The 72,089-nt window shown below is 35.5% G+C and overlaps 2 protein-coding genes across 2 annotated transcripts; both read left to right on the top strand.

Moving 5' to 3' along the window:
* Positions 1-56,174: 56,174 nt before the first annotated feature.
* On the top strand, positions 56,175-57,797 carry LOC120193769 (IRK-interacting protein-like). The gene is made up of 2 exons (XM_039196211.1): positions 56,175-56,270; positions 56,364-57,797. Exons 1-2 carry the CDS (start codon positions 56,175-56,177, stop codon positions 57,720-57,722), a joined length of 1,455 nt encoding a protein of 484 aa, XP_039052142.1. The 3' UTR covers positions 57,723-57,797.
* Positions 57,798-59,896: 2,099 nt separating this feature from the next.
* On the top strand, positions 59,897-70,417 carry LOC120193634 (SNARE-interacting protein KEULE-like). Its single transcript, XM_039196079.1, has 15 exons — positions 59,897-60,073; positions 61,011-61,069; positions 61,193-61,274; positions 61,428-61,506; positions 67,574-67,624; positions 67,745-67,841; positions 67,986-68,012; positions 68,203-68,292; positions 68,486-68,596; positions 68,662-68,877; positions 68,994-69,007; positions 69,389-69,574; positions 69,737-69,824; positions 69,929-70,018; positions 70,097-70,417. The coding sequence occupies exons 1-15, from the start codon at positions 60,001-60,003 to the stop codon at positions 70,148-70,150; spliced, it is 1,317 nt and encodes a 438-aa protein (XP_039052010.1). The 5' UTR covers positions 59,897-60,000; the 3' UTR covers positions 70,151-70,417.
* The last annotated feature ends 1,672 nt before the right edge of the window (positions 70,418-72,089 follow it).

The raw sequence follows: 72,089 nt of genomic DNA, 5'->3' as shown, positions 1-72,089 counted from the left end.
ACAACTATTTTTTTATACATTGAAGAACAAATCTTCAAGAATTGAATTCAATTATACTATGTAATGTTCAATTATGCAGTCCTTACCTGGGAGAGGTTGAGTTTAATGACCCTCAAATGAAGCTTGTCTTACCAATTCCTAACTTACCATTTGGACACTTCCCTCCAGATTTTATTGGCTATGCAGTTAAAATAATTATCAGCTTCATTTATCCTTTGTCATTCAATCATATTGTCAAGATTTGAAATTTGTAATCAATTTAAAGTTCTTAAATACTTTAATCCAATTACCATTTCAACAACGATTACACAAATACATTGATACTTACCATAAGTACATATATCTACCCAGTGGTTGCTTTTGATTTTCTTCAATGTTGATACTCTCGGGCTCTATTTCATTGTTATCTTTGCGAACAACGATTGCATTTTCTACCTATAGTCGGTCCCAAATGTTTTTTTACTTGCAAAACACAAAACCCATAAACCTAACCCTTATTTCTAAATACTATAATACTAAAAAACTAGGGTTTCGACAACACACCTTTCGATTCGATTGCATCAACAAACAAATAACTACGCTTTCAAAAATGTCTTTATTATATTTCACGGCAACTAATACGCTTCGATTTTAAAAACTACGGTCGTCTTCTATCTATTTCTCTGGTTAGCAATGTCTTTGATATTTTAATCGGTTATATTATTTATATTTAATCGATACCATTAACCAAGTCTTGATACTTTTGTGTAAGGTATCGATACTTTCGAGACGTTTTCATTTTTTCATTTCTTTTCAATTCCTAAAGTATCGATACTATGATACATATACTTATAAAAGTATCGATACCATAAACATATCCGGTAGCGCTTTACCGGTTTTGTCATATTGAAACTGATTTTTTCATATTGAAATCGGTTTTGTCATATTGAAATTGGTTTTGTCAAATTTCAACATGTTATATAGTCATGTATCGATACATGTGTCTAAGATATCGATACTTTATAGGCGCTATTATTGCAATTCTTTTAAATTCCTAAAGTACTGATACTTTGGTGCATATAGTTATAAAAGTATTGATAAAAATGTCAACCATTCTGGTATCTCTTTACCGGTTTTGTCAAATTGAAATTGGTTTTGTCAAACTTTAACCTGTTATATTGTCCTGTATCAATACATGTGTGTAAGGTATCGATACTGTCGAAACATCTTCCTTTTTTATTTCTTTTAAATTCCTACAGTACCGATACTTTGGTACATATACTTATAAACGTATCGATACAAATTTCAATAATTCCAGCAGCTCTTTACTGGTTTTCTCAAATTGAAATTGGTTTTGTCAAATTTCAACTGGTTTTGTCAATTTCCAATAAGTTTTGTCAAATTTATTACCTGTATGAAAGTATCGATACCTATATAGACAGTATCGGTACTTGTATTTTATTAATATATCGATAGACTTTTACCATTTACATTATAAATTTACCTTTAGCTTTAAAGTAATAGGTTTCGAAATTCTGTGTATCGATACTATATGCGAGTAAATTATTGAGAAGCATACTAGACTAAAAATATCGATACATATACATAGGAATGGGCATGGGTCAGGTTTCAGCCAACCTGACCCGACCCGAAAATTTTACATCCCTCACTTGACGCGACCTGACCCGAAAAATATATTCCCTCCACCCAACCCGAACCAGAACCGAATTTTTTGAGATAAAATCCGAACTCGACCAGACCTGAAATAATAATAAAATATTATTTTTATTCAATAAAATAGTGATTTAATTGAAAAAAATAATATATAGAGGGGTATTATTGTAATTATTCCTAAATATATAAGGTAAAATTATATTTTTTTCAAGTTGGGTCGGGTTCGGGTTCCATGCCCATCCCTACTTATACAAAATGTATTGATACTTGATGTTTACGCCTATTATCATTAAATCAGTAGACTTTTACCGTTTACATTATAAATTTATCTATAACTTTAAAGTAATCGGTTTCGAAATTCCACGTATCGATACTTTATACATGTGTATCGATACTTTGTGCGTGCAAATTGTTGAGAAGTATACTGGACTAAAAGTACTTATACATATACAAAACGTATCAATACTTGATGTTTACACCTATTATCATTAAACCGGTAGACTTTTAACGTTAATCGGTTTCTAAATTCCGCATATCAATACTTTATACATGTGTATCAATTTTTTTTTGCCTGCAATTTGTTTGAGATGCATACTAGAATAAAAGTATCGATACTATATAATAAGTATTGATACGTTATGTTTACACCTATTATCATTAAACCAATAGATTTTTACTGTTTACATTGTAAATTTACCTATAACTTTAAAGTAATAGGTTTCAGAATTATAAGTATCGATACTTATTATACATGTATCGATACTTTGTGCGTGCAAATTGTTTGAGATACATACTGGAATAAAAGTATTGATACTTAATATAATATGTATCGATATGTTATGTTTACGCCTATTATCATTAAATCAATAATTTTTACCATTTACATTGTAAATTTACGTATTACTTTAAAGTAATACGTTTCAAAATTCTAGGTATCGAAACTTTGTTGTCGAAATTATAAAAATTGATACTTTAATAATGTGTATCGATACATTTTTGCGTGCAAATTGTTTTACAAGCATACTAAAATTTGGAGTAGGTGTAGAATACTTTAATAACTAGTATTGATATTTCAACAATCCTCAAATATAAAATACATATACTTGTAGTATGGGTATCAATATTGAAACGTAAGTATGGATACAGAAACTATACAATTTATGTTTCAAAATTAATATTGTCGATAGTTGGAGTAGGTGTATAATATTGTAATAACTCATTCATCTTCTATCAAATGATACGAAGCAATCGACCAACAACTCTTCGAAAAATCCCGACCAATCAACCAACAACACTTCGGAGATCAAATGTTGTGATATATTCAGAGCAATCAACTAATATGAAACGCGAGGGTAATCTTGACCATCATAATTTTGAGGCACAAGCTAGAAGATTAGATATGTGAAGAATGCTTTCCAGATCGAATCCATTTCATCCAGCTCATGAAGATAGGATAACCGTAAACCAAAACCATCTAAGAGAAATATAATTGATGTAGAAACATATGCATATTTAAAATCTTGAAGGCGATGCATCTGGTTCTCTCAAATATTTAAAGCATTAGAAGCATATCAAACTTATGATTTGGGTGGTACACGGGAAATACAACGAAATGCAACCAAAATTCTCAAGAATTGAATGATACATATTTTAATAATAATTTTAAAGAATTGAAGATACACACGTAAATAACAAGTATCAGTACTTGGAATTTCGAAACCTATTATTTTAAAGTATTAGGTAAATTAACAATATAAACGGATAAAAGTGTTCCGGTATAATGAAAATAGTCGTAAATGACAAGTGGCTATACTTGTTATTTACGGCTATTTTCATTACACCAGTAGACTTTTACCGTTTACATTGTTAATTTAGCTAAGTATTGATATTTATACATGTGTATTCTTCAATTTTTTTATTATTATTATAAGATGTAGCCTTCAATTCTCGGGATTTTTGGTGGCCCTTGGTTGCATTTCCCGTATACCACCCAAATCATAGTCCAAAACATTTCTGACGCTTTAACTGTTTGAGAATCAGATGTATCGCCGTCGAGATATTAAATCTGCATATGCTTCTATATCATGTATGTTTCTCTTTGACGGTTTCAGTTTACAGTTATCCTATCTTAATGACCTGGATAAAATGGATTCTATCCGAAAGACATTCTTCACACATCCAATCTTCTAGCTTGTGCCTCAAAATTATGATGGTCGGGATTTCCCTCGCGTTTCATGTAGGAAAGAAACAATGGAAATTAGGATTAATCAATGCTAACATGAAAATTGTCTAAGTTAATAAGAAAAGAATCTTACAAAAGGCATTTGATGTTACCTCCCAAGGCAATGAACATGTTGTTGTTTGAAGGGAAAAAAGGTTGAAAAACTCATATTTAAGTGGAGCTCAAATTGAAATTGAAATTTGCATAATTGTTTCCTATTGTTCAAGTAACACGTGTTATCAGTCAAAAGTAGGGAAATGCAATATTGGTTCAAAGCTGAGTTGATTCACGGAAATAAAGCAGTCACACGAATGGAAGACAAGACGAGATAGTCAGATATTGTAATGGATTCTTTACAGTGCCCCATCAAAATGGAATATTTACTCTGTAAGTCACATGTTGTATTGTGGAATATTAAAATATACAATTTTTGTTTTATATGTTTGATTATATTAAAATTGAAAATAATGCATTATGTGTATGGATAGAAAATATACACACAATATAAGTAAACCAAACATTCAAAACAATGTTATACATAGACATGCACAGAAGACGGATTTCAATCCGATCCGGATCGGTTTTTATCCGATCCAATTTTTTCCCATAGACAACAAACTGGTTTATAAAATAACCGGTTCGGATTCTAACCGGTTTGGAGGGCCGGATATCCTAACCGGTGTAACCGGTTTCGGTTTGAAAAAAATTGATTTTTTAAAAAAACCGATTATAATATTATTAAAATTACATCGTCATCAATTGCAACAAAGTTTACGATAATTGAAATACTTAAATACTTCCAAGTTCGATAAATTCAAATACTTAAAAACTTCAAAGTTTGATAAATTCAAATACTTAAAAACTTCCAAGTTCGATAATTGAAACAAAGTTTACGATAATTGAAATAAAGTTTAAAAATAAACTACATTGCCATCTCTTCTTCATCATCTTCGCCTTCTTCGTTTGGAGGGGATATTCCAAGTTCGACTTCTTCAATGTGTAAGTTTGCTTCCAAATCGGCATCAATTGCATCTTCTAGGGTGATGATATGTTGCTTCCGAGCCGCTCCATCCAAATAATCCTTCAAACAAATGCATATTTCCACCGACTCAGGACTTAGTCTTGATCTCTGTTGCGATATAACCCTGCCACTGACAGAAAAAGCAGATTCTGAAGCTACCGTAGAAGCTTGGATGGTTAGTAAATCACGGGCCATGGCGGCTAGAATCGGAAATTGTGCTTCCTTTTCTTTCCACCAAGCCAAAATATCCAAACTTTCAAACTCTTCAAATGTCATTTTTGATAGAAAATCGCATGACATGTAATTTTCCAACTCGCTACTTGGGGTGGTAGTACGTGATCGTTTGGATTGGGAATTTACAAGAGTGTTAAAAAGATTCAAATTTATGTTACTTGGACGTCTACTAGATGATTTCGCATTCGTTCTCATTTGATCGTGTATTACACTACTTGATCCGTATTTAGTTAAATAAATTGCAAACATGTCTCGAAAACATTTGTTAAAATAATTTATTTGGTTTTGGACAAAGTTGGGTTCATCATCGGTTAGATTAAAAGCAAACGCAATTTGTTCAATTAGTGTTTCAACCCCGCCAACATTTAACGTTGGGTTTAAAGCGGCGGCACAAGTAAAAATGGGGGGAATCTCCTTAAAATATTTTAAAAGTTTTTCCTTCATTGCAAAGCCAATTTCTTGAAAAACTTCGATTTCAAATTCAAAGTTATTTAGTCGGGTAGCCAACAAAAATATTTGATTAAGAACCAACGGGCTAGTAGGGTAATAAACACCGGATAAAAAAGTTGTTGCATTTTTAAAAACCCCAAGCAAATCGGTTATTTTGGCTATAGTTTCCCAACTCGAATCCGGATAAATGTTTGGGACATGACCCCTCTTGAAAAGCCGATCGTTAAATGTTTGCAATGTTTCCCTTTGCCTTAAGGCGGTATGCATCATCATCCAAGTTGAGTTCCAACGAGTTTGACAATCCAAATTAGGACCCAAAGCTTTTTTATTAACCGACTTACAAAATCATTTATAATCATTTAGTCTTTTGTTGTTGTTACAAAGAACCGATTTTATCATTGTTTTAAATTCTAATCTAATCGGCTCAATAACCTCTAAACCGGCTTGCACGGATAAATTAATTATGTGTGCAACGCAACGGGTATGAAAAAACGCACCGTCTAAAATCGGTGAAAGTAATATTTTCAATCTTGGAACCGCGTTTCTATTATTCGATGCATTATCAAATGATATAGAAAAAACTTTATTTTCTAATTTATAAAGACAAATTACCCTTTTTAAAAGTGTAAATAAATTAGCACCGGTATGCGGCTCACCGAATAATTCAAACGCGATTGTTCTTTTCATCATTTGCCAATTATCTTGATCTAACCAATGTGCCGTAACGGCTAAAAAAGAATTTCCGGTATTATGAGGGGAACTCCAAACGTCACATGTAAGCGACACACCATAACGGTGCTCTTGGAATCCTAAAATCATTTTTTCCCTCGTCGTACGCCACATTTTTATAGCATCTCTTCTAAGGGTAGTACGACTTACTTGAGTATAACGTGGTTGCATTAGTTGTTGAATTGTTGCTGTGAAATCTTCATAATCAAAGTGGTCGAATGGCAATGCTTTTGTAATCACGAACTTTGTAAACGCTTCTCGTAATTTTTCGTTGTCGTAAACAAAAACACCACCTTATGGTGTAAGATTCGATTGACTTGGATCCAATCTTGAGCGAAGTGCCTTGCATGATTTTGTCAAATGGTTCTTCAACGTTGTGTTTCCTTCCGGTGCAAGCAACTTTAGACAAAGTTTACAACGTCGAGCCATTTGACATCTCACATAAATCGTAGTGATCCCAAATATCTTTGTTTCGAGTGTGTTCGATCACTCTCACGACTTCAAGGTTTCCCCCGACGGAAGATTCAGCCGTGTTACTCATGATGAACAAAAAATTACAAAAAAAAAAGATTTGAGAGATGTTTACGTGTTGTGTAATAAGATTTGAGAAAGTTGTAATCAACCAAATACATCCCAACCTATTTATACATGTTTAGGGTGGTAAAATGGTAATTTTTTTAAGAAAAAAACGGTCATAAACCCCCCCAACGGCTAGTTTTTTAAACCTAGACTGATTTTTTTTTCGGATAAAAACCGGTTTTTTAACCGGTTTTTTTCAAACCGGTTTTTTATCCGGTAAAAAAACCGGTCCAGGTTTTTTTCCAAAACCGGTTAAAATAACCGGTTAAAAAAATCCGATCCGGTTAAAAAAAACCGGTTTTCCCCAAATCCGGTTTCGGATATTCGAATTTTTTGTGCACCTCTAGTTATACATAACAATGTTCTAATAGTATACCCACAAAGAAATTAAACTGAAGAAAAAGGATTATTTCTGACAAAGTCCAGAACATTAGGCACTTTCGACAAATTTTCCAAATACTCACGTATGTTTCCGTCTTTTGCTGAGAAAATATATAAATAATTGAAATTAGAAAACGAAACATGTTTAATAATGTAATAAGAAACCAATTTTGTATAAGTAGGCATAAATTTGTGACATACCTAAAGCATTGTTGTTCCAAGATGAAGCGTCAAATGGATGTGACATATGTAATTGTATTGCTATATAAATACATAAATTGTAAATGAACCAATGTATAAACATATAGCTTAACAAAAAGAACATATGGCAAATATGTAACTTACTAGATTGTAAATCTTTTTTCTACTGAATCATCCACCAACAGTGTATTTCCCGGGTTGTATTTAGGAAACACATTTCAAACATCTTGCAGATCTTTACTGTAACACCCCCAACCCGTATCTGACCCGGATCTGAGTCTGAGGTGTCACATTAGCTTTCCAAAACTCTGTTCTTTACAATTCCGTAAAATCTTAAATTCATCATTTAAGAAAATGGATACTTTACCTTAATAATTACAATCAAATTGTTTCTTTAAAACGATCAGAGCATATTCAATTCAAAATCTTGTAACTACATGCCAACTAACTCTATAAAAAAATACATATGTTCAATATGTTTATGATCTGATCCTTGTAAGGAAGATAGTGATCTGTCTTGCTCCTCGCTACTTCCATTCTCGATTCTCAAACCTATGTGTGAAACATTCACACGCTAAGTATATGACTTAGTGAGGCATTAAACTTATAAGAGAAACTCTAACTTTTTAACCATGCATGAACATATCATACCATGCTATCACACAAAACTATATATCATTTCGTATAATTAAATGTACATAGATACATATCACTCATCATTTACTTCATTAATCTTATTTCACTATCTGAATATTAACATTTATATAAGTTAATCATATCTTCTTGTCCTAATATTTTCCACCAACATCTAACTCATAAACCAAACAATACAAATATCAACATATATCACAAAAGCATATTCTTCACATGTAATGTATTTATTGTTATATCTTTGTTTAGCCCATGAACATTTCTGAGAGCTAACGATACGTGAGTACATAGAGGTTATGCACTATGCTGTCACCACAGCTCGTAAAATTCCCACTAGGGGAGCATAGAATTTGTCCCGTAAGAACACTATATCCCGAAGGACCACTGTGTCCCGAAGGACCACTATGTCCCGAAGGACCACTATCTCCCGAAGGACCACTATCTCCCGATGACCATGCCAACTATATCTCTAGATCTCATAACATATAACATGGGTATTATCTTTATATCATTTCACATATTCTTATCACATAGGAACATAGCTTCATATCACATTTCATATGATCACATATACTTTTTTTCTCATATTTCTGTCATTCATAATCACATATACATGTGCTCATATCATTTATAATTTTCACATAAACATATGATTCACTTTCACATATCACATATCCTTGTAATCATATAGCTTATTTTTCACGTAATTCATATCACTTTTCATAAGATTTCATATTCCTATATCACATAGAACTCATAACCTTTCTTTTGTAATCACTTATATCATATTATATCGCTTACCATTGGGTTACCTTATGTTTACATATATTATATAATTTTTTAACTCATAGCATATGTCACATGTTCATAACATTTCTTATGTCCTTATCATACCTCTTATTTCATATTCTTAGATAATCATATAGATCATTTTCACTATTTCACATAACTTATCACAATAATATGTATTTACACAAATCACGCAACATATACAATAACATGTCACCACATCGACTCATGCACACATATGAACCATAACAAATACATACTTCTATATAGGAATTCATGCATTTTACTATTGGAAATAGACTTGTCGCAAGTCTTATTTCCCATTAAACATCATATACTAAATAATGTGCACTCATCTTGGCCTCACTAAGTTCCAATCCCATTTTATGATTCCTTTATTTCGATCGAATCTTAACTTGATAGTCTTCCTGGAACTTGTTCGTGCTCGATATCTATATAATCATAATTTCCAAGAGGATTATTAAAAGCCTAAACCTTATAATTCGATGCTAATAACTTAAACTAATTTATTGAACTATAATTCACTTTTTCCTTTAGGTGTATCGATGCACTATGGGTGCATCGATGGCTTCTTGTGTGCATCGATGCACACTGAATAATTTCTGGAATTTACCCTTGATGCATCGGTACATGTTGAATGTGTACCGATGCACATTAGCCCATAATTCCAATTTATGCACGAAAATTCACTCTTTCCAGCTTAATTGCTTCATATGTCATCCCCTTTCTTATTCTTAACTTACATACTCATGCTTAAACTCATTTATTCTCATTTATCGCATCTTTATCCTCAAAATCTTATCTTCCAAATGAAATTCAAGAATCATACCAAATTTTCTATATGTTCTAAATCCAATTCTATCACTCCAAATCTCTTAATTCAACTATTGACAAGTCAAATTTAACTTCAAATTCTACTTATCAACTCTTTTCCAAAATTTCATTTAAAAAATTATAATCTTTAATCTCTCTTAACTCCTTCATCTTATGGTTTTAAGACAAATTAAGCTTTCCTTAAGCTTAATTATCATCTCAAGAATTAAACCCAACTTCAAATTAAAAGGAAACAATCACTTGACATAATCTTACCTTACCAATAGAGCGACGGGAAGAAAGGAAGAAGAAAACCAAGCATCTCTAGAGTCTTCTTATTTTTCTTCTCCTCTCCATGTGTCTACTTCTTTTATAAGGGAAAATAAAAATCTTCCTTTTTCAAATGACCATTATACCCCTTATTCCATAAGTTATTTACTGAACAATCAAAAACATATTTCAAATCTTTCAAAATCAGACTTCAAATTTTCAAAACTTCCATTTTAGTCACTTGCTCTAGTTTTGGGATGTTACATTTACAGTAGGTAACTTTATCTCTTTTTTGCACTTTCATTGATCATATTTATAGAAACAGTCAAACATAAATTTGTAGGAATCATAAACTAATAAAAGTAAGCAACGTAAAATGACATGCATCTTACCCAAGTGAATATAAAGTGGTCACACAATAAAGGTAGTTTATCAAGTGCACGATCAATGTTATGCCTGATATTGTTAACAATTTCTAAGATTAACATCCAATTGTAAAATTATCCATTTATGTATAGTAATTTAATTGCTTAACAATGCTTACCTCAACTTGGAAGACCAAATGACAACAACAAAGTTTCCTAAACAAAAATGAAGAAATTCATATACACATGGTCTCAGTATAACATCTACAACATGAACAAAATGACATAAAATTGTATATTTATAAGTTAAAATAATGTATAGAAATGAACAAATTTAAAACCTTTGGGATTTTTTTAAAAAGTAGGCAATGACTCCATTAACATAAAAAATGACAAGTTTTCTTGTCGGTGGTGTTGTAGACACCATATATTCGTTTGGATCTTCATCATCATCATCATCTGTAATTTCATCCTCTTGATTCAGCACTTGGTTGTCCACCACTGTTATACGAAAAGCAAATACATTTTACAACATGTAAATATTTAGAACATAAAGAATGAATTACCTAACTCGTATGATGTCGTTGACGTAATTCATTACGCAAGTTGGAGACTTTATCACGTAATGATGAAATATCGGCTCGCATTTCCTCGAGTTGGTCATTAATATGCCCTACAAGATAATCATAATGCTCCAAGAAATTAACCATGTACTCCATCGAAGCAACTTCCGTCGGTTGCTGGTCGTCATTGTTAATAGGGTCCAATTGCTCTTTTTCTTATTCTACTCCAATGTCATCTTTTTTACTCCAACCGACATTTTCAATAAATTCCTATTTGACTTTTATCATAGATAACATGTCAATCTTTCGAGATAATTGAACATGGTAGTCAAACAAAAAATCCACTTCATTCTTCTTCAACAGATGGGTAATTACACATCCATATAGAAGAGAAATTGTAATAGATTCACCATTTCTGACTAAATTAACAACTGTCTCAAATATCAGTTGTGCAATGTTTGGAGCGCTTTTTGAGCTATACTTCGCTAACCATCAATAATCAATATCTCGAATTACGAAAAATTTTCCACCGGAAGGCCGAATAAACCAAGCGAGAATTTTGTGAAACACTTTGGCCTCCACATCTAGGTGAATGGGGCTATTTCTGTTCACAAGTTTAATTATAGGATCTAAATCAGTTTCATCAGAATCCCTTTTATTCTCTACACCTATACATGCAGCAATAGTTTCCAGATATATATATATCCTTCCTCATTACATGAGTATTAATTCCGATGATGTTGTTCCTTACGGTGGAATGAAACATTATTGTAGAACACTCAAACAAGGTTTAGGAAATATTTTGGTTCTACATAAAGAAATTCAAGTCAACCCCAATATGTAAATATATATTTAAAATCAAATTTATATTTTTCATAGAAAAAGAAATCCATGTCAATAACACATTTGAGACGAATCTTTCTTACTTTGAAATACCGATAAAAATTTTCTTTCTCTTCATTGGTTCTAAAGTTGTTTGTATCAAACGACCTGATTTGGTCAGAAGCCCTTACTTGAGAAGAAGACTTTGGTTGATAAGATGACCTTGGTTGAGAAGAAGGTTTTGGTTGAGAAAAACTGCGTCTCAGACATTTTGGAGCCATTTTTAGGAGTGAATATAGAGGTTGTTACATGAAACATAAGCACATTAAGGGGGAAAATCAATCGATTCCCTAAATCACTAAAACCCTAATTTAGGACAAAATCTGAATAAATTTACTTGCTTATCGTAATAGTTGAAAGAAATGTGTCCAGTGGAAGGGATATTTTAGGAAGTTTGAATGGTGCAATTTTTCTGAACGGTGGTATTCGTCGGAGTGGAAGAGTTCTCTTCTGCCTTTTGGGGGAACGGCGTTTCGAATACAAGTATGGATGATCGATTCTTTTTTTAAAATAAAGAAGACGAAAAAAGTGCCAACTGAATAAAAAATAGTTTTGACCTAATATTTGAACCTTAGTACCGGTTTGTTTATAGGTTAATAGTACTAAACGGTAAAATATTGTTAACCTAATTGATTAATTGGTTTAATATCGGTAATTATATTGAAAATATCGGTGTTGTTTAGATCTAAAGTATCGATACCTATACAAAAAGTATCGATACTTTATGTTATCGCCTATTATCATTAAACCAGTAGAATTTTACCGTTTACATTGTAAGTTTACCTATTACTTTAAAGTAATAGGTTTCGAAATTAACAGTATATATGCTTGTGATACGTGTATCGATACTTTCTGCATGCAAATTGTTTGAGAAGCATATTGGACTAAAAGTATTGATACCTAAACAAAACGTAACGATGCTCTATGTTTACGCTTATTATCATTAAACCGGTAGACTTTTACGGTTGACAATGTAAATTTACCTATAACTTTTAAGTAATCGGTTTCGAAATTATAAGTATCGATACTTGTTATACATGTATCGATACTTTGTGCTTGCAAATTGTTGAGAAACATACTGGACTAAAAGTATCGATACCTATACAAAGAGTATCAATACTTTATGTTTACGCCTATTATCATTAAATCTGTAGATTTTTACAGTTTACACTGTAAATTTACCTATTACTTTAAAGTAATCGGTTTCGAAATTATAAGTATCGATATTTTCTACGTGCAAATTGTTAGAGAAACATACTGGACTAAAAGTATCGCAACCTATACAAAAAGTATAGATACTTTATGTTTACGCCTATTATCATTAAACTAGTAGACTTTTACCGTTTTCATTGTAAAATTACCTATTACTTTAAAATATTTCAAAATTATAAGTATTGATACTTGTTATATATGTATCGATACTTTGTGCGTGCAAATTGTTGAGAAACATACTGGACTAAAAGTATCGATACCTATACAAAGAGTATCTATACTTTATGTTTACGCATATTATCATTAAATTGATAGATTTTTATCATTTTCATTATAAAATTACCTATTACTTTAAAATAATAGTTTTGAAATTATAAGTATAGATACTTGTTATGCGTGTATCGATACTTTTTTGCGTGCAAATTATTTCATATGCACGCTGGAATAAAAGTAGTGATACTTATATAAAAAGTATCGAAATTAGACATTTTCATACTTTTTATACATTGTTTTGAAATTATAAAAATCAATACTTTAATAATGTGTATCGATAATTACAAGCATACCACAATAAAAGCATCATATAATTACAAGTATCCATACTTACATAAAATGTGTATAAACTTATAATCAAAGTATCGATATTTACATTAGTGGTATCGATATGTCCAGTTTAATTTATTGAATTTGGTACTTATTAATTGTACATACCTAAATATGTCCTAAGAAATAAATGTTGTACAAACCTTTCAACTACCACCTCCTAATATAATTGAAAATACCACTGAAGCATGTTGTTTTATGAACCTCTACTTCAACTTCTATCATCAAATTCAACATCTACTGCTGTTGGGACCACTAAACTTTCCTAAAACAAGCAAGCTTTTTCGTACTTTTGAACCATTAGTTATGGACCATACTGCATATGAAAGATTGGTTGGTCGACTCTTCTCTTCACGTAAGGAAGCTTGGGACTTTTACAAGGAATACACATGGAAACACGGTTTTAGTGCACATTGGGGAACAACACGCCTTGATAGGGAAGAGAATGTGAAGACACAAGAATTTTGTTGCTCAAAAGAAGGGTTTCGGTCATCCAAAGTTTTGAAAACATTTTTGTGTTTCGATATAACAAATTAAGTTTAAATGAATTTTAAGATTTTATAAATGATTTTCTAAGTATATTCGATTTAATTAATCGAATATCAAAATATTACTCCAAGTCTTTCAAGATCAATTTCAAACCTTACTTAATGTGTAAAATTGTGTTTTATACTTAAACTATTTTTCAAACAATTTTCACAAAGTATTTTGAACCAAAATCAAGCCTAAAATCAATTTATCAAAGATGCACCGATGCACTAATCCATGCATCGATGCACCATGAATTAAATTGAACATCGAATGTATTTCATGCTTCGATGCACATACCATGCATCGATGTACTAAGGATTTTATGAAAACGTCGAATGCATTTGATGCATCGATGCACCAGCCATGCATCGATGCACTCTAGCTATTTTGAAACATCGAATGCACTTGATGCATCGATGCACTCTTAGTGCACCGATGCACTAAGGGTCCAACGGTCAAAATATTTAAATTTTAAAATGATGCACCGATGCACCATGGGTATGCATTGATGCACTGACGCTCCCAACTGAATTTATTAATTGTTTTCACACTTAAACGGCTCTATTGACTCCACTAAGCATCTCCAATATATTTAGAATCATTTGAAGGTGTATTTAAACAAGCTTAGAATCCATTGATCAATAACAAGAAACGACAATCAACAAGAATCAATAGAGAATCAAAGAGAAATCATCAAACCTCAAGTTTGAGCATTTCAAGCCTATTTTTCATTCAATATTCATTTTGCTTTCAAGAACACTACTTGTACTCAATTGTATTCATTTTTTAGTGTTCTTTTATTTGTTCTAGAATTGTGCAAACAATCTACCTTGTGAGGATTTCCTTGTAAGTTTGCAAATTTGTAATCTTCTCTTTGAGAAAGAGTGTTCTCAAGAATTGGGGTATATTCTTGAGGGAGTTGTAAGGTTATCTCTTTGGCCTCAAAAGAAAGAACAAATTAGTGAATTTGTTGGAAAATCCTTAGTTTGGATAGCTAAGGTAGTGGACATAGACTTTGGTTGAGAAAGTCGAACCACTCTAAATCATTGTCCAATTACTTTCAATTTTCTGCCAAAGCTTCCACCAAAATTTTAATTGCCAATTCACCCCCTCTTGGCTGATTCCATCAATCGATTAACTCAACACAAAGTCAATTCAGTTGATCATCAACGTGTTCATACACCAGTAACAAAAAATGGATGCAAGGCAAAAGTCTTGATGACAACAACAAATACAAATGATCAATAGGTTCTAAGTAAGTCTTTTCAAGATGATAATCATGTATTGTGCACAACTGTTATGACACCATTTATGTGTTCAAATAGAGCTGTGAGTAAGACTGGTGTGGATGAGGCAACATCATTGAAAGATGTTGGTGTTGGGACATCACAAGTAATAAATTATTTCACGCATCAGACAATGGGTTATCAGAATGTTGGATTTACACGTAAAGACCTCTACATCGAGATGTCAATGCACTAATTACTTACTTTGATTATAAGAAACACGATGATCCCATGTTTTTATGACATACTCAGTAAATGAATCAGGGGCATTCCATAATCTTATTTGGGCTAATTCAACATCGAAATCAGATTACACGTGATTCGGTGATATAATTGCGTTTGACACATCGTACAAATATAATTTTTATGGTTGACCAATTTTGCCTATTTTCGGTGTCAAACATCACCATAGCACAATAGTGTTTGCTATTGCCATTATCGCTGACAAAACGCCCCAATCTTTCGAGTGGGTGCTGAATTTTTTTTTACAAACCATGATGAATAAATCACCTCTTTCAGTTGTCACTGATGGGGATAGGGTAATACAGAGAGCTATCAAATCTATTATCCCTTTTGCTAAGCACAAATTGTGTTCTTGACATCTTTCTCGCAATGCACAAGCTAACATTGGTAATCGTAAATTTACAACAACATTTTCTACATGCATGGCTTCTTGGTAGACAACAGAAGAATTTGATATTCAATGGCGTTCAATTGTTTCAAAATTCAATGTCGAAAAGCATCCATGGGTGATTGAGAAGGGAAATACTCGACACTTATGGGCAAAATCATATCTAATCAGTCGTTTCTTTGCAAATATTCGCTCTACACAAAGGTGTGAGTCTATGTATGCTTCACTCGCAATTGCACTGAAAAACACGAAGAGATATTTAGATGTTGTTCATGTAATTGAAGAAAGAATTAGTAAAATGCGTATTAACAAGTTGAAATCAGATTACTTAAGTTCCTAGACAAAGGCCTTCCAGATCACAAAATTGATTGACTTAGAAAGCCATACTGCTGAAATTTATACGCGTAAATCATTTTGTTTGTTCCAAGAAGAACTTCAATGGGATATTTATGTACCAGCTTTAGGAACATATTAAATCCTTATCAAATGAATGTCAAAATTATATTTTGACAAAGTAGAAAGAAAAAAAAGATTTAAAATTAGTTTTGATATCGGTATGAAAACCCTAACATGCTTGTGTAGAAAATTAGAGACCGTAAGAATTCCATGTCGCTATTAACTTCACTTTTTGAAGCACTTGGATTGCATATCTTTTCCTAAGTCTGTGATTATAAGTAGGTGAACTAAGGATGCGAAGGCTTGTGCACCAAGTTTTGTTGATTTGAATGTACCCCCAGAAGTTATGCAAATGGCACAGTTCGCCTATCTACATGAAACGTCAAGTCGTTTATACTACATTGCATCAAAGACAGATATGTCTTTCATAACTGCAAGAGATAAGATGAAAAGAATAATGGCCAAATTTGAACACTCATTTGGTTTGAAAGATTCAGTCAACCAAAAAAATGTCGTAAAAAAGTTCACTAAACAAAAACAAGGAAATCGAAAATACGTACAAACGAATAAGTTCAAGAAGAAAATTGAGCGATATGGGTTTTGCAACGGTGAGAGACATAGCAAACTAACATGTAACACCCCCACCCATACCCGACCTGGATTCGAGTCCGAGGTGACACATTGACTTTTTCAAAACATTTACTTGTATAAAATACTGAGTAATTTAAAACTTTTATACATATAGCTTATTCAAAAGATTTCCAGAACTATTCAGAGCTTAAATGTTTTTGCAAAACCGTTCAGTGCATATACAATTCAGACATTTATTTACATGCCAGCCATTTTCAATGTGCATAATACATCTAATTCAAAACATCTTTTCTGATCTGATCTTCGGTAAGAAGTAACTGACCTGTCTTGCTCCATGTTGCTCTTTACTCTTCTCGAAACCTACGTGTGAAACAATCACACGCTAAGTCGTTGACTTAGTGAGGCATATAAACATATAATAAAAACCATCGAACATTTCATATAACAAAACACATACCTGTACAAATACTATCATTATCATTAACATATCTATCATATAATATCATACATTTTTCCAATCAATACCCATTTCATCCGATGAATATGTATTCTAAACATTTGATCATGACATTTCAATATGCATGTATCTATTACACGATAACATATATAATCATATCATGCACATACGAAACTTACCTTCTTGTACCACTTTCACTTTAAAGTTTGTATTTCAATTGCCCATGTATATTATTGAGAATAGAGGTATGTGAGTACATTGAGGTTGTGCACTAATGCTGTCACCACAGCTCGTATCAATTCCCTCATGGGGCACCGAACCTTAGTTCAGTATTCGTCCCGTAGGACCACTATATCCCGAAGGACCACTGTATATGTCCCGTAGGACCACTATGTCCCGAAGGACTACTCCTTAAGAACCACATACATAATACAATGGCTCCAATAAGTGTACTGAAGTACTACATATAGGTTCCACATAATTACATACATGTCCCGAAGGACCACGTAGAACCCTCGACTCTTGGCATGCCAACTATACCTATAGCTCTCATATCATATACTATGGGCATTATTCTTATGTTTCATATCACTTGTTCCTTTTCTTCTGTCACATACCATATGTATGTGTGAACATACATCTCATATCATATAACCTTTATCTCAAGTGCATGTAATCACGTATTACATGTAATCACGTAGATCATTTCATATGGATTATATCATTTCTCATTTTTCATGTAAACACACATATCATATCTTATTCACATATGTTCATATATACATCATATATCACATAGAATAACATATAAACTTATACATATATTCATGTACATACTTTCATATAGTTCGTATATCAATGCCCTATAACTTATCTCACATTATTTATATCCTAGTTTCATATATTTACTTAATTCAATTTCACATAACTTGTTACCTATATATCTTATAACTTATCATCACATAACTCATAACATCTTCCTATAGCTTCATAGATCTTTACTATATGACTCATATATTATATGTTCATTTAAGCCCATAACTCTTCCCATATAGCTTATCTTACATGTTCATATAATCACTTCTGTCAATGTCTCCTAATTTATATATTTTTCATATTGTCCTATAGGTCAATGTTATTTAACTTGTCTCACTTTTCATTTCATCTCATAAGTTGGTTATACTAATTCTCATATATTTAACTCATGTAATTTATATCTTGTTATTATATCCTCAACTAGACCTATATCCACATGTTCATAATCACATAACTTATATTCTTTTTCATATAATCACATATGTCTATGTCGTTTAACTTATCATTTATATCTATATCATCTATTTTATATCATTTTCTCTTGCTATCACATAAGTCCTTGCTATTTTTACATAGTTCGCGATCCTATAGTCAATTATAATAGCATATGTTTATCTTATCTAATATCATATAGTTCTTTACTTATGTCTTATATCACATATTTATATTATAAACTTATATAATCACATATACTATTTAAACCAGTTCACATAGCTTATCACACTAACATATATTCATTCAATTCATGTAACATATGCAATACATATAACATATGTACCCATTTTCATGCACTCATGCAAACATAAGAATCACAATTCAAATAACATTTTTAGGAGTCCCTTCTTACCATAGTGACTCCATCACTGGCTCATCGCAAGCCAATGTTTATTTGGTACATAAGTACAATTTAAATTGCACTCACCTGGGCCTCGTTGTTTTGAATCAATCCTAATCCTTAGTTTGTTCCGGAACAAGCTTTCATTCTATATCTACATAATAATACATTAATACTTATCAGTATACTGATTGATATATATTTGAAACTATCACTCCTTAGGCTCAGAGAAAAGCCAATTTCATCTTTTAATGAAGGTATGCATCGATGCATTACTGATGCATCGGTGCATAAAATGCATTCGATGTTGTATTATTATAGGGATGCATCGATGCATGACTTATGCATCGATGCACTAATTGCATTCGATGTTTCTATTTTAAAAGAGTGCATCGATGCATTACCAATGCATCGATACACCTTCAAACAATTTCTGAGTTTTAACCTTGATGCATCGATGCACTATGAATGTGCATCGATGCACTCTGCCCAGAATCCTCTTTTATGCCCGAAAATCCACTCTTTTCAGCTTAATACTTCATATATCATCCCTTTCTTATTTTTAACTTACATACTCATATTCAAACTCATTCCTATTCATTAATCACCTCTTTAACATCAAAATCCTATTCTCCATATGTAAATCAAGAATTACACTAAATTTTCAACATGCTCCAAATTCAATTCTATTGCTTCTAGCTTCTTAATTATACCCTTGACAAGTCAAATCCATCTTTAGAACTTCAAAAACCTTTCTATAACAAAATTTCATTTCTACACCCTTCATATCATTTCCTTTCTAATTCTCTATTCTTGATGTTTAAAGCTTATATAAGCTTTCCTTAAGCTTATATAATACTCCAAGAATCAAAATCAACTTATAAATCCAAGAATTAAACAGCTGAAATTAAACTCACCTTTAAATGAGGCTTACGGGGAGAAGAAGAAGCTGGAGAAGAAGACTCTGGATAATTCTCTCCTTTCCCACGTGGTTTCCTTAAAAAGGGAAAATAAAAATCTTCTCTTAGAAAAGACCATAACACCCTTGTTATTTTCCAGCTTTACTACTAAGTCCATGAACTTTTAATTTATTTTGAAATCAAGCACATAGTTTTCAAAATTTGCAATTTAGTCACTGACCCTAAATTTCGGGATGTTACATAACATGTCCTCAAGTCAAGCTCAGTTTGGAAATAAGCACGCATGCTACATCAACAAATTTTTTTGAAGAAAGAATGGAATGGTCGAACGGTCCCGAAAATGATGACAATGATATGAGTTACTATGTCTATTTTACTAGGATATCTTCAATTTTCAATGCTTATTTATAATTTCAATATGTCTATTACGTCTCAGGACAACGACGACATTTGGAATACTACAAGTCCCAATCTACATATATCGTAAATATCATAACACTTGGTATGTAACAAACATATACATCAACCTATTGCTAACTTTGGTCATTACATACATAATTTCTTTCGCATACAAAATTTCATTCATATACAAAATTTGGCTTACATCATCACATATATTTTTCCATGTGTCTCATGCAAGAAAATGTCAACACATCTCTCATTTTATTTTGATTATGGCTTATGAGATCATTTAATATTCTCATAAGATCCCAATCTCCAACAACCTATATTCAAATTGTCAGTATGAAAACCACATCATTCAATCTACGACTTTTAACATTTTAACTAGAAAGTATTTTTTAATTCCACTTACCAATTCATCTGTTGACCCTTTAGCAACGATCCCTTCCATCCGCATCATCACATAAATGTCGCAATCATGTATGTTAAAAAAATTGAATACCACAAATGTCAAATATGAAACCCTTATAAATTGTGTATTCAATTTATGCTAACATTACATACCCATTCAATTACACATTCATTTTATGCTCCACAAAGTTGAAACCTTTTAATGGGACGTTCAGCTGCCCACATGCATTTACAAATATCTCTTCTTTATTATATTTATCTAATATGGTTCTCTGCGTGAAAAAATATCAAGTTATATTACAAACAAATTATACATTATAAATTATTGTTTCCTTTCATACATACCAATTTCCTTGCATCTTACACTCTCTTTTTGGCCCTTGGCGTTGTAAATAGACTATCATAAATCGTTGCAACACGGGAAACCATATCCAACACCAAACAGATACCAATGAGTCTGACTGTCGTTTATAGTAATAAATATCTACAATAAATGTCACACCTAATTTAACAAAATACAATATTTTTTATAAATATTTAAATAAAAAAACACTATTTGCAAATCATATGGTATCTTACTATGTCAAAATAGGTTAATTTCGAATAGTATTTCAATATACACTCCCAAAATCCCACAAAATCATCAACACATGGCTTGTGATCTAACACCATTGTCTGCATTTCCTCGAAAATCATTATTAATTGACCATCCATAACACTACATTTCAACATTTATTAATTTAACTCACCGCAAAATTGTATTGAAGGTAAGTAGTCTTTCGCTTCCCCGGTATCTTCTTTGAATTGTTAACCAACACCCAACCGACCAAATTAATAACCTAACAAAATTAACTACACAATTACAACATATTCATTAGATTTTAACAATTTATACTTTCTACTTACCACACCGCTAACCCATGCCATAGGTTTTAATGTTACAACGTAGGATACTGTCCGCTGTTTGTGAGTACTAAAATATGATGCGGATATGTGTGCAAGTATACACAATCGAACAAGTAATAAAGTGATAAGTAGAGTATCATCTCCAAAGGGAATTGGGGAAATCAAATAGGTTTGTCAAGGCACTTTACTTTGTCACCTAAGTAAAGTTAGTTATGGCATATACAGATGAGAATGCAGTGGCAAAATGGAATGGTGATAGTGTGGTAGCAGATGGATATGTCGTGGCAAATTAAATTGTGATACGTGAAAACAAATGGAAATGTCAAGGCAAAATAAAAATGCAAATACTAGATTTAATATATGTAGGACTTTAGCTTTCTCACAAGACAAGCAGCAATGGAAATGAGTGATGGGAGACACAAGGAAAACTTAAGTCTATTTCTCTGAATGGTGCTTCTTGTATGCTTACCCTGCCTGACAGAGTCTATTGATGTGCCCTATGCTATCTCTAGTAAGAGACTCGACAGACTAAAGATGCCCTGGCAAAACTGATTGGCGTAATCCCAAGCAGTGATCCTATTGACTCAGCTAATAGAATATGTCTCGGCAATACCTTTTTACGGCATCATTAACATCTAACCTATCGTTTATACACAACTCCTTTTAGTCGAATGAAATCCTATCCTTATCTCTAAGGTGGATTAGGCCTAGTTACTATCAAGAACCCGTTGTTTATGTAGTTCATCCCTAGCTTCTCTCGAAGACTAAAGATAAATTGCCAAGGCATTCTCTCGAACCTCATGAACCCTCCTAAGGAAAGGCTACTCTCGTAGCTCCTACAACCTCAAGGCTTTAAGCATCATAAACAAAACAGAATAGAGCATGAAATAACAACTATTCATTAAAATAACAACTTAAATAACCATGCGAACTCCCACCAAATAGGATTAGTTCATGGTGGGGTTCCGAAATCAACAAGCACAAAGCAAGATTCATTCGTTCCTTACAACCTAACAACAAAATATAAAAGCAAAGACTAAGGGGAGGAGAGAAAGCCTTCGACGTGCACTGCCAAATGCCTTCCTTGGCCACCAAGGACTGCTCCCAGCGGACTAGCTCCTCTCGGATGCTCAGAACGCCACTCCCTTCTGCTAGTCAAGGAGAAATGCCACGGCAAGTGGGATTGACGAAAAAAGATGAGACTTTCTCTCTCTAACTTTTTAAGATCAAATGTGGCTGGCACTAAAGTCTTCATCAATATGGCTTCCTCCTCTATTTATAGGGGAAAAGAAATCCTAAGGTTTGGTGTTAACCATCCTAGGAAACCCCAAAACCATGGTTGAGTTACTTGGGAGTCGAGCAGACTAGGCAATGATGCAGCCAAGGTAGCTGGCTAGTGACCGGCATAATCCCGCTACAGGCGCCCTAGGACCGACAGGATCTGCAGGGTCAGACTAGGCAACGTCATCAACAGAACCGGCGGTTGAAGCGCCAAACTGTCGCGGTGGGTATCTCGGGCAGAGCACGCATAAAATCCGGGACAGCTGGCTAAAGAAAATCTTCTTTCTCTTTGTGCGCTTTCGAAATGCCAGTCAAACTTGGCATTTGTATTTAGCTCAGCAATATCATTATGTCACAACATTTTAAATCCTCTTTTCCTTGCTTTCAACACCTGCACATCATCAGACAAGTACATTTCCCATGAAGTAGCACCGCTGTAAAAATAAAATGCCACGACAAATTGAAATCCACCATATGCAACTAAATGCTTCTAAATGCATCTATATGATTCTAAATGGTCTTTTAGATATTCAATAACTTAAGTAAAAAGGTACAAAAATGTGACCTTTTACGGAGTTATCATACCCCCAAACTTAAGGTATTGCTTGTCCTCAAGCAATGGATAGTATTAAGCAAAACAAAAATACCATTTGCAAAGTTCAGAAGTAGAATAGTTTTATGTGATAAAATTTCAGCCCTCAGCACATATGACTTCAACATGCTAGACTAGGTTTGAGAGTTCAAGTACTGCCCCCTATAACAAGATTCTTTGTGTGGGTGTGTGCGTGTTTGTATCCAGTCCATGCTTAATAAACGTAAAAATTTTCTATGCAAACTTTCTTAACTTACCATGACATTTTCATATTACTATTCCCCTTTGTTTTCTGTTATTTACTTCTGCCACGAGGAGAGTCAGCCCATCATTCTACCATTCCACACTCTAGGTGAAAGGGAGCATACCTTCCACCCCCAAGCTAGTCAGGTAGAGTCATCATGTGACTACTTTCATTCACTCATATGCCAGGGCATAGCAGAGTGTTCCTCTACAAATATGCCAAGGCATTTATTTATAATTTATATTTCTTTTTTTTTTTTTTTTATGCGGGGTTTTCATCATTCACAGTTTTATGCCACGACATTTAAGAATTCTCTTATAAAAAATTTCTAAGTTTCTCAAGCATGGAAAACATACACTCGTGTTCAAGGGTTTCAAAGAAGCAAGTCCTAGAGTTGGTTATATCATCCTCAACCAGTCATATACATTTTATCCTAGCCATCAAGAATTCTTCATCATCGGGCATCCTCAATTAATTCCAGAAAACTAATTCTATATTTACTAATGTCATGGCATATTCATTTTACTAATACTATCATACAATGATGCGAGAACTCTACTTCCCCCAAACTTGAGAGAAGCATTGTCTCCAATGCTTACTAAATCTAAGAAAAATGAAAACTACATGCTATGAATGCAATGCAATGCAAGGTACCTTGGCTTCATGGTGGTGGTGCAGTAGTTGCACGGCGAGTGCGCTTGCGGAGCTTAGCGGGGCTGGAATGGTCGGAGTCAGAAGCTGGTGCAGCTAGAGGAGTGCTAGGGTCTTCTTGAACAGTTGGGAGCGGGGGCTCCTGATGTTGAGATGCCTTTCGTAGGCGACGTCTGCTCCTACGCAAAGGAGCTTGCCGTGGCATCTCCGATTGTGACTCCTCGACTGACTCAGTAGGTTGTGATACTTCGGGGTTATCTGTTTCCATCGGTACAGCAGGTGGTGGCATTTCTGGATGTTCTTCTGCGAATGGTTCAACAAATTGGGCAGGCTCCGGGAAATTAGTAAGTTTGAGGTTGGCTTCTCTGTCTTCGTCAGGCGAAACTGCGTGGATCGGATCAGGGTCCACTGGCTCCTCTGCTTCAGCTCGTTGGGGACTGTCTTTACTCGATGAATGTTGAGCAGCAGCTGGGGCGGGTGGAGGTACTTCTGCAGATGCCTCGGCATCTCCATGCGATGGGACGAGCTCATCAGGAAAAGGGGGAATGGTAAAGTTAGTGTGCGGGAGGAACTCCATCAGTGCGCTAGCGAGAAAGACATCACATCGTTTGGCATAAGCAAAATAGACCATTAGTTTGTCGGGCAGCTGGCCAACATACTGGTGAATGCGCTGGACGGCTTGCTCTAGGGCGTTTGAGGATGCCCTGACATGTGGTGATGATGCAAAGCGAGATGTGGTTGCCTCGTGTTCCTTTCCTTTGGTTTCCTTGTAGCCCAGCAACATAGGTATTTTCGCTTTGTTGAGTCCAGCAATTCCCAGCAAAATATCATCAAACATTTCTTCTCGAACTTTCTTTTTTCGGCATAAAGCAGTGATGAGATTTGGGAATACCAAGGCACTTGCCTGTCGCTTTAGGCATAGATGAGCCTATTCCACGATAATCTTCCCTATATCGATGGTTCGTCCAGCGATGATAGAGTGCAGCAAAAGCATCCGCTGGCATGATACAGTTGTATTGTGGGAGGTTGGCATAAGCTTGTGCTTCATGAAATGGTTCCACAGTTTGACATGGGGGAGCAGTCTATCCCTATCCACGGTCTTTCGTTTCAGTTGCTGACCGTTCCACTGAGTACCGGGAAGACACACGTCTTCCAGGATGCCTTGGTAAGTTTCATGGTCGGTCTCTTTGGCAAAGCTCGCATGGTGGTCATCAGCAACCTGCAGTTTAAAATAACGGTTAATAGCGGTAGGAGTAAAACGAATAGAAATGCCGCGAACCATCACGGCATGCTGATTTGGCTCGGTAATGTTAGAATAAAACTCCTTCACTATTGTGGCGTTGACAGGGGCAGGATGTTTGGCAAACTTCTGTCACTTATGCTTAGTGACCACGTCCAGCACTTCGCTGCCCAAATCGGCGTTCTCCTCCTCGGAGAAGACAAAGCCCAACTGAAAAAAACTCGCCGGTTCTTTATGGTTTGATAGCGTTCCTTGGCAGCCTCGTCGACAAAGCGTGGTGGTGAGGGTGGTGGGGCTGGTCGTGAGCGAACCATTATGATAATAAAATAAAAGCACACGGCCGAAGCTTGCAACTATGGTGGTAATGGTGGTTTTGTCAAAGTGGTGGGAGAAAAAGATGAAAAGAGGTTAAAGTGAAAGTGAAAGTGAAAAATGGAAAGAGAATAAAAACAAAATGAGGAGTTTTAGTGGGAAAAGTTATAAATAGGTGGGGTCCAGGCGGGAAAGAAACAAAAGGGAAGTGAAAAAAAAAATTATCTTTTAAGTTAAAAGTCAAAAGGTAAAAATTTTCCCTCCTTTTTCATTTTCGTTTGCCGCCCAAACTTTGCACAATCATCTTCCATACTCCTCACGTGTTTTGTGCGTGGAAAATTACTGGTCACACGAAAATAAAAATTAATTAATTAAAGATAGATATTAAGATAGAGGCAAAATAATAAAAATTTTATATACAGAAGCAAAATTAAATTGCCACGACATCTTTAAGATGCCGAACCGATGTCGACGTCATGCAAGAGCAACGCCGACTTGTCACGCGTAGGTGGGATTCTTTGATAAACCTTTAGGCGCTGGCCATTGACTTTAAAGATGGATCCGTCGTCCATGTTCTTAATATCAACAGCGCCATAAGGGTAAACATGATAGACTTTGAATGGTCTCGACCAGCGTGACTTTAATTTTCCTGGGAAGAGTTTGAGCCTAGAATTGAACAATAATACTTTCTGACCTACATGAAAATGTTGTGGCAAAAGTATTCTGTCGTGCCACTTTTTGGTTTTTTCCTTGTAGAGCTTGGCATTTTCATATGCTTGCACTCGAAACTCTTCCATCTCATTTAAATCAAGCAATCGTTTCTCCCCAGCTAGTTGCTCGTCGAAGTTTAGCTTTTTGATTGCCCAGTATGCCTTGTGCTCTAGTTCAATAGGGAGGTGGCAGGCTTTTCCATATACCATCTTAAAGGGCGACATTCCTAAAGGTGTTTTGAATGCTGTCCTATATGCCCATAATGCTTCGTCAAGCTTTGGGGACCAGTCTTTCCTTCAGGGGTTAACCACCTTCTCAAGGATTTTCTTAACTTCTCGATTGGATACTTCAGCCTGTCCATTCGTCTGCGGGTGATATGCTGTGGCAATCTTATGTCGCACTCCATATTTTTGTAATGCCTTGGCAATCAGCCTGTTGTCAAAGTGAGTGCCCTCGTCGCTGATAATAGCTCTTGGGACTCCAAAACGAGTGAAGATGTTCTTATGAAGGAACTTGAGCACAGTCTTTGAGTCGTTTCTCGGCGTAGCAATTGCTTCAACCCACTTTGAAACATAATCCACCGCTAGCAAGATGTATAAATCTCCAAATGAAGATGGAAATGGTCCCATGAAATCAATGCCCGAAACATCGAAGAGCTCAATCTCCAGAATATTTTGCAGCGGCATTTCGTGTCGCCTGGAAATATTTCCAGTGCGTTGGCATCTGTCACATGCCTTGCAAAATGCGTGGGCATCTTTAAATAACGATGGCCAATAAAAACCTGACTGGAGGACCTTTGCAGCAGTCCTCGAACCTCCAAAATGTCCTCCACAAGTTGATGTGTGGCAATGGTGTAAGATATCGCTTTGTTCTTCTTCGGGGACACACCGTCGAATCATTTGATCAGCACATTGCTTGAATAAGTACGGCTCGTCCCAAAAGTAGAACTTGGCATCATGAAGAAACCTCTTTTTGCCCTGGCTGTTCAGTTCATAAGGAAAAACACCACTAACAATAAAGTTAACTAGGTCAGCGTACCAAGGAATTGCCGTGGCATATAAAATTTTCTCGTCAGGGAATTCTTCTTTAATATCAAAAATGTCATGGCATTCTGAAATATTTTCTAGCCTAGATAAGTGGTCTGCAACCTGATTCTCAGTACCTTTCCTATCAATTACCTCTAAGTCGAATTCTTTCAGAAGTAATATCCACCTGATCAGTCTAGGCTTGGCATATTTCTTGTTCACTAAATATTTTATAGCTGAATGATCAGTGTGAACTATAACCTTGGTGCCTATCAAGTATGGCCTAAATTTGTCAAATACAAATACCACGGTAAGTAATTCTTTCTCAGTGGTTGTGTAACTTAATTGTGCATCATTTAAGGTACGGCTAGCATAATATATGACATGAAAGATTTTACCTTTACGCTGTCCAAGCATAACTCCCACGGCAAAATCACTTGCATCACACATTAATTCAAATAAGGCCGTCCAATCTGGGGGAACTACAATTGGTGCAGAGATGCGTTTCTGCTTCAGCTCTTTGAATGCGCCATGGCATTTCTGATCGAACACAAAGGGTTGGTTCTGTTGCAGCAAGGTGCACAAAGGCTTGGATAGTGTGAAAAAATCCTTGATGAATCGTCTGTAAAAACCAGTGTGGCCAAGGAAACTCCGAATGCCCTTAACAGAATTTGGTGGGGGAAGCTTCTCGATCACCTCGATCTTAGCCTTGTCGACCTCAATGCCCTTTGCATAAATTTTATGTCCTAGAACAATGCCTTCAGTCACCATGAAGTGGCATTTTTCCCAGTTTAGTACGAGATCAGTCTCCTCGCATCGCTTCAGTACCTTTGCCAAATTACCGAGGCATTTTTGAAAATCGTCTCCGGAAACAGAAAAATCGTCCATAAAAATTTCCAAAAAAATCCTCCACCATGTCAGAAAATATGGCTTGCATGCAGCGCTGAAAAGTTGCCGAGGTATTATAGAGTCCAAAAGGCATTCTTCGAAAAGCGTATGTGCCATACGGGCACGTGAATGTCGTCTTCTCTTGGTCCTCTGGTGCTATGGCAATCTGATTATACCCTGAATAACCATCCAAGAAACAATAGTATGCCTTGCTCGCAAGTCGATCCAGCATTTGATCAATGAATGGCAAAGGAAAATGATCCTTCTTGGTGGCCTTGTTAAGCCTGCGGTAGTCCATGCAGATTCGCCACCCGGTGACCGTGCGAGTAGGTATCAACTCGTTGTCTTCACTCGTCACCACGGTCATGCCTCCCTTCTTTGGCACGCATTGAACGGAACTTACCCACGAACTATCCGAAATAGGGTATATTACTCCAGCATCAAGCCATTTGAGAATCTCTTTCATCACAACTTGTTTCATGATTGGGTTTAATCTTCGTTGTGGCTCTATGGACTTGCCGTGGCATTCTTCCAGCAAAATTTTGTGCATGCAGATTGTTGGACTTATTCTCTTGAGATCTGCCATCGTCCACCCTAACGCTTTCTTATGCTGTGACAAAACACTTAGCAAACTAGATTCTTGGTTAGGAGTAAAGGCAGAGGAAATAGTCACAGGCAAAGTGTCATTACTACCCAGATAAGCATATTTAAGATGTTGTGGCAAATTTTTAAGTTCAAGGGTAGGTGCATGCTGTAATGAGGGCTTAGGAGGAACAAACTCTTCGAATTTCAAAGGTTCAAAGCGCGTACCTGGGCTAGCTTTAAGGAAGCTAGCCTGCTGTTCCTCGGATGAAAAGTCATTCGGCTCTTCAAGGAGCCTCTCATCAATATCCAGCTGAATGAAATTGTCGTGGCAAAATTGATCTGCCTCTTTTGTAATTTCAGTGTCTACCTCAAAAATGCTCTGACATTCTTCATAATCATCCATGTGTTTGAGAGATCGGAAAACATTAACAGTTATCTGTTGATCGGCCACTCGCATGGTTAGCTCACCCTTCTCGCAATCGATGAGAATACGACTTGTGGCTAGGATCCCCAAGATAATGGGCGATGTGGCGTCGACCTCACAGTCCAGAATCAGAAAATCGACAGGGAAAATGAACTTGTCAACCCGCATGATGACGTCTTCAATTCGCCCTTCTGGACGCACATGTGAACGATCGGCAAGTTGCAAGATGACTGAAGTAGGTCTCGCATTTCCTATCCCCAGTTTTACGAAAATCTACTTAGGCATCAAGTTTACACTTGAGCCAAGGTCACACAGTGCTTTTCCAACAAATTTGTTTCCAATCGAACATGGAATGATAAAGTTGCTCGGATCACGTCTTTTTGGTGGTAGCTTGCTTAAGGAAGAGCAAAATTCTTTTACCGTGGCAATTGTTTCGTACTGCTCAACCTTTCTCTTCTTAGTGATGATTTCTTTTAGAAATTTAGCATATGTGGGAATTTTTTCCATTGCTTCAAGAAAAGGAACATTGATCTGCAGTTGACCCAGAATGTCAACAAATTTTTTAAACTGAATGTCCTCGTTATGTTTCTTCAGTCTTTGCGAAAAAGGAGGCGGGGGTCTGGCTTCTTGTAATGATGGGGTGCGAACAGAAGTTACCGTGGTATTTTTATTTGCCCCCTCAGCTTTGTTACTTGATGAACCCTCAGATTTATCTTCTTCTTTCGGTGCTTCCTCCTGCAGTTCTTTATCAGCTTGACTGGTGGAGGGTGAATCTTCCTTCATCTTCCTTCGTTTTCCCCCAGACTTATCTTCTATATTAATTTGTGTACCGCTTCGGAGAGTTAGCACATTGTATTGTTCTTTGCTATGAGGTTTGGTGACTTCAGTGTCACTTGGCAAATATCTGGGTTTGCGTTCTTGTAATGTCGCGGCAATCTGACCTACTTGACTCTCTAGTGCCCTTAACGATGAACTATGGCTCTGGAGTAGAGCTCCTTGATTTTTTATAGAGGTCGAGTGGTCTTGCAGCATTGTTTTTGTTGTTGCAATGAATTCTTGCATTGTGGCCTCCAAAGAACTAGTATTTGATGAAGATGGCCCTCCCTTGTTTTGATTATGCCATGGCATATTCGATTGATAGCCCTGGGAATCATTAAAATTCTGCTGACGAGCTGGCTGTTGAGCAGTGCTGTTTCCTTGATTTCCCCAAGAAAAATTTGGATGCTGACGCCATCTAGGATTATAGGTGTTTGAATAGGGGTTGTTATTGCCTCGATTAAATTGCCAACAAAGTTGATGGATTCTTGATTGGTTGGGCAGTTACCCTCATTGTGATTGCCTTGGCATAATAAACAAACTGAACAGGTTGCCTTCGTTTCCCTTACCTCACTTGGCCTTTGTAAATTCTTTAGCATGTCAGTAATGGCAGCAAGTTGGGCTGACACGACATCATTATAATATAGCTCGAGAGCTCTATGTGTCTTACGCCCAAATCCATGCTTAGTTAAGGGAAACTGATAATCATTGGTAGCAATCCTATCCAAGATGTCAAATGCTTCTGCTGGTGATTTATCCAGTAACGTCCCATTTGTCGAGGCATCTAGCATCATCCTTGTGGGTGCGTTCACTCTATTATAAAACATCACTACTTGTGTCCAATCTTGAAAACCATGGTTTGAACACTTGCGAAGCAATGCTTTGTATCTATCCCAGCACTCATGCATCGACTCTTCATCAGCTTGACGGAATGAAGCAATGTCATTCCTAAGTTGGGTGTTCATGTTCGGAGAATTATACCGCAGCAAAAAATATTTGCACAGATCTGTCCACGACTCCATAGAACCCGCTGGAACTCCACTCAACCATGCCCTTGCTCTGTCTCGTAGGGAATATGAGAATAACTTTAATTTCAGAACATCTTCGTGCACCCCTTGTTGGCGAAAAGAATCGCACACTTCCAAGAAGTTACGAATATGCTGCCTGGCATCTTCATTTGGCATGCCCTCAAACTGCCCTATAGAGTTTAACATGTTGAACATGACAGGTTTCAGCTCGAAATGGGCTGCCTGAATATCGGGTGCCACAATTCCAGGGTTGAGATCCTCTAAGATTGGATTTAAATGATCACGAATAGCCCGAGGCCTAGCTGCATTCCCAGCATTTGGATTTGCCTCGGCCTTTTGATCACCCTCATGGCCAATGCCCTGATTTTTGAGTTGGTACATGTTGACACGTTGTGCTCGTCTTCTTTGTCTAAAGAGCCTTTCAATTTCAGGATCAATAGGTTCCAAAGGCTCTTCAGGGTTGCTTCTGGTCATAAACTCGAAAAAATCTGAAAATTTAAAGAAAATCTAAAGTAAAGATAACTAAAAGAGAAAAATTTACACAAGTAATATAAAAATGCTATAACAAATCAATTTAACTTCCAGTTGCAAGTCCCCGGCAACGGCGCCAAAAACTTGTCCGCTGTTTGTGAGTACTAAAATATGATGCGGATATGTGTGCAAGTATACACAATCGAACAAGTAATAAAGTGATAAGTAGAGTATCCTCTCCACAGGGAATTGGGGAAATCAAATAGGTTTGTCAAGGCACTTTACTTTGTCACCTAAGTAAAGTTAGTTATAGTATATACAGATGAGAATGCAGTGGCAAAATGGAATGGTGATAGTGTGGTAGTAGATGGATATGTCGTGGCAAATTAAATTGTGATACCTAAAAACAAATGGAAATGTCAAGGCAAAATAAAAATGCAAATACTAGATTTAATATATGTAGGACTTTAGCTTTCTCACAAGACAAGCAGTAATGGAAATGAGTGATGGGAGACACAAGGAAAACTTAAGTCTATTTCTCTGAATGGTGCTTCTTCTATGCTTACCCTGCCCGACAGAGTCTACTGATGTGCCCTATGCTATCTCTAGTAAGGGATTCAACAGACTAAAGATGCCCTGGCAAAACCGATTGGCGTAAGCCCAAGCAGTGATCCTATTGACTCAGCTAATAGAATATGTCTCGGCAATACCTTTTTGCGGCAGCATTAACATCTAACCTATCGTTTATACACAACTCCTTTTAGTCGAATGAAATCCTATCCTTATCTCTAAGGTGGATTAGGCCTAGTTACTATCTAGAACCCGTTGTTTATGTAGTTCCTCCCTAGCTTCTCTCGAAGACTAAAGATAAATTGCCAAGGCATTCTCTCGAACCTCATGAACCCTCCTAAGGAAAGGCTACTCTCGTAGCTCCTACAACCTCAAGGCTTTAAGCATCATAAACAAAACAGAATAGAGCATAAAAAAAACAACCATTCATTAAAATAACAACTTAAATAACCATGCGAACTCCCACCAAATAGGATTAGTTCATGGTGGGGTTAGAAATCAACAAGCACAAAGCAAGATTCATTCGTTCCTTACAACCCAACAACAAAATATAAAAGCAAGGACTAAGGGGAGGAGAGAAAGCCTTCGACGTGCACTGCCAAATGCCTTCCTCGGCCACCAAGGACTGCTCCCAGCGGACTAGCTCCTCTCGGATGCTCAGAACGCCACTCCCTTCTGCTAGTCAAGGAGAAATGCCATGGCAAGTGGGATTGACAGAAAAAGATTAGACTTTCTCTCTCTAACTTTTTAAGATCAAATGTGGCTGGCACTAAAGTCTTCATCAATATGGCTTCCTCCTCTATTTATAGGGGAAAAAATCCTAAGGTTTGGTGTTAACCATCCTAGGAAACCCCAAAACCATGGTTGAGTTGCTTGGGAGTCGAGCAGACTAGGCAATGATGCAGCCTAGGTAGCTGGCTAGTGACCGGCATAATCCCGCTACAGGCGCCCTAGGACCGACAGGATCTGCAGGGTCAGACTAGGTAACGTCATCAACAGAACCGGCGGTTGAAGCGCCAAACTGTCGCGGTGGGTATCTCGGGCAGAGCACGCGTAAAATCCGGGACAGCTGGCTAAAGAAATATCTTTTTTCTCCTTGTGCGCTTTCGAAATGCCAGTCAAACTTGGCATTTGTATTTAGCTCAGCAATATCATTATGTCACGGCATTTTAAATCCTCTTTTCCTTGCTTTCAACACCTGCACATCATCAGACAAGTACCTTTCCCTTAAAGTAGCACCGCTGTAAAAATAAAATGCCACGGCAAACTGAAATCCACCATATGCAACTAAATGCTTCTAAATGCATCTATATGATTCTAAATGGTCTTTTAGACATTCAATAACTTAAGTAAAAAGGTACAAAAATGTGATTTTTTACGAAGTTATCAGATACTGTGGCGAATTGGTTTCCTAACTGGATTACAACATCGCTGTATAATAAATTTGGATTAATTTTTTGTCATAAAATATCTAAATATCACTCACAAAACAATATATATTACTGACCTTAAGGTAACCCTCTATTCCATAAATATTCACACATTCCACTTTCAAATGCACCAATTTTTTTTTTGGTAATTTCACTTTTTCAACCTATAATTTTGATTACAAATGTTAGTCACAACACAATAATAAAAATCAAATTCAATTTTTTATTCATCTTACCTTCTACTTCTTCTTCTTAGGTGCAGGGCATTCTGAGTCTAGGTCAGTATCGATTACATTCTTCGGTGTCCGCATAACAATAACATCTTCGTTTTCACTGTTTTTTTTTTAATTCATCATATTTTCCTCCACATAACTCTTCATATTTTTTTATTTCATGCCACATTTTTCCCTTTCATTGATTTTTTTCAACCTCTCTCATCACCCTCTTAAATTCACCCCTCAATTCCACCACTTCTTTCACCACTTCTTTCACCACTCCATCAATTTTCACCTACTTCTCTCTTAAGGCTCTCAATTACCTCTTCGATTCTGGATTGTCTTTGTAAACAATTAGAAATGACTTTTTTTTAGCTCCGCCAACTCAGACATCAAAATGTTAAATTTACTTGCACTCCCCTGACCATAATCTACCCTACTACCTTCTCTTCTTCTTCTTCTTCTTTATCTTCTTCCTCCTTGTCAATAACCTTCAAATTAACTTACAACATTAATACATTCCTTTATAATCTTAATATTATATAATTACTTTTATGACCCTTTCTTGCTTGCTTGGCCTTTCCAACTTTAATTTTTTTCCATAACTCGAACTACTTCTTCCTCTCTTCATGCACGGATGTGTGCCACTCCATTTCTTTGGAATACCGACACACTAGCACAATCAGACCAAAAATCAAACAATACAATATGTATTTATAATGAAATTTATCATTTTCTATAATAACTATACTTAAAAGTTTTTTAACCCAACACATACTTTAACTTATTTACCTCTAAGACTGTTATGCACCTTTCGAGGTATGTTTGGCTTCGGCCCTTCTGAAAGCTAATTATTGATTCAATCAATTTGTCAATGATATATTCAGCCCAATTCAATTCACCTTTCAACCTTTAGTCGCATATCAACTTGATATTGTCCTTGCTCGGGGATGTATCACCCGTTGGACAAAGAAAGATTCCGACAAGGGTACAATACTACTCAGGCCTTCAGGTTATCCTCGTCATAAGTTCTGCTTTTAATTTCCTCCTCAAGTCCAGCATATGTCACCTTGGGCTTTAAATCATGTTTCTTGGCAAGTGCTTTCCAATTCTTTGTCTTAATAACTTCTTCAACATTATTGATTTTATCTTCTAGCCCCAATACGACTAAAACACATGAGACCCCAAAGGAAATGAATAATCACTATATTGAAGTCTATATTTTTCTACATCAAATTCCTCCATCAACGATCGACACAATTCCCTCCGAATTGGTCGATCTCTCACTTCTATCAAAGATCCAAACCTCATTTCTTCCAGCATATGAACTTTATTCTTCTCATTTAAGTGTTCAATTATGAAGTTCACTCTTTTGATGCTATACCTTATCGACACTTCCTACATTTTTTTAAAATATATAATGTTAGTGTTTTTATATATCGTTTATCACAATATTTACAAGCTTAATGAATATCTTCTTTTCATGTGCTTTCCTACAAGCTTTATATTATTGTCCATCCTTTTTGGACAGTGTCACATACGGTTCCTTCTCAGCATCACTTATCGACTTCCATTTCTCCAACACCTCATGTTTCACCTGAAATTAAGCATAAACGTTTCTTAATCAATAAATTAACGCTAAATAATACTCAATTTCAGTTTCAATTTATATACCGAACCGATGTTATAATTACCAGCTTCCTTCATCCTTTGGCATTCAGTCATACTGTGAAGATTTGAAATTTGTAATCAATTTAAAGTTCTTAAATATTTTAATACAATTACCATTTCAACAACAATTACACAAATACATTGATACTTACTAGAAATACATATATCCATCTAGTGGTTGCTTTCAATTTTCTTCATTGTTGATACTCACGGGCTCTATTTCAATGTCATCTTCGCGAACAACAATTGCAAGATCCATTGACTTCATTTTTCCTTCATATATCAGTTTATAAATATTCAAGTATTAAATTAAATCAAATCAAATACAAGCTACATAAAGTTTATTCAATATACAAGTATCGATAACTAATCTTATAGTAACCGGGTTTCCTTCAAAGGAATGGGAATACTCTCTACTACAAGTATCGGTACCTTTATACAACATACAATATCAATTTCTACCTATAATATTATATAACATTATCGATATTTATTTTTTACCTAGAATATCACTTTCTACCTATAATCGATCTCAAATCCTTCTTTATCGAAAACCCTAAACCCATAAACATAACCCCTATTTTCAAATACTACAATACTAAAAACCTAGGTTTTTAACAACATACATTTCGATTCGATTGCAACAACAAACAACTACGCTTTAAAAATGTCTTGCTTCTATTTCGCAACAACTAATAAGCTTCGATTTCAAAAACTATCCATTTATATGATAGCAATGCCTTTGATATTTTTAACCAGTTATGTTATTTATATTTAATCGATACCATTACTCAAGTCTCGATACTTTTGTGTAAGGTATCGATTATTTCGAGACGTTTTCTTTTTTTCATTTCTTTTCAAATCCTAAAATATCGATACTTTGATACATATACTTATAAAAGTATCAATACCGTCAACATATCTGGTAGCGCTTTACCGATTTTGTCATATCGAAATTGGTTTTTTGAAATTTCAGCATGTTATATTGTCATGTATCGATACATGTGTCTAAGGTATCGATACTTTATAGGCGCTATTATTGCAATTCTTTTAAATTCCTAAAGTACCTATACTTTGGTGCATATACTTATAAAATTATTGATACAAATGTCAACCATTGTGGCATCTCTTTACCTGTTTTGTCAAATTGAAACCAGTTTTTTCAAACTTCAACATGTTATATTGTCATGTATCGATACATGTGTGTAAGGTATCGATACTTTCGATACACTTTCCTTTTTTATTTCTATTACATTCCGACAGTCCGATACTTTGGTACATATACTTATAAACGTATCGATACAAATTTCAACAATTTCAGTTGCTCTTTATTGGTTTTCTCAAATTGAAACCGGCTTTTTTAATTTTCAATTGGTTTTGTCAATTTCCAATCGGTTTTGTCAAATTCGTTACCTGTTTTGTCAAATTGAAACCGGATTTGTCAAATTTGAACCTGTTATATTATCATGTATAGATACACGTGTGTAAGGTATCGATACTTTATATGCGTTTTTATTGCAATTCTTTTAAATTTCTAAAGTACCGACACTTTTATACATATACTTATAAAGTTATTGATACATATCTACTTTTAACCGGTTTTCATCACTTTCTTATATATTACTATATATACAGATACTTCTGTGCATGGTATCGATACCTACCGATAAGCTAAGTTTGTTGGTTGTCAATTTTTTTAATATTTCTTCATGTTTTCCACCTACAACATTATTATTACTCAACATTTTCGGTAGCGTTAAATCGACTTTGTTAAATATCTTATTAAATTTTCGGTCACGTCATTTCTTAGTCGTATATTGTGATAGATTTTTTTTATTGAGGCAACCGTAAAAAACAAAAAGGTCTTTTCACTGGATCCGTCGCTAAACGTCAACAGTGACAGATTTTGTCAGTCGATGATGAGTAAAATTATGATAATATTAAACTTCGCTTCAGAGTTTAATTTGGTACTTAAATTGAGTTTTTTTATGTTAAAATTGATACACAAATTAGCTTTTTGGTTTTATTTGATATTTGTGACTTTTTTTCGTCCAATTAGATCTCTAACTTCTTGACTCAATTTGGCTTCTTGGTTTCAATTAAACTAATTAATAGGTTCATAAAAATCATAAGTACATCCAAAAAAATTTAAACTAAAAATTCAATTTCAGATATTTAATCAGACCAAATAAAAGTTTCAAAATACAAGATTAAACTTTAAAACAAAATTCAATTACTAAATTGTATATTACCTAAAAAGTTACTAAAGTTTTGAAGAGGACTAGGACGAGAAGCCTGAAATGCTTGGATATGGATCTTGACTTCAATTTCTTGACGGGCCTATATTAACGGAACCCTGAAATGCTTCCTTATTCAGTAACTTGACCATTATCCAATCTCCCCTCTCAATGGATTGGTGGTATTTCTTTTGCAAAGTAATTAATATTTTCCTCTTTAGGCTTTAGAGGTCCCTCACAATAGGTTTTTAATAGTATTAGAGTAATTACAATATTGTACTTGATTATAATCAATTTTTGTTATTGACAACATATAAATAATGCAGAAGCTATTCAAGCCTAGGATCTCAAGAATAAATAATATTCTCTTTAACTACTGAAACCACTAAATATATTAATAAATATTTTTATTATTAATTGCTTATTTTGAATTTGGATGGAAACATTCTCATGCGTTCTTAATTACATATTCTCCTAGACCTCGTACTCCGAGTTCAAGACAATTTAATCTATGTTTTCAACATTCGAATCATTTATGGGCATCAATTATATATCCCACAACTGCTCCTGTTCATTACACATTCATTCTCCTAAACTTTAGCACCATATTAGAAGGCTTATGATAATATTCCAACTCCTCGATAATCCTATACTTGTTTAAGCTTGAAATTACTTCAGCCTCCCCCTCGCATAGGCCAAAATACCGTACCAATTGGCCGACAAAGGCCTAGCAGAAACAAGTTTCAGAGCTGAGCCCCCATGCAAAGGAAATGAAAACAAATGTGGACACGTCCACGTACTCCCGTACAAAAGTCAAAGAAAAGGACACAACAGCCAAGTCAGCGCTCGAAGCTTGGCCGTCCTCTGTCAGTCAGCCTAGCTAGCTAGATAGGTAGGTAGCCAGTCCGAGCTAAGGACCACCCTCTCTTAATTCCATTGTCTCATCTATTTATTAGCCTCACATGGCAGTCTGATGAGCTCCACCACGGGGCCCCGGGCGGCGACCTGGTTGGTAAGTCGTGAATTCCAGTTCAGGGACCACATATCCGGTGATTCAATTAATGGAAGTAGATGAGGAGATGGGGGAATTTAAGAGGGTCTTAAATGTGACAACATCTTCACAAAGACCGCTATAAATGTTTTGAGGTCCACGAGTTCAAATCCACTACCCCTGATAAATTTCAGAAATATCATATTCCTATTCAAACTTCAAAATTATTAAAATCTAAATTACATGTTTTGTAATAAAATATTACTAACTTTTATTCACACCTAGTTGCAAAATATATAAATAAATACAAAGGAAACGAGATTACAGACTGATTTGGATCCCTACGCCTGAACCAGGGATGTACATTTTTTGATATTAGATATTATACGATCTAAAATTTTAAATATTTAAAAAATTAAATTATTTAAATTTAGATTTGTTTCTGATCTAAAAAATTCGGGATTCAAAATTTGAATTTGAATATAAAGTTTAATTTAACAAAAATTTCAGATTTACCTAACACCGCATAACATTTTTCGCTGCTCTCTTATGGTCCGTATTAGAATTGTTTAAAGGTCTATATTTACCTAACAACCCAACAATGTATGTAATATATGAACACTTACATACTTGAGCATGCATTATATTCCCAACAGATGATGCATAGAAAACCTCTTATATTTTTTTGAATTTTAAAGTTACTTTTAAGATATTAGACCAGAATAAATATATCTTTTTTAACTATATGGTGTCACCTAATTTACAATCTTACATGTTAAACATTTTAATTAATTTATCGATATAATTTTTTTTGTAACAATTAACGAATATCCAAAGATTACTCTTGATATATTTAAATTCTTAAAATAAAAGAGTATCCTCAAGATATTTTTTCTCCAGCTTTTTAGATAAAATTCTCTCAATCTTACGATAAGCCTGTATGATTGGTGAAAAAAATTGTCAATAGAATCATAAATAAATATGTACTCCCATTGAGTTTGTGATGCACACAATCATCAATAGTATCCATCTTAAAATTAAAAAAAACAATTACTTAATAATTTTTTAGTATAATTAACGGAAAAATTGTTTGCATTTATAGACGGATTTCATTGATTTACAAATTATATTCTTTGAATGTCCTGATTTAAAAGTTTTAATTACATTATATATATGATTTCTTCAATGATATCACTTAAAAACATATTATTGACATTCATTTGATGTACCCACAATTAAAATGATCAACCAGCGCTATGATTATCTTAAAGGCTTAAAGCGCCACGAGAATATATTAACTGGCTAATAACCGCAAGAATATATTGACTCGCTAGTAATACTATATGGATCCCTGGTAGTTGTTGTTAGAAAAAAATGTTAATCCAAGATAATAATAATATTATTATTTTATAATCGAACAAAACAAAATAATTATAAATAATTAAAATAGAAGAATGAAACTTGGTATTCATGTCTAGACACAAAATCAGATGAGTAGATTATGATAAACCGAAGAAGGATTTTTGTTGAGGCATGTATGATTAGTTTCCTTAAGACTTAAGATTCTTCATTTCCTATGTGCTTTGAGTAACGTTGGACGTCAGTCTCCCATGATACAACAACAAATGATCACAACAGTAAGCACAACTGTAATGATCAGTCAAACACAATCTTACCTTTCTCTATCATCAGAAAGAATAAATTTGGAAGGAATTTTTAAGTATTTTCTAATTCAACACTGTGAATTGTGTCTTGTAACTTATGTTGTGTTGTGTCTTAGAATTTTGCCTCAAGCAGCCTATATAAGGGAGAGAAAATAGATTGAAGGGTTAAGACCTTTCGATGAAAGGACTAAACCTTTCGATTAAAGGACTTATCCTTTTGGTGAAATAATTTAATCTTTTCATGAAGAGAATTGTTGAATATGTATGATTGAATGGATGCAACTTTAAACAAAAAATTAAGTTCATTCACCAAGTGACATGACTTATTATTAATTAGTTATAAATAACATCAATTTATTCAAATTTTCCAACAATCCCCCCACATGAATGAACTTGATGGTTCAAACATTGACTCGATGTGGTGATAGATTCTACGTTCGATATTTGCATAGGATAGGCAGGCGTCCCCCTTTGAACATTCTCTTATGAAAATATGTTTACATTACTGGCTGTCCAATAGACATGATGTCCTTGAACTATTCTGCCGTTGGTGTAAGCGATGACATACCTCACACAAATATCTCACTAACAAGAATTTGGTTCTCATGGTTATGTCCATATAGATGTGGACATCTCATGGTTCTGCAAGAGTTTAGAAATAGTCTCTTTGAAGCGGCTCTACTTTACTCTCACATAGGTGACTTATGTTGTTCAGCTCACCGAAACACATAGTGATCATTAAAAACATTTCTTAACATTTTCCACATTTTAGTTATTGTTTTCATCATAGGAATGGACTTAGGGATAAGAACCCCACGGTGACCTCACAATGTCTATGCAAGTATGTTGTCCCATTGAACTTAGATCTTGGGATCTCCAGTCAACTAAGTTGAGTTTTCCTTCACAATGCGCCTTAAATATTAATGGGCTTTTGTCATATTCTTTTCGATGTTTATCAACTTAATTTCGATTCAACTCATTGTTTAGTGGATCCACAATGTTATCTTTTTTTCTTACAAAATTAATATTATGTCGACAACGTATGTGTCTCGACTTACCATTATACTTATACAAGGAAGTCCTACACTTTGATGTAGTTGTAGGAAAGTTTTCTACATTTCCATAACTCATATGGTGTCTCACCTATTTTCTTGTAAGTTACCTTATTTAAAGATAATTTGCTAATAAAATAGCTTCCTCCACATGTTCTATGGCAACTCAGAATATGGTCAAATGTTATTCATAATTCTTTAGCAATCTTATGGATACTATACACTTCACATGGTGTATCAGACAATTTATTCAAGATGTAATTTCGACATAGAAACTTAGAAAGGTTCCAAACTTTAATGATATCAATGTCTATCTCATCCTCTCTATGAATAGGAGGATCATCATATATTTGACCATATTCACCATGATTAAATATAGCAACTTATGTCGCTATGTCTTGAAATTCTATCCATGAATTTCACATGCTTCTCGTTGTGGCTCACCACCACTGACATCGTTGAAATTTATTCAAAGTCTGAATAGGAATCAACATTTCAAATCACGAGTTAGGTGAATTAGTGGGTTACCATTGTTTCGTTTAATACACATAACCAGAATTTGTAAATATTCAACAATAAATTGAAAGTTAATTCAATTTATTTTACCATTTGTTTCTGTTAAAAAACAAAATTTAATTAGAAACTAAAATTCTAAAATAAAATTTGTAACAATGTTGTTACCTCCAAACAATTTCTGCTACCAATAGTAAATCAAATAAATTTTGTTGAACAACGGGATTAAAATCCTGAAACAGAATTATAGGCTCGATTTTTGTTCATAGACATATCATAATTTCATTCGGTACCTTATTTATCGCAACGAATTTTAGTCAAAACTAAAATCCAACAATTGAGTAATTTATATTAAACGAATGGAATTAATTAAAACTAAAACCCAAAACAGAAATTTACAATCAACACTATTTTGTTGAATTCGTTACATGTCAGGATTTCAAACTAAAATCCGAAACAAAACCAGTTGGACAACGAGTTTAATACCCAAAATAGAACCAAATTCTGTTAAATGATAAGAATTTTAATAAACTAATTCTCGAAACAAAACTAACTTATATTGAACGGTGAGAATTTAATAAAACTCGAAACATTAATATAATCTCAATGTATAAATACACATATATTTTCGATTTCTTGATCGAAATTCACCATTGGTTATAAGAAAACCTTTTCTTTTTCTTGCATTCGTACCTCATCATGCTACAACGTAATATCTTTATCAAAGATTGTAAGTGAATGCAAATAAATTTGCATACAAATGTAAATTGCTTTGAACCTGCAAATTACTTTTGAATTTGTTTTAACATGTCAACCTGCAAACTCAAACCAACGTGTCTCTTCATTTCACAAAGATTAGTGGGCATGAAAACACGTCTTAATCCTATAAATTGGCTTTTACGCTCAACACGTCCTAAACTTACAAAGATAAAATTGCGTGTCCAACAAGCATTAAATTTATTGTTCTAAATTATTTGAATCACCGTTGATTAGAAGACTAGGCGTGCGTCGCATCTTATCACGAGAGGTTATCTTTGAATCTGTAAAATATTCTAAAATTATAACACTAAGTTAATTAATGGGACCTTACCTTTTGCGTCCAAACGCCTTCAATTTCCTCAAGGTTTGGAGCACAAAGATAATTATCCATTGATTTTCTGGGAGTCTTTCACAGGTGAATGTTCTTTCCTACTCCACTTGAGAATTTCAATGACGCAAATTACCACAACTAATTACGTATAAAGTTCATCTCGGATTAGAATTGTAAAATAAAATATAAAATATGTCTTAAGCCTGTTAGAAAAAAATGTTAATCCGAGATAAAAATAATAATAATATTATTAATATATAATCGAACAAAACAAAATAATTATAAAGAATTAAAATAGAAGAATAAAACTTGTTACTCATGTGTGGACACGGAATCAGATGAGTAGAGTGTGATAAACCGAAGAATGATTTTTGTTGAGGTATGTATGAACAGTTTCCATAAGACAAATTCGTACTCCCCTAGATGCTTTGAGTAACGTTGGACTTCGGTCTCCCAGGATACATCAACAAATGATCACAATAGTAAGTACAATCGTACAGTCGAACACAATCTTACCTTTCTCTATCACCGAAAAGAACAAATTTGTAAAGAATTTCTAAGTGTTTTCTAATTAACACTGTGAATTGTGTCTTGTAACTTATGTTATGTTGTGTCTTAGAATTTTGCCTTTAGCAGCCTATATATAGGGAGAGGAAATGTATTGAAGGGTTAAGATATTTCGATGAAAGAACTTAATCTTTTGATTAAATGACTTATTCTTTTAATGAAATGATTTAATCTTTTTATGAAAATAATTGTTGAATAAGTATGATTAAATGGATGCAACTTTAAAACAAAAATTAAGTTCATTCACCAAATGACATAATTTATTAGTTATTAGTTATAAATAATATTAATCCATTCAATTTTTCCAAACCGCAGTTGTGTGCATGGCTGGCCCCTTGGGACCACGACTCCATGCCTTGTTTTTATTGTAGTTATTTTCTATTTCCATGGCCAGTCAAGCTTTTAACAAATTGAGTTAAAAAAACTAGTAATAACTTTTGAAATTTTTAGGGGTACGTTTGGTTCACGAAATGTAAGATTATCAGTGGAAATAAAAGATTATCAGAGAATAGGATTACTAGGAATGTTGTATTTTGTGTTTGGTTAATTTAGCAAGAATGTAAAATTATCGTGTTTGTTTAAAAGAATAAAAGATTTTTGCAATGTATATTTAACCAAATTGTCCTTATTTATATATGAGAAAATAACCTTAGTGACCAAAAATGCCTTATAATATACGATTTTAACTAAATTTTTTTTGGATTTGCCAAAATGACCAACTAAATCGTAATGCGATCGATAATTCGTAACGCGATCTCCGGTATCAAATCAGTTTCCAGATTCGCAATGCGATTCTGACTATCGCATTGCGATTTCCCAAATTCGCGTTGCGATTTTCCTAATTCGCAATGCGAATACTTAAATCGCAATGCGAATACGTAAATCGCAACGCGAATTTGGAAAATCGCAATGCGATTACGTAAATCGCAATGCGAATACGTAAATCGCAATACGATTACGTAAATCGCAATGTGAATCTGACTATCGCAATGCGATTTACATAGCGACATTCGTATTAACGCGTATTTTTTTTCAAATTTCAAACACGAATATATTAATATATCGGAACATTGAACCGTCCACAGTATATCCCGTAATCGCAACTCATAACCTAAAACCCTAAATCATAACTCAGTCTCATCTCCATCTCTCACTCTCTAAGGTGACATCCGTCCCCATCTCCGACGAAATCAGCCCCCCACGACGATAACAGTCTCCATCTCCGGCGAAATCATTCACGGTCAGAAATGGAAAATCAACCAAATCAACCACCGAGGGTTAGTTTTTTTAATTATTTTTATTTTGAAATTTTTGCATTATTATTAGGTTTTTCATATTGAAATTGATGATAAGTTTACTGGTGTTTTCAATAATAAATTAATCATTTCACTTAGATTGCTTATTATATTCATTCGATTGCTGCCAATACTGCTAAACTGTTTAGTCTTTAACCCTGTGAAGTTAGTATTTGTCTTTGTTTTGTCTTTTGGTTGAAGTAATGCAATACATTCAAGTTTCTTTCAATTTTAGTATTTGAAACCGAGAATGACTATCGCAACGAGTGAATCGCAACGCGAAAATAACTATCGCAACGCGAATCTGACTATCGCAACGAGAGAATCGCAATGCGATTTTCATGTCGCGTTGCGATAGTCAAATTCGCGTTGCGATAGTCATTTTCGTGTTGCGATTTTCATTTTCGTGTTGCGATTTAAAGTTTCAGAAACTATTCTTCTTCTGCAAATTGAAACTTGAATGAATTGCATTACTTCAACCAAAAAACAAATACTAAATTCACAGTGTTGCAAATTTAAGTTTGAAGAATAAACTACTACTCTTTATGTTTATTGTTCATATCTTCACAGTATAGTTTTTGGTATATCTAAATTGGTATGTTTATTGTTTTTGCAGAACTTTTATTCGGCTCAATTGACCTTAAGAAATAAAGTAAGCCTGGCCAAAACAATTGCGTCGAAGCTTTCACCTGCACAAAGAAAACTATTTGAGGATACTTGCTTCGGGCCATGGCTGAAAGTACAATATCTGGGTGGATATGCTATGTTGACCCATCTGTTTCTTCAAACCATGACTAGCGATCTACCAGGGACTACAACGTCGTGATGAAGAGATATGGTTTGATTTTCCACCGGCTTATACGTGTTTTGGGCGGGAGGAGTTTTTCTTAATCACCGGTCTACGCTTCGGACACGATAATGTAGATCAGTACACTAGACATATTACCCGCCTATCATGGTTTTCCCGGGTTTTTCCTGAGCAGTCAACGGAGAAGTCGAATTTACACGTGGAAGACTTGACGAGATTATTGAATAAGAAATATGGTTTTACTCAGATGGATGACGTCGATGTTGTCCGAGTATGCCTTCTAATACTTTTGCAAGCCGGCTTTTTAGGCAGAGAGGCCCGACAACCTATTCCTAATGATCTAATTAAATTGGTAGAGGACCTAAATGCATGGAACTTGTTTTCATGGGGTTCGTATCTATGGAGAGCTACATGGAATAAGTTGTCGTCTGCCTTTAATGATCGGAAAAGTTTGTGTGGCGATGGTTCCAAATACACTTTGTCAGGCTTTATTTGGGCCTTTAAGGTAATAATTTTTATATAATGTTTCCAAAATTATAATTAATTTTTTAACAATTACTAATGTTTGTTATTATATTGTTTGTAGATTTGGATATTTGAGGCCTTTCCCGCCATACAGACATATGCATTAAAAACTTCTAATGATATTCCTAGGGCTATTTCCTAGAGGAGGAAACGGTCCTTGCAGCAATGGGAAGATTTACTACCGTATACTACAATAAATAATGTAAGTTAACACAAATACTACCATATGTTTATAAACAAGTTATTACTAGTACACGTTTAACTTTGTTTGAGCTTTTATATTGTTAGGAGGCCAACACTCCATTACAGAGGCTGACACCCACGGAAGCTGAGCTTGCCACTGATTGGTGGCAAGCTAGTAAGCTTTTTTTTGATGGCACGGATGATGAGCAGCCACCACTTCGAGAGCCATCACCTCACCCAGAGCCATCACCTGATCGACCCAAATATACACCTCCACAACGAGAGACATCACCTATTCTGTCACATCATCGAGCCTCTTCTCCACCATCACCTCATGATAGGCGACCGATATGAGAATTATAGATGTAATTGGCATGCCAAGAGTCGAGGGTATAATAGTCCTTTAGGATGTAGTCCTTCGGGATGTAGGAGTCCTACGGGACGAATACTGAACTAAGGTTCGGTGCCCCATGAGGGAATAGATACGAGCTGTGGTGACAGCATTAGTGACAACCTCAATGCACTCACATACCTCTAATCTCAATAATATATATGGGCTATGCAATTGAAATACCGATTTACAGTGAAAGTGATACAAGAAGGTAAGTTTCGTATGTGCATTATATGTTATCGTGCGATAGATACATGTATATTGAAATGTCATGATCCAATTGTAAGTATGAACATTCATAAGTTTATTGTTGCATATTCATTTATTGTCTCACTAAGTCTATGACTTAGCGTGTAAGTGATTTACACGTAGGTACCAAGAATCAGGAAAAGTGGAAATAGAAGTAGCACAGACAGCAATACTACTAAGAGATCAGATCAGAAGTAATTGACAAAGTATGTACTTGGTTATGTATAGAGTGTTGGCATGTAATAAGTTTTAATTACGAATACTCTGATCGATATTGTATTTTATGGTTTTATGTAAATTAATGTGTTTCGTTTTAATGAAAGTTTTAAAAATTCCTGGGATTTTTTATAAGAGTCAAGGTTTTGAAAAGTCAATGTGACACCTCATACTTGTATTCGGGTCGGATATGAGTTAAGGGTGTTACAGAGTGAATCGCAATGCGAAAATGAAAATCGCAACGAGAGAATCGCAATGCGAAATGAAAATCGCAACGAGTGAATCGCAATGCGAAAATGAAAATCGCAACGCGAAACTAATTTTGCGTTGCGATTTTCATTTTCGCATTGCGATTCAATCGTTGTGATTTTCATTTCGCATTGCGGTTCTCTCGTTGCGATAGTCATTTCCGCGTTGCGATAGTCAATTCCGCATTGCGATTGTAACAACCCGGAATAAAATTTAGAGGAAAAAAAATTTAATTAAGTAATTTGGCAAAATTTGAGGATTAAATCGGAAGTTTTCAAAATTGTAGGCCATTTTAGAAGTTAAAGGAAATTCAGGGACCAAGCCCTGCATTACTCCTTTTAGTGTCGGCAGAAAATTTAATATAAACATATGAATGGTTTCCTGTTTTCAAAACAGAAAACAATTGTGAAATTCCTCCTCCCGCACTCTACTTCAAAGCCGATTCCGACGCCGTTCGACGTCCAATCGTAAAATTGAAACCACCGTTGTGTTCATCATCAAGCGAGGAACAAACCCTTCAAATTAATTGAAGTGAAACGCTGCCAAACGTCGGGAATTTTCAGTCAAAGCATCGTCGTTTTTTTTAGCTCTATCGTCGGGAAAAACTTAAATTCATCGCCGATCGTTGTTCCGTTTACGACACCTCCTGCACCATCGTGTTCCTTGTGTCGTTGCGAGTCCGCCGGTGTCAACCTTGTTCGCCGTCGACGGCGGCGCGTGAGGAGGTGGAGCAGTCAAAGATTCGGCCGAGTTGAAATACGAGCTCTCCGCCGTTCAAAAATTTGAACCGATCGTTGTAAGTATCTCGAAATCGCTCAAAATAATTTTTAGAAATTTTTCCAGGAATTTTCCGACACCGTGGCACTGTTCACGCGCCGCACGCGCCGCCGCAGGGAGAGTGAGCTGCTGGAAAACCGATTTGACCAGTTTTGAACCGGTTTGACCGGTTTGACCGGTCTGAACCGGTTTGACCGGTCTGAACCGGGTTGACCCGACCCGACTGTTGACCCGACCCGACCGTTGACCGTTGACCGTTGACTTTCTTTGACTAAAACTTAAAATGGCTTTGACTGACCCTTAAACGACCGTAAATCTTTTCCGAGTATACCTATCCTGATAGTTTTCGACGTGCCAAATCCATTTCCGCAGTTCATTTCGCCAAATTCAAACCCGAAAGTCTCCAAATCGACGGTCAAAGTGGTTGACTTTGACTTTGACCAAGAATCTGAATTTCCGAAAAGTCATACTTTATATTTTTCGACGTCATGATTCCTTTTCCGCAATCCGTTTGGCCAAATTCAGACTCGAAATACCCCAAATTGATAGTCAAACTCGAAAAATGCTTATATACTTAAGAAAACTAGCTTTGAACAATTAAATAGGATTTGGGACTGATAGATTATTATTGTTTGAAGGTACAAGAGACTCTCCGGATCGTTCGACAGCTCAACCCAGCTCTTCTAGATCAGTTAAACCACGTGTGCCAGTATTCACCCGTTCGAAAATTGTAGCAGAGCGTGGTGAAACCAGCAATCAGTAAATTTGCTATTTGAACCTATTGTCGAGGTGTGTTCCCTGCTTATTATTGAACTGTTTTATTGGTTTTAATATGTGGTACACCGAATTCATTGGCTATTGTTTTATGGGTGCACCAATTTAATGTGACAATTTATGGAATATGGCTGCTATCTAATTTTTGTTTTGAAATGGTATATGATTACCATGTTTTTGGATTGTGGTTTATGTCACGGTGCAATTGAATTTTGGAATTGAAATACGATGGAATAGCTCTGATCAAGCTAACTGGGCCTAATGTGACTCTTGAGGGCCCCAAGATGTTTCATTAGGTCGGCTTTCCTTTGTTGTGTGCTTAGGGTAAGCTATATGGACTTATTGACTTGGGCTTAAGGATACAAGCTTCATAGCCTATCCTTAAGTCGGCTTTCTTTTTGCTATGTGCATAAAGTAAGCTATATGGAAAATACTTTTGGGAACTACTGATGGTGTACCAAAAAGGGTTTAAACTATGATTTTCAAAAAGTTAACTCTTTTACGAATTTGTGAGATTTCTGGACTATGATGTACCTATTGTGATTTTATGGAAATGTTGGGACACACTGAGCCTAGCTCACCTTTTGAAATGTTTTCCCCTTTCAGATACTGTTGTTGGGTACGACACTTGGAGGATCAACATATCTCTTGAAGTAAATCAAATTGTAATGTTTTTATCTGGCAAGTTGACTTTATTTTGGTGGCATGGACCTTATTTTAAAGAGAAAATAACCTCAGTGACCAAAAATCTTAGATAATATACGATTTTGACCAACTTTTTTTGGATTTGCGAAAATGACCAACAAAATCGCAATACGATCTCCACTATCACAAATTCACGTTGCATTTCGCATTGCGATAGTTGAAAATCGCGTTGCGTTTTTCCATTTCGCGTTGCGATAGTTGGAGATCGCGTTGCGATTTTCCATTTCGCGTTGTGATAGTTGAAATCGCAACGCGATCTCCATCATCGCAAATTCGCGTTGCATTTCGCGTTGCGATAGTTGAAAATCGCGTTGCGATTTTCCATTTCGCGTTGCGATTTTCCAAATTCGTTGTGATAGTTAAAAAAAAAGATTTTGTTTCTTAAGAATTTTCTCTAAAAAGATAGTATACGCGCGGACGTGTCGAAGACACGTATTACCACGACCACGACCACGACCACGACCACGACCACGACCACGACCACGACCCGACCCGAGACGGACGGCGGCGGCGGTGCGCGAGAGTCCCCCTTGTTCTCTATCACTCAACAATGAAGTGGGAAAGCCAAGCCTTAAATACCATTCCCAATAGTGTTTCCAATACAATGTGGGATTGAACATTACCAACACTTGTTTCCAATACAATGTGATTATTCAGGAAACAATTAACAATCATGCACCTTAAAACAACTGAATCAACAACCAATTACATTAGTATTATACGATTAAATATGTCATAATTAAAAGTCAATCTACAATCAATCGCGATTATTGTAATTTTAAGCAAAACATTCAAAAATAATATCACTATTTAAGGCTCAATCCCACATAGTATTGGGAACAAGTGTTGGTAATGCTCAAATCCCACATAGTATTGGAAACACTATTGGGAATGGTATTTAAGGATTGGCTTTCCCACTTCCTTGTTGAGTGATAGAGAACAAGGGGGACTCTCGCGCGCCGCCGCCGCCGTCCGTCTCGTCTTGGGTCGGGTCGGGTCGTGGTCGTGGTCGTGGTCATGGTAATACGTGTCTTCGACACGTCCGCGCGGATACTACCTTTTTAGAGAAAATTCTTAAGAAACAAAATCTTTTTTTTTAACTATCGCAACGAATTTGGAAAATCGCAACGACAACTGTAGACTATCGCAACGCGAAATGGAAAATCGCAACGCGAATTTCAACTATCGCAACGCGAAATGGAAAATCGCAACGCGACTGTAGACTATCGCAACGCGAAATGGAAAATCGCAACGCGACTGTAGACTATCGCAACGCGAAATGGAAAATCGCAACGCGATTTTCAACTATCGCAACGCGAAATGCAACGCGAATTTGCGATAGTGGAGATCGCAATGCGAATTAGAGATCGCATTGCGATTTTGTTGGTCATTTTCGCAAATCCAAAAAAAGTTGGTCAAAATCGTATATTATCTGGGATTTTTGGTCACTGAGGTTATTTTCTCTATTTTAAAATATCGGATTTTATAATGATAACTCTTTTGCTAATACTGCTCGGTTTATTGTGATATTGAATTTGAAGACGTGTTTTAAATTAAATTATTATTTATTGGTACTATATTTACGAGTTGGATTTTGATAGTATAATTTGTTTATAATTTCATGTTATTTATAATGTGATTTTATATTGATGGAATAACGGTTTCGAAAAATGTCTTTAATAATCATAATGTGATCCACTAGACTTAGTCGAAACGCATAGGCCGGGTCTAGGGGGTTACAGCGATAGTCATTTCCATGTTGCGATAGTCATATTCGCGTTGCGATTTCCGCGTTGCGATAATCAAATGAATGTCTAATAAGTGATAACAACTGAACATATCATAGCAATGTTCAAACTCAAGTTACTAATACATGCCTAACTGAAAATGTTAAAAGTTCACATATAATATACACATAATACAACGTTTTGCATTTAAAAATCACCTAAGTTAACAGTCCCAAAAGGTGAAGCCGGTTGTGATTGGGATTTTGATGAGGATCCATATTTTGGTAGAGGAAAAGATGATTGTGATGGCACTGGTGATCCATATGTCAACCTTGTATGACCACTTTCCTTGCACCGACTACATGTCGATCTCTTCTTCTCTTCACCCTTAGACGGTATACGATCGTGACTTTTTGGTCGCCCAGGTAGCTTTCTGTCCATGGTTGGTGGCAAAACTGTTTTGTAAGTCATCTGGTATGTCCCACTCAGAAGGATGTGGAATAGGGTAGACAATCTCGCCATAAGTCTGTCGATATACTTCTGTAGTGTAGCAATCCATAGCATATGCGCTTGAATCATCTTGGTTTAGATGAAGAGAAACTTTTATAACATGGCCACACGGATAACCATATGTTTTCCATTTCATACAACTACACGTCTTTGCATTTAGATCGACAAGCCCATTTAAGTTATTATTCAGTACTTCAAACAAAGTGTTTGAACATGGTTCAACTCTCCATGACGTTGACTTCACAACACGTTTCGTTATCTTTTTTTCTGTCCATGGTATAACACGATGTTCCAATGTTCCTGTAAATTTAAATAAATAATACTTAGTAAAATATATGATAAGTTACGAATTTAAAGAAATAATACCTGCATGGTTTCTTTTCTTGTAGTACCACTGTTGAATAGAGGCTCGAAAAAACTCCATTAACATAGTAATGGGTAATTTCCGGGAATGACGACTTAGAGCGTTGATTGATTCTGCACCATTAGACGTCATGAAACCATATCTTACTCCAAGTTGATGTACTCTTGACCATCTTTCAAACCCGACATCTTCTAGTGTTTGAGCACACTGAGGCAAAACACGTCTTAAACAGTTTATATGCTTATTAAAATCCACTTCCCGATAAGCTTTTACAGCCTTCCAGTATGTCCATTTGTGATTTTTTATACCAACAGACCTTGATTTTAGATTTCTATACAAATGAACACCACAAAGTCCATGAAAAGCATCTGGGAAACACCTTCTAACAGCGTTGTCAATTGAGTTTGCCCTATCGGATATGGTTGTCAGATTGCTAATAGGACCTATGCAATCCCTAAGATGCCCCATAAACCATGTCCATGAATCAGAGGTTTCAGATTTGCTAACCCCGTAAGCTATTGGCAGTATCCCATTGTTAGCATCCATGGCTACTGCTAATAAGTTTACTCCAAAGTATCGACCTTTTAAATGTGATCCGTCAACTATAATAATTGGGCGCATGCAATTAATAAACGAACGAATCTACAAAATCATATACACAAGAAATATAATCATTTAAATGTGAAATGCATGTAACTAACAAAAATGAGTCAACAAAATTATATTGATTTACTAACCGCAGCACCAATGGCGATAAACAGCAACTCAAAGCGTCCATCTCTATCTGTTTTGATAAGAGTTACCGACCCAGGATTTTTCAGCTTTAAATTGTGACAATAAGCCGACAGTTGGGCAAACGATGCTTCTGGCGACCCCCTCAACAATTCCAAGGCATAACATTTGGCTCTCCAAGCTTGAGAATATGAGATACTAATCTTGAACCGAGCATTCATGTCAGTCATAATTTCATTTCCCCGATATACCCTACCATTAAAAAACATTAACTCGGCTAGAAAACCACCCAACACCTTTTTGTTTGCCTGTCTATGGTGAGGAAAAACTTGGGTTCTTGAACATGTATGTTTATCAATAAAAGTCCTAACTTGAAACATTTCGCAATCTTTTATCCTCTTTGCAATCATATGCCACATATAGTTTTTGTCAATTATACACCTTGTTTCGAAACGATCTTTGCTTGATTTGTTAACTTTTAGTTGATAGCCATCTTCCACACATTTCGTATACAAAGCTATCTTCAAGTCTTCCTTTGTATCAAAACAATCATCTTTCTTGATACGAATAATTTTTGTGTAACAATCAACTGCTATCTTTACCAACTCTTCTTCCGGTATCTGAAGTAATTCTGGCATATTCCAGTTATACTCCCGTGGCATTTTCTTCGGGGACTTTTCTTTGTGGATTTCTTCTTCTTCTTTTTCTTCTTCAGTGTTATATGAATTATAGAATGGATGTTCAACATGTTCATTTACAGTCGTAACTTCCTCCTCATTATCATCAATAACATCTTCCTCGGCAACGGCTGTTTCATCATCAAAATTCGGGTATTGACCAATATCAAAATCATTACACGCAGGGTCTGTTTCTTCTTCTGAAAAATCATCAAAATCCGAGTATTGACCAAGATCAAAGTCCGGGTATTGACCAAGATCAAATTTCGAATACTGACTAGTACTCACAATTTTTTCTATTGGCTCATCATCGTCTAACTGGTCAATACGAAAACTGGAATTTGGTGCTGAAAGTTGATTGGGATTTGGATTAGGGAAAGGTTGTGGGTTTTGAGATTGTGTTTGGTATTGGAAATGTGGTGAAACAATATTTGCTTGGTGATGAAATTGTGGTGGAACCATTAAATTTTGAGCACCATAAACTGGGGTTGAAAAACTTAGTTGACTACTACCCGCTACTGACCCAACTTCACTACTTCTAGGTTCAACAACATACAATGTAACATCATCACTTGAAACACTAATGTAAGCAATGAATCGTTCAACATCTTCATTCTCGGTTAACAAATAAACTTTACTATTTCTCTGATAAGATAGCCTAAATCCACTTAGGGGCTCTAAATTCAATTTATTTGCAACACGTAACATTAGAGTTTCATAAGTTAACTTTTTTAATGACAGTTTTAGTTGAAGATTCATGGGTAAAGGCATATATTGTAAAACACCATGAACATTCTCCCATGACCCTCCAAAACACAAATCTATCCAAACATGATCAACATTAGATAATTTCATTATTGTAAATTAATTTACTAAATAAACGAGCTGCGAAACTAAAACCTATTGCCGAATAGGGAAGGATGTCGTTGGATATAGGAACGGATATCGCCGGAGAGAGTGATAGATGGAGATGGAATGAGTTGCGATTTAGGGATTTAGGTTATGAGTTGTTGCTGCTGCGTAGTTATATACCCAAAACATTTGTGTTGCGAAATTAAAACCTGTTGCGAATTCAGAAATCGAGTTGCGAATTTGAAATTCAGTATTGCGATAGTCAGAATCTCGTTGCGATTTACAGATTCGCATTGCGATTTACGTATTCGCATTGCGATTTACGTATTCGCATTGCGATTTACATAGTCAGAATCGTGTTGCGAATCTGGAAACTGATTTGCGATACCGAAGATCGCGTTGCGAATTATCGATCGCATTGCGATTTAGTTGGTCATTTTGGTAAATCCAAAAAAAATTGGTTAAAATCGTATATTATAAGACATTTTTGGTCACTGAGATTATTTTCTCATTATATATTTGTTTTTTTAACAAGTTGAAAAATATTTATATATTTTCTTTAAAAAAATTAAATTCATAAAAATTATATATTTTTTTACAAAATTGAAAATATAAAAATGTTTAATGAAAGGGTAAAATTTTATTTTAACCTCTGAACTTCATATAAAATTTTAATTATAGATTTTTTTTTGTAAATCTAAAATAGTTTAAAGATAAATTTATAATTTAACATTCGTAGAATTTTTATTATTCAATAACAGAATAAGAATATTTTTTTAAAAAAAATTAAAGGCATTTTAGTCCAAAACATCGATAATCCAATAATATATAAGAAAATGAAGATAATGACATTCTCATTAATATACCTAAAAATTAACTATTGATAATATAAAATTACCAAAAATAATATTTTCAACTAACCAAACGAAAGAATATAGATTCAATTTATATGAAAATCTCACATTCCCCACCCAAACACACTTAATAAATTTTATCAGTAAAACCAAAATAAAACTGATCAAACACGAGATGACAAAACCAAAAGACATATCATGGCTCCATCTTCTTCTTCTTCTTCTTCATCTCCTTGTTCTGCTTCTTTCTCCAAATCTCCTCCTCCACCTCACCAGTCCCCCTTTTTCACTCCTGTAGGTTCCTTTTCACCGAAGAAGGTCACTCTTTTTTTCATTTTCTCTTCTCTTCTTTGAATAATTTTCTTTTGTTCTTGTTTTACGGAACAGATTCATGAATGTGAAAGGGAGGGACAAGAAGATGCTAGCCCAAGAGTAAGCACAGACAGAAGGGTGACCCCAAAGCACCTCCCAACACCGCATCGTGCTAAAACAATCGGAAAATCCAACGCCTGGAAACGTCAGGAGTCTGCTGAATATGGCGATGGTTCTGTTTCTTGCAACAAGTGCAGACCTCACTCTAGGGAGAAGATCTCCGTGGTTCCTTTGGACAACAACAACAACAATAATGGAGTTAACAAACACTCCTTTTCCATGGCAAGTCCTAATGGGATCTTCAAGTCCATCTTCCATTCTTTAACAAGAAAGAGTCCCAAATCAAATGACGCGTCCACACCCAGAGAAGAGCAGTGGAGAATTGCTGTTGCTGAACTCACACACAAGCTTATTCAATCTACAAGAAGGAAAGACGAAGCAGTGCAGGAGGCTTGGAGGTTGAAGCACACCATGGTTGAGCTTGAGAAGAAGCTTAACAAGCTTGAAGTTTACTGTCATAATCTGAAGTCAGGTCTGGATGAATGTAACAGCAATTCTCCTTATAGAATGGGTAAAGCTCATAATATTCATCAACCCAAGAATCAAGATGGGGACATTGGAGCTAATGAGAAAGTGATCCAACAATTCTTGATGTCCGTCTCTGAAGCTAGGTCTTCAATCAGACTTTTAAGTAGATCACTCAGCATACAGTTAAGGCACACGGGCAGCAAAGTTTGCGACAGAATATCTCTGCTATTACAGCCTTATGATTTGAAGGTTTCTCACTCCAAGAACCCCAAAAGCCTTCTCCTTTACATCGAAGCTTTGTTGAACAATGCATTCTTTAAAGATTTCGAGTCCATTGGGTTTCAAAAGAATGCAGTTAACCAATTATTGAACCCCATCGATCGTTGCGAATCAAATTATGGTTCGTTCAATAATTTACAAGGTTTAACATGGGAGGAGGTCTTGAATAAGGGGACCAAGTATTTTAGTGAGGAGTTTAGCAAGTTCTGTGACAGGAAAATGAGTGAAATTGTGGCTATGTTGGGATGGAACAGAGCTTGGCCCGAGCCATTGTTGCAAGCCTTCTTCGTTGCTTCAAAGAGTGTGTGGTTGGTGCACCTTTTGTCCAACTCGGTGCACCCTGCCATACCAATCTTCAGGGTGGACAAAGGGGTAAGATTTGATTCACAATACATGGAGGACATGAGTGGAGAAAGGGCCATTAAATTAGTTCCAAGCATGGTTCGGATCATGATCACACCAGGGTTCTATGTCTATGGCAGTGTAGTTAAATGCAAGGTGATTTGCAGGTACCACAACAACATGGATAGTAGTTTAATTAACAAGGGCTTAACCCCATCTCCTTAGTGTATTAAATTTAGCCAGGCTTGAATCAAAACATTGGATTTGCCTTTTGCACTTTATATTATTCTGGTGCCAGTTATGTTTACGTGAATGGAACAGGCATTAATTATCTGAAGCAGATATGAAAACCCACTGTCACATGTAGATTAGATGCTTATCTTGGGAAGTGTTTTTGGATCTTATATTGTTTGTTTGTTCGATGATATTAGTTAATGGTCAATTCGTTGTCCAAATTTCCAGCCTTGATCCTCAACAATACACTTCAATTGATACTCATAAGCTTCTTTGGATATTATATTGAGATATTGTTAAAGAAATTCTATGATCCTAAATATAAACTATTTTAAGGTGTAAAGGACCACTCAAGTTAATATTTGAAGGACATTGTCTGTAGTGATGATTATTCCCTAGTTTACAACATTTTTGTTATTTTCCTCTTGGCTGTGACTTCGGTTCTGCTTGTCCATACTCCACAGGGTTCAACTTTAAATTGTATCTTAACAGATAACAGGGTGAGCGGTGAGCTTAGATATAATTTATTTTCCTCTTTTTTTTTAAGCTTTTCCTTGAAAGCTGGTCTCTTTTCTCACCCAGCCCAAACTTCTTTCTTGAGTGATAAAACCAAAGCTTCGTTAAAGGTACAATAGTGGATTTAATTAATAGTTGTTTAAGCATGATTAAGAATAGTTTAAAAACAACAATTAAACACACTCGTATTTTGATGTTCCTGTAACTATGAGACGGTGTTGGTGTGCCTTTGTTCCTCATTTCTCTTTTGTTCGTGCAATTAATATTGAGCGAGTGTAGCGTGTTATCGATTCGTTTAATATTGGAAATGACCATTGAACCTCATCAGATGAGATTTACCACGCAGATTTGCTGCACTAAAGCTATATTTATCTCTCATAAAATTATCATTCAACAATGCTCGAGATTAGGCAATTATTTTACAAACTAATCATAAGATCACCAAAGTTAAAGTCCAAGAATTCCGTATGATTCTGAAAGGAAAAAGAGAACACAATTTAACATAATCACTAAGGTCATTTTATAATCATTTCTTCTGCATAAATACATCATAACATAAAATCCCTCACATGTTCGTATTACAATAAACTTTCAGTAACTGAAATTGATGAAAGTACATGACTGAGAAGTCATGGTTCCTCTTCCATCAGAAGCCACCCGTGGTTTGATGGTGTTGACCAGGGTTTCAAATCACGGTCGTGGTCGCATTTTCGGTCATTTCGGTTTATTGTGATTGTGGCCGTCGCGGGCGCTATTGCGGGTGTAGCGGGCAACTCGGACGGCGGCGAAACCGTTATTTCGCGGGAGCTTTACATTTTCGGACCGTGATTTGAAACCCTGGTGTTGACTGAAAAGGGATCAAAGACCAAACTTTTTCTGTTGCCTACGATTTCGTATATCGTGTAGCTCAACAGTTGAAAATATGTTCCGATGATTTCCTTGTTGGTGTTGCTTCCCCACCTCAAGATATAGAATTGCTCAACGTTCCTCAGTGGCTTGATGAATGGTAAACAAGAATTATCTATATGACTTGCCAGAATTCTGTTTTTTTTGTCAACAGTTTGGTAGTGGAGTTCTATTCTATGCGGTGAGATTGACAATCAGATTGTCGAAAACTGGACAGTAAGTGTAAAGTTGCAGGCCTTAATTGCTCATAATTCCGTTATTTTTTTTCTTCTTGATGCCATGAATCCGGAGTAGAAGTGGAATAATATCTGAATTACGTAATTGTTCTTTATCAAAGGAAGCCAAAGTTGGATAAACGATATTAGACAAATTTGGCGCGAGGGAAATAAACGTGCAGATCGTCCGCCTAACATGGCGAGTGAACAAGAGGATGATATAAGCATACTGACAAATCCTCCGAATGATCTAATTCCTTTGTTGATGGCAGATGACAGAGGAGAAGTCACGCTAAGCATGTAGGCTGAAGGCCGTGATAAAATTTCTTGATGTATCAAAAAAGAAAGGAAGCCAAGTTAAAAAACTCATTTTTATTAGATCATGTCATCGAAGTTAAACAGCGTGGCGACAAAAAAACTCAATTACTAAATTAAAGTTTTTTAAACTTAAGTGATTAAAATAGGAATGAGAGTAAAGCTAAGTGATGATCAGTGTACTTTACCCGGGAAAAATAAAGGCTCGTTTTCCTTCATTCTTTGTTTCCTTCACATTTTTCTCCTTTGATTACCCTACGATCTTTCTCTCCGGTTTTTCATTTAACTGGATCGGCTAATCCGAGATTTCAGAAACGATGTCGTATTCAGATTCCGACTCATCCTCCGGCGCTGGTGACTACAAGAATTTCAAGCAAATCAGCCGAGAAAGTAAGTTCGATATCTCTTTGTTTAAAGTTTTTTTTTTCAATCCAGTTTAACGCTCAAACATCAATATTCTGTAATCATTTTGCTAAATCCATCTCGTTGACAATCGTTGGTAGTTTGACTTAGTCATAAAATTTCAACTGAATTATTTTTTCGGAATTAGTTCACCTGTTAAGTTGATTCTCAAGGACTAGTTCCAAAACTAACATTTTTCAGATTTGACTGAAATTTTTGCTTCTTATGAAGTCCTCTTATTTTAATAAAATATTTACTTCAAAAATAATGAAAAATTGGATAAAGAAAAAACGATATCGTGATCTTTTCATAATTAATCTCCGAAGCTGTGTTTATTTCTTTCATTTCTGTATTTTGATATATACAACACCGATAACAAGTGGTGAATGAGAATGACTTCAACATCGAACAGTGCTAACAAAAAGCCAAACATTAGTTCTGTGGCTGTGCTATATGCTGGCATTTTATGCATTCTCATTTTTTTTTTTGTTGCTGATAACTATTTTAAGAATGGTATTTCTGATGTCTAGAGGTGGTGAGACTTTTTGCGTGACCTATGGTTGATTATTTTGTATAAGAGTGTTCCACTATGGAATTATGCATAATAGGAATGAAAAGTTAAAGGCAGTTTCATTTTTGCACTTTGTAGAAGTTTAGGGATGTTTCACCAGTATAGTCAAGGGGAGATGCCTGAACTTAGAAATGTCACTGCCCCTAGGCAAGTGCTTCTATTGAGGAACCTTAGCTTTCTGCCTAGGCTTCGTCTAGTGTTAGCTGTTCTTTGCTTTCCAGGCTATTATATTATTAAAATGCGTTTTAAATTTTATTGCTATTTTCAAGCATTCTTTTAGGGTGATCTTGTTGCTGATAATTTTTGGTGTTTTAACTGATTTCATGTTTTTATTTATGTTTGATATATGTAAAGGATTATTATACGAAATGCTTCGTTTTGCAAATGTGAAGGATTCAAAATCTACATGGAAGGTACTCTAATATTGCTGTGATTCATTTTTGCCATTATTGGCTTGGCTCTGTTTTGTTTCTATTGTGTCTAGTTACTAGAAATTCCATTCTTATTTCTCTTGATTCACAATCTGTTCTAAGCAGGTGCTAATCATGGACAAAGTTACGGTTAAGATAATGTCTTACTGTTGCAAGATGGCTCACATCACATCGGAAGTAGTTTCATGTAATCTATGTGTTTTTGGTCCTCTTAATGGTTGCATAACAATTGGTCTAACTAGGTCTGGGTGTTGAACTAGATCATTATACGCTTGGAATATTAAATTTTGAAGGATTAATTTTGTCCTGCTATCTTAATGATTATGTACTTGTTGTGCAGTGGTAGAAGATATACACAGACGTACGCAGCCATTGCCATCAATGGATGCTATATACTTCATTAAACCAACCAAAGAGAAGTAATGTATCTTCCCTTTACTGAGTTTCAATGGTTAAGGCTTTATCTGGGTTAGGGTGTGTTGAAAGTATTGTTAAAATGGTTTTCAAGTTTGATAACCAACTTTGAAAAAATGATTTTCAAAGTTTGGTAAATGTTTCTTTGAAAATGGTTTTCAAAGTTTGGTAAATGTTTCTTTGAAAAATAGTTTTTCAAAGTTTGGTAGATGTTTGTTGAAAAATGATAATGGGATAATCACAATTAATCCCTAGGCTTTAGGGTATTTACAAGATTAAATCCTTAAGTTTCAACTATAAATACCCTAACTCATTTAGCTTCAAATCCATCCTAAAAATCATTTCTTTCTCCCAATACTAGAGAGTTTTCTTGTGAGTAGTGAGTGTTTTGTAAACACCTGTAAATTTTCTCTCTTAGTAAAAGATCTACAGCAGTCCGGAGACGTAAGCAAATTGGATGAACTCCGTTATCAATTTCGGGTATTATTTTTCCGCTTTTATTTCGTATTCTCACTAATCTGGTTATAGGAAAATTACTCGTACTCGGTTTATTTCCTAACAACTAGCATCAGAGCTTTTGGTTGTGAATTTTGTCAATTTTTTACGATGTTACTATTCATTACTATTCACGTAAATAGTGAATTTCGTGAATAGTAAAAATTTTGTCGGCGATACGAGTTTGTCGACGGAGGTGTTCTAATACACGGTGGTTCGCAAGAATTGTCAGAAACGATCCAAACGAAACTAGATTCGAGTGGGAGCGATGGCTGCAGAGGAAGGGAAGGTGAAAATTGAAAAGTTCGATGGTGCAGACTTTGGCTTTTGAAAGATGCAGATCGAATATTTTTTGTACAAAAAAAAATCTATATCAACCTCTCTCAGGAAAGCAACCAGAGGGCATGAAGAATGAAGACTGGGCTCTTCTCGACATACAAGCCCTCGGAGTTATCCGACTGACGTTATCCTGCAATGTTGCTTTCAACATAGCAAAGGAAAAGACCACGGCGGGTCTTATGGCGGCTCTCTCCAGTATGTATGAGAAGCCATCAGCCTCAAACAAAGTGCACTTGACGAGGCGATTATTCAATTTGCGGATAACGAAAGGGGCATCGATGGCACAACACCTAAATGAACTTAACACAATCACAACCCAGTTGAGTTCAGTGGAAATTGAATTCGATGATGAAGTTCGAGCTTTAATTCTCTTATCATCTCTACCAGACAGTTGGAATGCTACTGTTACAGTAGTTAGCAGCTCTTCGGGAAATAGTAAATTGAAATTCGACGATGTTCGTGATCTGGTACTGAGCGAAGAAATTCGACGGAGAGAATCGGGTGAAGCATTAACCTCCTCAGCCTTGCACACGAAGTCCAGAGGGAGAACTTCAGAAAGAAATTCAAATCGTGGCAGATCGAAATCCAGAAGGGGCAAATCAAGAACAGAAAAGAAAGATTTTACCTGTTATAATTGTGGCAAGAAGGGTCATTTTAAAAGAGATTGTCGAGCACTGAAGAAAGATACCGGTGCATAGGAATCTGCCAACATGACAGAGGAGACAGGTGATGTCATGATTCTAAGCGTCAACACTCTGATTGAATCATGAATCTTGGATTCATGGGCATTTTTCCACTCCACCCCATGCCGAGAAATCATTGAGAACTATGTCAATGGTGATTTTGGAAATGTTCATCTAGCTGATGATGAAACCTTGAAGATCGTCAGAAAAGGAGACATCCGATTAAAGTTGTCAAACCAGACCACCTGGACGTTGAAAGGAGAGACATATTACTGGCCTCAAACACTGAGCGAAGAAATTCGATGGAGAGAATCGGGTGAAGCATCAACCTCCTCAGCCTTGCAAACGGAGTCCAGAGGGAGAACTTCAGAAAGAAATTCAAATCGTGGCAGATCGAAATCCATAAGGGGCAAATCAAGAACAGGAATTAAAGATTTTACCTGTTATAATTGTGACAAGAAGGGTCACTTTAAAAGAGATTGTTGAACACTGAAGAAAGATACTGGTGCACAGGAATCTGCCAACATGACAGAGGAGACAGGTGATGCCATGATTCTAAACGTCAACACTCCGATTGAATCATGGATCTTGGATTCAGGGGCATCTATCCACTCCACCCCATGCCGAGAAATCATGAAGAACTATGTCAATGGTGATTTTGGGAATGTTCATCTAGCTGATGATGAAACCTTGAAGATCGTCGGAAAAGGAAACATCCGATTAAAGTTGTCAAACTAGACCACCTGGACGTTGAAAGGAGTGAGACATATTCATGGCCTCAAAAGAAATTTGATTTCTGTAAGAAAACTTGATGGAGAAGGATATAACACAACCTTTTCAGGTTGTGAATGGAAGATTACCAAAGGAGCACTCGTCATTGCTCGTGGTAAGAAGACCGATACTCTCTATGTAACCTCAAATTTAGAGAATATCATTGCAGTTGCAGATGCTGATGGAAAATCAAACCTATGACACCAAAGACTTGGCCATATGAGCGAGAAAAGGATGAAGACACTTTTATCAAAGGGGAAGTTGCCGGATCTAAAGAATGTAGATGTCGGACTATGCGAGGTTTGCATCTTTGGAAAACAAAAGAAAGTCAGCTTTGCAAAGATTGGTAAGACACACAAGGCTGAAAAGTTAGAGTTGATTCATACTGATGTATGGGGACCATCTCTAGTTCCATCTCTTGCAGACTCCTTATATTATGTCACCTTCATCGATGATTCTACAAGGAATGTGTGGGTTTATTTTCTGAAGAAGAAATCAGAAGTTTTTGATACCTTTAGAAAATGGAAGGCCATGGTGGAAAATGAGACTGGTTTGAAAGTCAAGCGGTTGAGGTCTGACAATGGAGGAGAGTACAAAAATAGAAGATTCAGAGATTTCTGCGCAAACAATGAGATCAAGATGGAGACAAAAGTTCCCATGACACTGCAACATAATGGCGTAGCAGAGCGTATGAACAGAACTCTGAATGAACGTGCCAGAAGCATGAGGATACATGTCGGATTGCCCAAATTTCTATGGGCTGAAGCTATCAACACTGCAGCTTACTTGATCAACCATGGGCCCTCAATTCCTTTGGATGGCAGAATACCAGAGGAAGTTTGGAGCAATAAAGAAATAAACCTTTCACACTTAAAAGTGTTTGGTTGTATTTCTTATGTACACATAGACTCTGCTGAAAGAAGTAAATTTGATGCTAAGTCCAACAAATGTGCCTTTCTTGGTTATGGAGGTGATGAGTTTAGTTACCGTTTTTGGGACTACGAAAATCGGAAGATCATCAAAAGTAGAGATGTCATTTTCAATGAGAACGTGATGTACAAAGACAGGTCAACCATAGAATCAAATAGCTTCAATACTGAAGCTGAAACAAAGGAATTTACTGAGTTCGAGGAGATTTCTGGAAATGATGTTCAGATCAGTCCTGAAGCAGTTCAAGAAGAACCAGTCACACCAGAACTGAGACGTTCCTCCAGAATTCCTAAACCAACCCAACGGTATTCTCCTTCTTTGCACTACTTGTTGCTGACTGACAATGGTAAACCAGAGTGCTATGATGAAGCAATGCAAATGGAGGATTCAGTCAAGTGGGAGTCTTCCATGAAAGATGAGATGGACTTGCTTATGTCAAATCAGACGTGGGAATTAGCTAAATTACCACTAAGCAAGAAAGCGCTCCACAACAAGTGGATTTACAGGATCAAAGAAGAATATGATGAGAGCAAACGCTACAAAGTACGATTGGTTGTCAAAGGTTTTCAGCAAAAGGAAGGTATTGACTACAATGAAATTCTCTCTCCAGTTGTAAAATTGTCTACAATCAGACTGGTGTTGAAAATTGTAGCTGCAGAAAATTTACATCTTGAGCAATTAGATATAAAAACAGCTTTCCTTCATGGTGATTTGAAGGAAGAAATCTATATGAGGCAGCCAGAAGACTTCATAGAGGCAGGAAACAAAAACCTGGTATGCAAGTTGAAGAAGAGCTTGTATGGTTTAAAACAAGCTCCTAGACAATGGTACAAGAAGTTCGATAGCTTCATGGGTAGCAATGGTTTTACCAGATGCCAAGCAGATCATTATTGCTACATCAAGAGATTCGACAATAGCTTCATTATTTTATTGTTGTACGTTGATGACATGCTCGTTGCAGGCTCAGACATGCAAGAGATTATAAACTTGAAGCAAAAATTGTCGAATCAGTTTGCTCTGAAGGATCTGGGCGCTGCAAAGCAGATTCTTGGGATGAGGATCAAGAGAGACACAAAGTCGGGGACTTTGATATTATCACAGGCTGAGTACATCAACAAAATACTTTACAGGTTCAACATGCAAGATGCTAAACCAGTAAATACACCTTTAGGTGTTCATTTCAGACTCTCCAAAGAACAGTCACCAAAGACGGAGGAAGAACGTGCACACATGGTGAAGGTGTCGTATGCCTCAGCAATTGGAAGTCTGATGTATGCCATGGTTTGTACCAGGCCAGATATTGCTCAAGCAGTGGGAGCTGTTAGCAGGTACATGAATAATCCGGGCAAAGTACACTAGGAAGCAGTCAAATGGATCCTCAGATATCTGCGGGGTACCACAAACAAAGTACTTTGTTTCAAATGTGGAGATACGATACTGGCAGGCTATGTAGATGCTGACTTAGCCGGAAATGTTGACATCAGAAGGAATACTACAGGGTATGTCTATACTCTAGGAGGAACCACAGTGAGTTGTGCTTCTCAACTACAGAAGATAGTTGCTCTCTTCACAACTGAAGCAAAATATGTCGCTGTTACGGAAGCCAGCAAGGAGATGATTTGGCTCCAAAGTTTCTTGGAAGAGTTAGGCAAGAAACAAGAAAACAATGTCTTGTATTGCGACAGTCAAAGTGCTATATATCTAGCAAAGAATCCGTCTTTTCATTCCAGGGCAAAGCACATACAATTGCAATATCATTTTATCCGGTCTCTTCTAGAAGATGGGATTTTGAAACTTGAAAAGATCAGTGGAGCTCAAAATCCGGCAGACATGTTGACAAAGACGGTGACTACAGACAAACTGAAGTTGTGTTCAACTTCAGTTGGCATGCTAGAGTAACAAGACTAGAAAAGCTGTTGCATTGATCGAGGTATGAAGGTAGATTAAAATTAGTCTTCAAGTGGGAGATTGTTAAAAGTATTGTTAAAATGGTTTTCAAGTTTGACAACCAACTTTGAAAAAATGGTTTTCAAAGTTTGATAAATGTTTCTTTGAAAAATAGTTTTTCAAAGTTTGGTAGATGTTTGTTGAAAAATGATAATGGGATAATCACAATTAATCCCTAGGCTTTATGGTATTTACAAGATTAAGTCCTTAAGTTTTAACTATAAATGCCCTAGCTCATTTAGCTTCAAAATCATCCCAAAAATCATTTCTTTCTCCCAATACTAGAGAGCTTTCTTGTGAGTAGTGAGTGTTTTGTAAACACCTGTAAATTTTCTCTCTTAATAAAAGATCTGCAGCAGTCTGGAGACATAAGCAAATTGGCTGAACTCCGTTATCAATTTCGGGTATTATTTTTCCGCTTTTATTTCGCATTCTCACTAATCTGGTTATAAGGAAATTACTCGTATTCGGTTTATTTCCTAACAGGATGTCCCCCCCTAACACACCCCTCTATTTTTGGGCCGAATATTTTGTAGCTGAGCACACAGTTTAGTCCATTTTCCTTCCTATTGTTACACTTGTATAACTTTGTATTTACAGGAGCACAGCAAACATGAAACACCATATCCATCATTTTCCCATGTGATGATGACTTTCATAGTTTTGACTACCTTTATCTTAGATGAGCTCATGTCATATTTCTGAAATCAGAGACAAACCTGGCTATATTTTCTAACTAAAAATTTTCCCTTTTAATGATGCTTGCATGAATGTATATTTTTGCACAAGATGTGGTTCTGCTGATAAATTTTAAAAGAACCATTTATGTGAGACTTAACACATAACAGTATATTTCTCTTGAAGTTTTTTCCTCCACCGTTATTTCTGCACTTATTTACTTTTGCAGCATTGTTATGTTCTTTTCAGACATGCCTGGAAGGACACCCTTATATAAGAAGTATGTGCAAGATTTTTACTCGGTATTTGTCCTTACACGTGTGGTTTTATATCCTGAATCCTGAGTATATTGCAGTTTCTGATATATATATTTTTTCTTTTATTTGGTGTGTGGAGAAAGGGCCTTTGTATACTTCAGTTCACCTATTCCAAGAGAACTGATTGCACATATCACGAAGGATTCAAGTCTTGCTGCCTCGATAGGTGCATTGAGTGAGGTTAGGCTTTTGTTCTTCAGATTGGTCATTGCATGAAGCATTGATTGTGCAAATAATCACATTGTTGTCTTATTTTTTCTTTTTTCTCCAATTAATCATTGAGTTGTCAGTTGGTGCTCATTGTTGTTATGCTGAAATATGTAGATGGAGTACTTTGCAATAGACAGCCTGGTATTTTCTTTGGTCACTAAGTTGAATACCGTACAAAAGCTAGAGATAGTCAGAATTAAAGTTGCATAAATTCGATTAAAATAGTGATTTTTAGCCCTTTTTTTCAAATAAAAGGAATATATAATGGACTCACTGATGCCTTCATATCATTTTGAGGATCATTTAATTTAGATTTGCTTGGAACTCGCAGAAAGCATCAAGGTTGCATTTTGAGATGCAAATTTTGGTGAAAAATGAATCTTATAAAGCCTTGTTCATGCTATATCTTGGGAAGGATATGGTTTCTAGTACTTTAACCTTGACTTTTAAGCGTTTTTTTATGTCATAGGATGAAGGTTATATGTTATATTTGTAATTTACCTAGTTGGCTTTTATGAACAAACATAATTTACCTAGTTTTTCTTAATTGATGTTAAAGTGGTAAGTAATGGCTTGTCTGGTTATCAAGCTAACATTTATTTTCTTTAATAAAGAGTTTCATAACTGATAATGGGAAGGCTCTAGAGCACCTTTTTGGCCGCAAGGGTGATGCATGTTTGAATGTGATGGCTACCCACATTGCTACAGTTTTTGCTTCATTAAGGGTATGCAACCTTTTCTGATCTTTATTCTGAAACATTTGGAGCATTTTCTGATGTTTTTTTATCAGGAGTTTCCTTTTGTTCGCTACCGGGCTGCCAAGTCTCTCGATCCAATGACCATGACTACATTTCGTGATCTAATTCCCACCAAGCTCGCAGCTGGAATCTGGAATTGTCTTGTGAAATGCAAATCAATTCCTAACTTCCCTTGGAAGGAAACATGTGAGTTGCTAATCCTTGATAGATCTATAGATCAGCTTTTCATATTTAATATTGGTTGCAGGGTAACGTGATCTGCATTTTCTACTAGTTCTATCTCTGCTTATGGTGGTTGATCTGGTGTTGCTATTTACTAATAAATATGTTCATTTCTTCTTTTGTGCTTGTTTGCTTGTGGAAGAAGCATGCAACTAGGTAAGACAGTAACGGTGAGCAAGAAACATGGCAATTATCACGCTTTTACCCTATATAATAGAGGTGAGAAAGAAATACATATTTCTGCAGCATTCTTTTCCAATGTATTTAGTTTTATAGTGTCCAAAATGCAAAATGTTAATTAATTTATTAATAGATCTCAACGCAATAGATTTATCTACAGAGGTATTATATTTCAAGTGGGTCTAAATCTTTCAATGAGAGATTATTTTGCAATTGTCTTGTTATATAATTGATTCCTACAGGCTACATCTTTCAACAACTAATCCAAAACAGAAGTAAAATGACCATCTTGCAATTTTGCATTTGACATTTTAAGAGTTAATGGCAAAACACATGAATTTGTTTTCCTTTTTTCAGGAGCTTGTTGAAAAACTTGGCAAAGGAGAACTATCAAAGGATGATTGATTATTCTTGCATGAATGATCCTAGTCCATCTTTCCATGGCATATCTCAAGCTGCACCTATACATGAAGCTCCAGTTGCTCATCCCATTAGATCGAGGAGGACACCGACATGGGCTCGGCCTCGCAGCTCAGATGATGGGTATTCATGGACCTGATCATGTCAGTTACCTTTATAGTCGTCATTTTTTCCACTGCTGTGTCGAGCAACTGTGATGTATGACTGTCTTAAGCCATCAATGCCACTGTAGGACTGGCAAGCATGCCTTGTGCTTTCTTATCATTAGTGCTATTTCTATTTCAGTGATTCAATTCTAAGACACTCATCGAGTGATTTCAAGTTCAGCAAACGCATTTTTGTGTTTATAGTAGGTAGAGCTACAAGATTTGAGGTATGAAAATTTTATGATCTTCTTCAAGACCATGAGGTTATATTGTTAAAATGATGGGGCATTTCTAATACTTTTTGTGCTCTCCTAAAAATGTCCATGTACAGCTAAGAGCCTGCCACAAGCTTAGGGGAAAGTTGAATAGAGAAGTTATTTTAGGCTCCACGAGTCTTGATTATCCTCTACAGTTTATCACGGTATTGAATTTCCAACACTAAAATATTCTCATTTCTACTTATTTGTTTAGCTAAATTTGTATTTGTCATGATATGCAGAAAATGAAGCAGCTGACAGCACATGAACTGTCTTTGGATGATCTACAGATATAATAGAAATGTGGCTCCGTGCTCCATTCTGATTTGATTCGTGATCATAGATCTGTGGTGTTATTTCATTTCAATGGTCACATGAAAAAAAAGGCCGCCCCCTCTTGGCCATGCCTCTCCAGAATTCCTCAGCGTCAGAGCTTCATTCTGGGCCATGTATTGTAATTGATGTGCAAGAGGAAGTCACCAAGAAATTCGCCTGTATAAGTGTTGTAATTGATGAGAAATAACTAGTGAATTTTGAAAACCTGAAACATAATTGAAGCCTAACCCATTCTGCTGAAACTTAATTCATCTGGATTTTTCCATATTCAGTTCTCTAGGGTTTGAGTCATTTAATGGAGGGATTCAAATTCAAATTTCTTCTTTTTTACTAAGGAAATGCTTCTCTATCCCGAAATTTTAATATTCTTTCCACGACGCCTGCCTCTTGGAAGCCTCCTCACTATAGTCCAGAACCCAATTAGCTTTCCCCAAAACCCAAACGCTGGAATCAATGATAAGAAATACCAACTTAAATGAGCAAAACGGACCTGGGCCAATTGACCACATACAATAAACTTAAACATTAGGATCCTTTCCATCCTTCAACGGCGGTGAAGAGTTCCATGTCAAAACAGATGGTTATGCTCTAAATTTTAGTAGCATTATACGTAAGGATACAAATGAATTGAGCTTGAATGAATAAGGATGTATTGTAAAAGGTAAGTTTGGTAGTGAGCGAGCTATTTCAGTTAACTCATAATTCTTTTTTTTAAATATTCAGACCGTTTGTAATAATTTAGTTCGATTTCGTTTTTGATTTTTTATATTAATTTTAAATTTATTCTAATAAATGATTTTATTTATATTATTTTTTTTTGCCCAAAGTTTTGTCTTGACTAAATCCGAACATCTATGTCGCAAACTTGACTTTGGTGGGTGAGTCTTCCAATAAGGATTTTCTGCATACACAAAAACTTAAACTTAAGACATTGCTTAATCAATATAAACCTGACTACCACTTAAACCAACATCTATTTGTGATTTTGTTTTATATTATTTATAAAATATAAAATTTAATTTAATTCGTATAATTTCATATTTTAAATTTATGAATTATAAACCGTAAAATATCATTGTTTAGTTCGATTTCTATTTTAGTTTGTTCCATGTTTTCCCACTTCAATCCCTGGTATATCATTTTATAAACATTAATATTTGCATTTTTATTGTATGTATTTTAATGTACACTCCTTTTTTAAACATAAAAAAGAAAACGATAGCGGTGATAATTAATTAAATAATTACTAGTATCGACTGAAATCAAAATTCAATTTGTTTAATTTTTTTTAAAAAAGAATTGACATCAAAGATTACATAAATTGAGACAAGCAAACTTACCTAAACAATTAAACAAGCAGTTGTGGAATCAAATAAATAGATCTGCTTGACATAATCCCTTCACCTAATCTCAATGAAAGCGACATTGCAAGACTTATTCCTGCAATTTCTTAATCAGGTTTCCACCTAACGAACACACTTTTGGCTTTTTTCAGCTTATACATCTTATCAATAAGTTCCATTTGATCCCATAGTTTAAGCATTGTTCTACACTCTAAAGCCTGAAAAGATATATAGTCGTTCATCAGCTGAAGAAGATATGCATTACTGCCCGACATATATGGCATGACAATGAGATATGAAACAATTTGTGTGACTATATTCTCTGATTAAATGACAGATGCAGCTTTCAGTCACTCTCATATGGCCACAAAGTTGACTCTTTTCTGTCGTCTTCTCAAAGTGATTCTTGATTTCTTCAAGGGAACGACATCATGATTCATGCTTACTATTAACAAATCATTATCCCAATTAATAAATCGTTCTAGTGTAAACTTTACAAACCCTTTTAGTTTGTGTTGTTTTTCCTGCTTTTGATTCCTTACTTTATACTGCTAAG

The sequence above is a fragment of the Hibiscus syriacus genome, unplaced genomic scaffold (genome assembly GCF_006381635.1).
Source record: "Hibiscus syriacus cultivar Baekdansim isolate YM2019G1 unplaced genomic scaffold, ASM638163v2 tig00116996_pilon, whole genome shotgun sequence".
NCBI classification, from domain to species: Eukaryota; Viridiplantae; Streptophyta; class Magnoliopsida; order Malvales; family Malvaceae; genus Hibiscus; species Hibiscus syriacus.
This window is presented reverse-complemented; position numbering and strand designations above follow the sequence as displayed.

Bases quoted from the DNA above. Each gene is read 5' to 3' on its own strand.
- LOC120193769 (XM_039196211.1), top strand. From the start codon at position 56,175: ATGGCTCCATCTTCTTCTTCTTCTTCTTCATCTCCTTGTTCTGCTTCT. The intron at 56,271-56,363 runs GTAGGTTCCTTT...TTTACGGAACAG, and splicing joins AGTCCCCCTTTTTCACTCCT to ATTCATGAATGTGAAAGGGA.
- LOC120193634 (XM_039196079.1), top strand. From the start codon at position 60,001: ATGTCGTATTCAGATTCCGACTCATCCTCCGGCGCTGGTGACTACAAG. The intron at 69,575-69,736 runs GTATTCATGGAC...TTTCTATTTCAG, and splicing joins CCTCGCAGCTCAGATGATGG to TGATTCAATTCTAAGACACT. The intron at 70,019-70,096 runs GTATTGAATTTC...CATGATATGCAG, and splicing joins ATCCTCTACAGTTTATCACG to AAAATGAAGCAGCTGACAGC.